This window comes from Elephas maximus, chromosome 12 (genome assembly GCF_024166365.1).
Source record: "Elephas maximus indicus isolate mEleMax1 chromosome 12, mEleMax1 primary haplotype, whole genome shotgun sequence".
Classification (NCBI taxonomy): domain Eukaryota; kingdom Metazoa; phylum Chordata; class Mammalia; order Proboscidea; family Elephantidae; genus Elephas; species Elephas maximus.
The window spans coordinates 88,893,410-88,965,498 of NC_064830.1; the positions used below are offsets into that span (position 1 = coordinate 88,893,410).

General features: G+C 40.7%; 1 protein-coding gene across 1 annotated transcript; it reads right to left on the minus strand.

Moving 5' to 3' along the window:
• Positions 1 to 19,264: 19,264 nt before the first annotated feature.
• LOC126086739 (eukaryotic translation initiation factor 3 subunit C) lies at positions 19,265 to 49,702 on the minus strand. The gene is made up of 21 exons (XM_049903343.1): positions 49,580 to 49,702; positions 49,369 to 49,479; positions 47,832 to 47,897; positions 47,510 to 47,699; positions 46,946 to 47,071; positions 46,710 to 46,764; positions 46,469 to 46,578; positions 45,972 to 46,099; positions 32,749 to 32,908; positions 32,518 to 32,621; positions 32,128 to 32,269; positions 31,793 to 31,918; positions 31,584 to 31,677; positions 30,388 to 30,578; positions 29,925 to 30,149; positions 22,469 to 22,832; positions 20,174 to 20,333; positions 20,011 to 20,076; positions 19,810 to 19,897; positions 19,548 to 19,710; positions 19,265 to 19,461 (listed from the first exon to the last, which is right to left on the minus strand). Exons 2-21 carry the CDS (start codon positions 49,467 to 49,469, stop codon positions 19,379 to 19,381), a joined length of 2,742 nt encoding a protein of 913 aa, XP_049759300.1. The 5' UTR covers positions 49,470 to 49,479; positions 49,580 to 49,702; the 3' UTR covers positions 19,265 to 19,378.
• Between the last annotated feature and the right edge of the window lie 22,387 nt (positions 49,703 to 72,089).

Consider the following 72,089-nt stretch of genomic DNA (forward strand, 5'->3'; position numbering starts at 1 on the left):
GAGAAAAACAACTGAAAGAATTAACAAAGCCAAAAGCTGGTTCTTTGAAAAAATTAACAAAATTGATAAACCATTGGCTAGACTGACTAAAGAAATACAGGAAAGGAAACAAATAACCCGAATAAAAAACGAGAAGGGCCACATCACAACAGACCCAAATGAAATTAAAAGAACCATATCAGATTATTACGAAAAATTGTACTCTAACAAATTTGCAAACCTAGAAGAAATGGATGAATTCCTGGAAAAACACTACGTACCTAAACTAACACATTCAGAAGTAGAACAACTAAATAGACCCATAACAAAAAAAGAGATTGAAATGGTAATCAAAAAACTCCCAACAAAAAAAAAGCCCTGGCCCGGACGGCTTCACTGCAGAGTTCTACCAAACTTTCAGAGAAGAGTTAACACCACTACTACTAAAGGTATTTCAAAGCATAGAAAATGACGGAATACTACCCAACTCATTCTATGAAGCCACCATCTCCCTGATACCAAAACCAGGTAAAGACATTACAAAAAAAGAAAATTACAGACCCATATCCCTCATGAACATTGATGTAAAAATCCTCAACAAAATTCTAGCCGATAGAATTCAACAACATATCAAAAAAATAATTCACCACGATCAAGTGGGATTTATACCAGGTATGCAAGGCTGGTTTAATATCAGAAAAACCATTAATGTAATCCACCACATAAATAAAACAAAAGACAAAAACCACATGATCTTATCAATTGATGCAGAAAAGGTATTTGACAAAGTCCAACACCCATTTATGATAAAAACTCTCACCAAAATAGGAATTGAAGGAAAATTCCTCAACATAATAAAGGGCATCTATGCAAAGCCAACAGCCAACATCACTCTAAATGGAGAGAGCCTGAAAGCATTTCCCTTGAGAACGGGAACCAGACAAGGATGCCCTTTATCACCGCTCTTATTCAACATTGTGCTAGAAGTCCTAGCCAGGGCAATTAAGCTAGACAAAGAAATAAAGGGCATCCGGATTGGCAAGGAAGAAGTAAAATTATCTCTATTTGCAGATGACATGATCTTATACACAGAAAACCCTAAGGAATCCTCCAGAAAACTACTGAAACTAATAGAAGAGTTTGGCAGAGTCTCAGGTTATAAGATAAACATACAAAAATCACTTGGATTCCTCTACATCAACAAAAAGAACATCGAAGAGGAAATAACCAAATCAATACCATTCACAGTAGCCCCCAAGAAGATAAAATACTTAGGAATAAATCTTACCAAGGATGTAAAAGACCTATACAAAGAAAACTACAAAGCTCTACTACAAGAAATTAAAAAGGACATACTTAAGTGGAAAAACATACCTTGCTCATGGATAGGAAGACTTAACATAGTAAAAATGTCTATTCTACCAAAAGCCATCTATACATACAATGAATGCACTTCCGATCCAAATTCCAATGTCATTTTTTAAGGTGATAGAGAAACAAATCACCAACTTCATATGGAAGGGAAAGAAGCCTCGGATAAGCAAAGCGTTACTGAAAAAGAAGAAGAAAGTGGGAGGCCTCACTCTACCTGATTTCAGAACCTATTATACAGCCACAGCAGTCAAAACAGCCTGGTATTGGTACAACAACAGGCACATAGACCAATGGAACAGAATTGAGAACCCAGATATAAATCCATCCACATATGAGCAGCTGATATTTGACAAAGGCCCAGAGTCAGTTAATTGGGGAAAAGATAGTCTTTTTAACAAATGGTGCTGGCATAACTGGATATCCATTTGCAAAAAAATGAAACAGGACCTATACCTCACACCAAGCACAAAAACTAACTCCAAGTGGATCAAAGACCTAAACATAAAGACTAAAATGATAAAGATCATGGAAGAAAAAATTGGGGCAACCCTAGGAGCCCTAATACAAGGCATAAACAGAATACAAAACATTACCAAAAATGACGGAAGATGGCAGACTAGGCAGACGCTACCTCGGATCCCTCTTACAACAAAGACACGGAAAAACAAGTGAATCGATCACATACATAACAATCTACGAACCCTGAACAACAAACACAGATTTAGAGACGGAGAACGAACTAATACGGGGAAGCAGCGATTGTTTCCAGAGCCTGGAGCCAGCGTACCAGTCAGGTACGGCACAAGCACAGAGAGCTACTCCACCCCCCTGAACTAACCCCGGGAGGGGGACCAGCCGGTTCCACGGGCGGCGTGGGACGCAGCCGGTAGGAGAGGTCCCCGGGAGGCAGTGACTGGTCTTGGAGCAGAAAGAGCAACGTCCGAGCCGGGGAACCCTCCCGCAGGGATTTGGACTGGATGCAGGTACGGCATAAACATGGAGAGTTGCTCCACCCCCCTGAACTAACCCCGGGAAGGGGACCAGCCGGGTCACGCGGGCGGCGTGGGACGCAGCCGGTAGGAGAAGTCTCCGGGAGGCAGCGACTGGTATTGGAGCAGGGAGAACAGCGTCCCAGCCGGGACACTCGGTCACGGCACAAGTACGGGGAGCTGCTCCACCCATCTGAACTAACCCCGGGAGGAGGCCCAACTGGCTCTCGGGTGTGGCACGGCCACGCGGCTGGAGGGACGAGAAGTCCCCGGGAGGCAGCGACTGATTTTGGAGTCGAGAGTGCACCGTCCCAGTATGGGAGCCTTGATGCTGGGCGTGGGGCTGGAAGCGGAGGATCTGGCCGTGACTCCAGCGGGCCAGACCCCCCGGGGGCAATCTCCACACAGCCAGCACACATAGGCGACGCGCCCCGCGGGAATCTCAGATATAATAGTCATTCCAAGCAAGACAAGCAACTCTGGCTATATTCTGAGGTGCTACTCTCCTATCTCTCTGTTCCCTCCCCCACCCTCCCCAGGCAGCTTCATTAACATCTGAATAGCCTGAGCCAGAGGGAGAACTCTGATAGGGATCTGACTGCATTTTTTTTTAGCGGATTTTCTGGAAAAACTAGTTTCCCAGTGATGGCTCGGAGACAACAATCCATATCAAACCACTTAAAGAAGCAGACCATGACAGCTTCTCCAACCCCCCAAACAAAAGAATCAAAATCTTTCCCAAATGAAGATACAATCCTGGAATTATCAGATACAGAATATAAAAAACTAAGTTACAGAATGCTTAATGATATCACAAATGAAATTAGGATAACTGCAGAAAAAGCCAAGGAACACACTGATAAAACTGTTGAAGAACTCAAAAAGATTATTCAAGAACATAGTGGAAAAATTAATAAGTTGCAAGAATCCACAGAGAGACAACATGTAGAAATCCAAAAGATTAACAATAAAATTACAGAATTAGACAACGCACTAGGAAGTCAGAGGAGCAGACTCGAGCAATTAGAATGCAGACTGGGACATCTGGAGGACCAGGGAATTAACATCAACATAGCTGAAAAAAAATCAGATAAAAGAATTTAAAAAAATGAAGAAACCCTAAGAATTATGTGGGACTCTATCAAGAAGGATAACCTGCGGGTGATTGGAGTCCCAGAACAGGGAGGGGGGACAGAAAACACAGAGAAAATAGTTGAAGAACTCCTGACAGAAAACTTCCCTGACATCATGAAAGACGAAAGGGTATCTATCCAAGATGCTCATCAAACCCCATTTAAGATTGATACAAAAAGAAAAACACCAAGACACATTATCATCAAACTCACCAAAACCAAAGATAAACAGAAAATTTTAAAAGCAGCCAGGGAGAAAAGAAAGGTTTCCTTCAAGGGAGAATCAATAAGAATATGTTCTGACTACTCAGCTGAAACCATGCAGGCAAGAAGGGAATGGGACAACATATACAGAACACTGAAGGAGAAAAACTGCCAGCCAAGGATCATATATCCAGCAAAACTCTCTCTGAGATATGAAGGCGAAATTAAGATATTTACAGACAAACACAAGTTTAGAGAATTTGCAAAAACCAAACCAAAGCTACAAGAAATACTAAAGGATATTGTTTGGTCAGAGAACCAATAATATCAGATATCAGCACAACACAAGGTTACAAAACAGAACGTCCTGATATCAACTCAAATAGGGAAATCACAAAAACAAACAAATTAAGATTAATTAAAAAAAAAATACACATAACAGGGAATCATGGAAGTCAATAGGTAGAAGATCACAATAATCAAAAAGAGGGACTAAATACAGGAGGCATTGAACTGCCATATGGAGAGTGATACAAGGCGATATAGAACAATACAAGTTAGGTTTTTACTTAGAAAAATAGGGGTAAATAATAAGGTAACCACAAAAAGGTATAACAACTCTATAACTCAAGATAAAAACCAAGAAAAACGTAACGACTCAACTAACATAAAGTCAAGCACTATGAAAATCAGCATCTCACAATTTACTAAGAAAAACACCTCAGCACAAAAAAGTATGTGGAAAAATGAAATTGTCAACAACACACATAAAAAGGCATCAAAATGACAGCACTAAAAACTTATTTATCTATAATTACGCTGAATGTAAATGGACTAAATGCACCAATAAAGAGACAGAGAGTCACAGACTGGATAAAGAAACACGATCCATCTATATGCTGCCTACAAGAGACACACCTTAGACTTAGAGACACAAACAAACTAAAACTCAAAGGATGGAAAAAAGTGTATCAAGCAAACAATAAGCAAAAAAGAAGAGGAGTAGCAATATTAATTTCTGACAAAATAGACTTTAGATTTAAATCCACCACAAAGGATAAAGAAGGACACTATATAATGATAAAAGGGACAATTGATCAGGAAGACATAACCATATTAAATATTTATGCACCCAATGACAGGGCTGCAAGATACATAAATCAAACTTTAACAGAATTGAAAAGCGAGATAGATACCTCCACAATTATAGTAGGAGACTTCAACACACCACTTTCGGAGAAGGACAGGACATCCAGTAAGAAGCTCCACAGAGACACGGAAGATCTAATTACAACAATCAACAAACTTGACCTCATTGACTTATACAGAACTCTCCACCCAACTGCTGCAAAATATACTTTTTTTTCTAGCGCACATGGAACATTCTCTAGAATAGACCACATATTAGGTCATAAAACAAACCTTTGCAGAGTCCAAAACATCGAAATATTACAAAGCATCTTCTCAGACTAAAAATGACGAAGAGAAACCCGATAACTGGGAGCTCCTAAAAATCAAACACCTATGCTCATCTAAAGACTTCACCAAAAGAGTAAAAAGACCACCTACAGATTGGGAAAGAATTTTCAGCTATGACATCTCCGACCAGCACCTGATCTCTAAAATCTACATGATTCTGTCAAAACTCAACCACAAAAAGACAAACAACCCAATCAAGAAGTGGGCAAAGGATATGAACACACACTTCACTAAAGAAGATATTCAGGCAGCTAACAGATACATGAGAAAATGCTCTCGATCATTAGCCATTAGAGAAATGCAAATTAAAACTACGATGAGATTCCATCTCACTCCAACAAAGCTGGCATTAATCCAAAAAACACAAAATAATAAATGTTGGAGAGGCTGCGGAGAGATTGGAACTCTTATACACTGCTGGTGGGAATGTAAAATGGTACAACCACTTTGGAAATCTATCTGGCGTTATCTTAAACAGTTAGAAATAGAACTACCATACAACCCAGAAATCCCACTCCTCAGAATATACCCTAGAGAAACAAGAGCCTTCACACAAACAGATATATGCACACCCATGTTTATTGCAGCTCTGTTTACAATAACAAAAAGCTGGAAGCAACCAAGGTGTCCATCAATGGATGAATGGATAAATAAATTGTGGTATATTCACACAGTGGAATACTATGCATCGATAAAGAACAGTGACGAATCTGTGAAACATTTCATAACATGGAGGAACCTGGAAGGCATTATGCTGAGTGAAATTAGTCAGAGGCAAAAGGACAAATACTGTATAAGACCACTATTATAAGATCTTGAGAAATAGTATAAACTGAGAAGAACACATACTTTTGTGGTTATGAGGGGGGGAGGGAGGGAGGGAGGGAGAGGGTTTTTTACTAATTAGTAGATAAGAACTGCTTTAGGTGAAGGAAAGGACAACACTCAATACATGGAAGGTCAGCTCAATTGGACTGGACCAAAAGCAAAGAAGTTGCCGGGATAAAATGAATGCTTCAAAGGTCAGCGGAGCAAGGGCGGGGGTTTGGGAACCATGGTTTAAGGGGACTTCTAAGTCAATTGGCAAAATAATTCTATTATGAAAACATTCTGCATCCCACTTTGAAATGTGGCGTCTGGGGTCTTAAATGCTAACAAGTGGTCATCTAAGATGCATCAATTGGTCTCAACCCACCTGGAGCAAGGGAGAATGAAGAACACCAAGGTCACATGACAACTAAGAGCCCAAGAGACAGAAAGGGCCACATGAACCGGAGACCTACATCATCCTGAGACCAGAAGAACTAGTTGGTGCCCGGCCACAATCGATGACTGCCCTGTCAGGGAGCACAATAGAGAACCCCTGAGGGAGCAGGAGAACAGTGGGATGCAGACCCCAAATTCTCATAAAAAGACCATACTTAATGGTCTGGCTGAGACTAGAGGAATCCCGGCGGTCATGGTCCCCAAACCTTCTGTTGGCACAGGACAGGAACCATCCCCGAAGACAACTCATCAGACATGAAAGGGACTGGACAGTGGGTAGGAGAGAGATGCTGATGAAGAGTGAGCTAATTATATCAGGTGGACACTTGAGGCTGTGTTGGCATCTCCTGTCTGGAAGGGGGATGGGAGGATAGAGAGAGTTGGAAGCTGGCAAAATTGTCACAAAAGGAGAGACTGGAAGGGCTGACTCATTAGGGGGAGAGCAAGTGGGAGTATGGGGTAAGATGTATATAAACTTATATGTGACAGACTGACTTGATTTGTAAACGTTCACTTGAAGCTCAATAAAAGTTAAAAAAAAAAAAAAAAAGATGGGAGGAATACTCAGAGTCACTATACGAAAAGAATTGGTTGGTGTTCAGTCATTTCAGGAGGTAGCATATGATCAGGAATCAACAGTACTGAATGAAGACGTCCAAGCTGTGATGAACGCATTGGTGAAAACAAGGCTCCAGGAATTGATGGAATACCAAATTAGATGTTTCACATTAGATGCATTCAATGGAATACCAAACTAGATGGCAGCAGTGGAAGTGCTCACTGGTCTATGCCAAGAAATTTGGAAGACAGCTACCTGGTCAACTGACTGGAAGCAATTCATATTTATGCCTATTCCAAATAAAGGTGATCCAAATGAATGCAGAAATTATAAAACAATATAATTAATATCACATGCATGTAAAATTTTGCTGGAGATTATTCAAAAGCAGTTGTGGCACTACATCAACAGGGAACTGCCAGAAATTCAAGCTGGATTCAGAAGAGGTGGTGGAATGAGGGATATCATTTGCAGATGTCAGGTGGATCCTGGCTGAAAGCAGAGAACACCAGAAAGATGTTTACCTGCACTTTATTGACTATGCAAAGGCATTTGACAGTGTATATCATAACAAATTATGGATAACATTGTGAAGAATAGCAATTCCAGAACACTTAACTGTGATCCTAAGGAACCTGTACTTAGACCAAGAAGCAGTTGTTTGAATAGAAAAAGGGGATACTGTGTGGTTTAAAGTCAGGAAAGGTACATGTCAGGGTTGTATCCTTTCATCATATTTATTCAATCTGTATGCTGAGCAAATAATCCAAGAAGCTGGACAATCAGGATGAAGACTCATTAACAACCTGCATTACGTGGATGACACAAGCTTGCTTGCTGAAAGTGAAGAGGACTTGAAGCACTTACTGATGAAGATCAAAGACTACAGCCTTCAGTATGGATGACACCTCAACATAAAGAAAACAAAAATCCTGACAGCTGGACCAATAAGCAACATCATGATAAACGGAGAAAAGACTGAAGTTGTCAAGTGTTATGGATTGAATTGTGTCCCCCCAAAAATATGTATTAACTTGGTTAGGCCATGATTTTCGATATTGTGTGGTTGTCCTCCATTTTGTGATTGATGTAATTTTCCTATGTGTTGTAAATCCTAATCTCTGCCTGTGGTTCATGAGGCAAGATTAGGTTATGTTAAAAAGGATTAGAGTGAGATGTAACACCCTTACTCTGGTCATATCCCTGATTCAAAGAAAAGGGAGTTTCCCTGGGATGTGGCCTACCTGCATCACCTTTTACCTTTTATCTTACAAGAGATAAAAGGGAAAGGAGCAGATAGTGGGGACCTCATACCAGCAAAAAAACAGCGCTGGGAGCAGAACGCATCCGTTAGACCTGGGGTTCCTGCGCAGAGAAGCTCCTACACCAAGGGAAGATTGATGACAAAGACCTTCCTCCAGAGCCAACAGAGAGAGAAAGTGTTCCCCTGGAGCTGATGCCCTGAATTTGGACTTGTAGCCTACTAGACTGTGAGAGAATACATTTCTCCTTGTTAAAGCTATCTACTTGTGGTATTTCTGTTATAGGAGCACTAGATAACTAAGACATCAAGAATTTCATTTTACTTGAATCCACAATCTACACCCATGGAAGCAACAGTCAAGAAATCAAATGAGGCACTGCTTTGGGCAAATCTGCTGTAAAAGACCTCTTTAAAGTGTTAAAAAGCAAAGATGTCACTTTCAAGACTAAGGTGAGCCTGACCCAAGCCATGGTGTTTTCAGTCACCTCATATCCATGCAAGAGCTGGACAATGAATAAGGAAGACCGAAGAATTGATGCCTCTGTGGTGGTGGCGAAGAATACTGAACATGTATCATGGAGTGCCAGAAGAACGAACTAGCCTGTCTTAGAAGTACAGCCAGAGCACTCCTTAGAAGCAAGGATGACAAGACTTGTCTCACAAGCTTTGGACACGTTATCAAGAGAGACCAATCCCTGGGGAAGAACATTTTGCTGGGTAAAGTGGAGAGTCAGCAAAAAATAGGGAGACCCTCAATGAGATGGATTGACACATTGACTGCTCAAGCGTAACAAAGATTGTGAGCGTGGCGCAGGACTGCGCAGTGTTTTGTTCTGTGGTACAGAGGGTACCCATGGGTCAAAACTGACTTGACGGCACTTAACAATAGGTGTGTAGTAGTATCTCATTCTGGTTTTAACTTGTAGTTCCCTACTGGCTCATAGGATGTCTCTGCGTGGTGCAATAGTTAACACACTCTGACTGCTAACTGAAAGGCTGGAGGTTTGAGTCCATTCAGAGGCACCTTGGAAGAAAGGCCTGGCAATCTACTTCCGAAAAAGCAGTCATTGAAAACCCTATAAAGTGCAGTTCTACTCTGACACACATTGGTCACCATGAGTTGAAAATGACTTGCCAGCAACTTTTTTTTTTTTTTTTTACTAATAATGTTGTCTCTTTTCACTGTATTTATTAACCATTGATGTATCTTCTTTGGTGAAGTATATGTTCAAATATTTTACCCATTTCTAAATTGAGTGTTTTCTTATTATTGAATTCTTTTTGCCATTTCATTTTATATGTAATTATTGAATCCTGGGAGTTCTTTATATAGTCTGAGTACAAGTTTTTTTTTTTTAATTTCTATTATGCTTTAAGTTTGTAAATCAAGTCAATCTCTCATAAAAAAATCTATATACACCTTACCATACACTCCTAGCCACTCTCCCCTCAACAAGACAGCATGGTCCCTCCCTCCACTCTCTCCTTTCGTGTCCATTCTGTCAGCTTCTGACCCCCTCTGCCCTCTCATGTCCCCTCCAAACAAGAGATGCCCACATAGTCTCATGTGTCCACTTGATCTAAGAAGCTCACTCTTCACCAGTATCATTCTCCATCCCATAGTCCAGTCCAATCCCTGTCTGAAGAGTGGGCTTTGGGCATGGTTCCTGTCTTGGGCCAACAGAAGGTCTGGGGACCATGACCTCTGGGGTCCTTCTAGCTCAGTCAGACCATTAAGTCTAGTCTTTTTATGAGAGTTTAGGGTCTGCATCCCACTGCTCAACTGCTCCCTCAGGGGTTCTCTGTTGTGTTCCCTTGTCAGGGCAGTCATCTGTTGTAGCCAGGCACCATCTAGTTCCTCTGGTCTTAGGCTAATGTAGTCTCTGGTTTATGTGGCCCTTTCTGTCTCTTGGGCTCATAATTACCTGTGTCTTTGGTGTTCTTCATTCTCCTTTGCTCCACGTGGGTTGAGACCAATTGATGTATCTTAGATGCGTTTAAGACCTCAGACACCACTCTGAAGTGGGATGCAGAATGTTTTAATAGGTTTTATTATTATGCCAGTTGACTTAGATGTCCCCTGAAACCATAGTCCCCAAACCCCTGCCCCTGCTACGCTGGCCTTTGAAGCATTCAGTTTATTCAGGAAATTTCTTTGCTTTTGGTTTCGTCCAGTTGTGCTGACCTGTCCTGTATTGTCTTTTCCTTTACCTAAAATAGTTATCTACTAATTAGTGAAAACCCCTCTCCCTTCCTCCTTCCCCACTCTCATAACCATCAAAGAATATTTCCTTCTGTTTAAACTTTTTTTTTAATCAGACATATGATTTGTAGATTTCTCCCCATCTTTGACTTGTCTTTTCATTGTCTTTTGAAGAACAGTTCTTTTGTTGAGGTCAAATAGATATTTTTCTTCTATAAAGATTTCCTCCGATGGTCTTTGATTCATTTTGAGCTTATTTTTTTGTTTTTTGCATATGGATATACAATTGTTTCAGCACCATTTCCTGAAAAAAAATTTTTTTCTGCATCTGTTGAAAATATATGTCTATTTTTGGGTTATTTTTTCCATTAATCTGTTTGTCTATCTTGACATTATATACCACATGGTCTTTATTTACTATGGTTTTATAACAAATCTTAAAGTCAGGTAGTTAAGTCCTCCAACTTCATCCATCTTTTTCAAAGTTGTTTTGACTATTGTAGGTTCTTTACATTTCCATATAAATTTTAGAATTAGATTTCTACAAGGAAGCCTGCAGGGATTTTGGTTGGAATTCCATTAAATATAAAGATCAGTTTGGGGAAAATTGAGAACTGTATCGAGTCTTCCAACCCATGAACATGGTATATATTTAAGTACTCCTTGATTTTATCCATCAACATAATTTTCATCATACAGATCCTGCACCTTTTGTTAGATTTATTCTGAAGTTATTTCCACCCTCACCCTTTTTTAAAGCTAACATAAGTGGTATTGATTATTTAGGTTTCCAATTGTTCGCTGAGAGTTACGGAAATAAGATTGATTTTTGTGTTGACATCGTATCCTCCAACTTGCTAAACTCACTTAGTTGTAGGAATTATTTGTAGATTCCTCAGGATTTTCTAGGTAGACAAACAGTTCATGTGCAAGCAGGGACAGTTTTGTCTCTTCCCTTCTAATTTACATGCTTTTACTTCTTTGTCTGCCTTACCAAACTAAGACTTGCAGTAAGATATTGAGTAACACTGGTTAAGAGTGGATATCCTTGATTTATTCCAGGTCTTAGGGGGAAAACATTCTTTCACCCCTAAGCTGCATGTTAGCTACAGGATTTTATCAGACTGAGGAAATTCCCTTCTGTTCCTTTCACAAATGAATATTGAATTTTATCAAATGCTCTTTTCGTATAAACTGCTGTGATCATAAAGTTTTTCTTTAGTCTGTTAATGGATTTCATCTGTTGACCCAGTCTTGCATTCCCAGAATAAACACAACTTGGTCATGATGTATTATTTTTATTTTTTGTCTATGTCAATAGAGAATACTGGCCTGTAGTTTTCTTGTAATGATTTGTCTGGTTTTGTTTACCACGGTAATGCTGGCCTTATGAGTTGGAAAGTGTTCCCGTGTCTTCTATTTTTTGGAAAAGACTGTGTACAACTGGCTGTTTCTTTTTAAAAAATGTTTAGTAGCACTTACCAGTGACACTATCCTGCAGATACCTTGGAAAAAAAAATTTTAACTACAAATTCAATTCAATAGACAAAGGTCTATTCAGGTTATTCATTTCCTCATAGGTGAGTTGATAGTTTGTGCCTTTCAAGAAATTGATCCATTTAAGTAGTCAAATTTAAAGGTATAAAGTTGTTCAGGGTATACCCTTATTATCTTTTAAATATTTCTAGGGCCTTTCCTGATGTCCCCTTTCATTCATGATATTGGTAATTTGTCTTCTCTTTTTTTGTTAGTTGCTATACCTAGAGGTCCCTGGGTGGTGCAGTTTGTGCTTGACTACTAACCTAAAGGTTGGTGATCTGAACCCACTCTTGTGGCGTAGTGTTTAAGTGCTACGGCTGCTAACCAAGAGGTCAGCAGTTCAAATCCGCCAGGCACTCCTTGGAAACCCTAGGGGGCAGTTCTACTCTGTCCTATAGGGTCGCTATGAGTCGGAACTGACTTGACAGCAGTGGGTTTTGTGATGTCACAGAAGAAAGGCATGGCAATCTGCTTCTGTAAATATTACAGCCACGACAGCCTTATGGAACAGTTCTACTCTGTATGTAACACGTGAGTTGCAATCAACTTTATGGCAATGAGTTTATTTTCTAATTTCTCATGACTTTCTCTTTGAATTATGGGTTATTTTTTAAAATTTCCAAATATTTAGGGGGTTTTCCAGATATCTTTGTTAATTCCTATGTTTAGAGAACATAGTTTGTATAATCTCAGTTCTTTTAAATTTGTTAAGGCTTCTTTTATGGCCCAGAATATGGTCTATAGTAGTGAATGTTTCATGTGCACTTGAAAAGAATGGAGTGTTCTGTAAATTTCAATTAGGTCAACCGGTTGAGTTGTTCAGGGCTTGCCCAGTGCTGCTGTCAATGCAAATACAAGTGAGTGGTTTTTTCCCACAATTTTGGAGGCTAAAGGTCCGAATCAGTGTCTTCGTCATGTCAAGGCCTTCAATATTGGTAGCCTTGGGTGTTCCTTAGTTCCTTGGCTTGCAGACAATCCTCACATAGTCTCTGTCTTCCCCCATGTGTATATTTCTGTGTCTATTCTGGTCTTTTCAAAACTCAGAAATGATTAGGTTTAGGAACCACCCCACACTGGTATTAAACTTCATTAATATAACAAAAGAAAGACCCTATTTCTAAACAGGATCACATTCACAGGTCCAAGGGCCAAAAATACATCTTTTGGGAGGACACAATTCAATCCATAACAAGTTCGTCAATATTCTTGCTGAGCCTATTTCTACTTAAAAGAGCATAAAGTCTCAAAGCGTAACTGTGGATTGATCTATTTCTCCTTTCAGATCTATCAGGCTTTGCTATGAATTTTGAAGTTCGATTGTTAGCATATACACTTTTGTTCCTGTCTTCTTGGTGAACTGAGACTTTTATCATTATGTAATTATTTCTGATTATATTTTGTTATGAAGTCTACTTTGATACTAATAAACCTACTCCAGTTTTCTTTTAATTAATGTTTGTATGGTATTTTTTTAAATCCTTTTCCTTTTAACCAATCTATATCCACATATTTAAAGTAGATTTATTGTAGAAAGCACTTAGTTGGGTCATGTTTATTAATTCTGACAACCTCTTTTAATCAATGTAATTACTGATATTGTTGGACTTAGGTCTACCATTTTATTTGCTTTCATTCATTCTCTCTATTTTTTGTTCCTGTTCCCCTTTTCCTTATTTTGGATTATTTGAATATTTCTATGTTAAGATTTTTAGTGGTTGCCCGAAGGGTTTATTTAACCATTTCAAGTAAAATATATTTATCATACGGGTTCCCTTCTCCTTTGTAACCATTGTCATGTATTACATCTAATATACTAGAGAGAAGCCCCTGTGGTACAACTGTTAAGCAATCAGCTGCTAACCAAGAGGTTGATGGTTCAAACCCACCAGCCAGCCACTCCATGGAAGAAAAGACCTGGTAATCCGCTCCTGTAAAGATTACAGCCTATGAAACCCTATGGGGCATTCTACTCTGTCCTAAAGGGTTGCTATGAGTTGAAATCAACTTGACAGCACACAACACTAAAAACCCGAACAGCCGGTGTTAACAATTTTTTCTTTCAACAGTCATCCCTATTTTATATAATTTAAAAGGAGAAAAAGTCTTTCCTATTTACAATTTCTGTTGCTCTTCCCTCATTTCCTGAATTTCCAGCTTTTTCTCATGTCATTTCCACTCAGCCTGAAGAACTTTCATTACTACTGGGAAATAGTTTTTCTTTATCTAAGAATGTCTTTATTTTGCAGTCATTAGTAAGATTTTTTTTGCTAGATTTAGATACTGGGTTAATTTTTTTCTTTCAGCACTTTAGATATTCCACTGTCTTCTGGTCTCCACGGTTTCTGAGGAGAAATTGTCATTCAAATCTTTTTTTTTTTTTCCTGGCTGCTTTCAAAGTATTTTTCTTTAACTTTGGTTTTCAGTTTGATTTTGATGTGTCAGGGTATGATTTTGAGTTTATCCTGATTGGGGTTCACTGAGCTCAAATCTCTAGGCTTATGCCAAATTTCATATGTTTTGGCCACTATTTGTTTCTGCACCAACCTCTTTCTCGGACCCCAAAAGTGGGATTGCATTTTGATGATATCCCACAAGTCCGTGAGGCCCTGTTCATTTTTCTTTAATCTTACATCTATTCTTCAGCCTAATTACTATTGATCTTCAAGTTCACTTTCATCATCATCATACTGAGTGCTTCCAGTAAATTTTTTATCTGACATTGCGTTTTTCAGTTTTATAATTTCCATTTTTTTCCCCCTTCTAAGAACTTCTTTACATTCAAGTGTTTATCCTTTTTCATGGAGCATCGTCCTAACGGCTGCCTTGCAGTCTTCTGTTAAGATTTGGCATGCCAATGGATTTTTCCTTAAGAACCGATCACATGGTAATTTGGGATTATATCCTGGACATTTTGATTATGTTCTAAGTTTAGGTTCTGACAAAATCCCCTAGAAAATGGTATTTTGGTGTTTTAGCAGGTAATCAACCCAGGATTCACACCACAAGTCTTGTCCTATTATATGCAAGCAGTGGTGCCAATGTGAGCTGTTTCCAAAGCCATTGATATGCTGCTTTGGGTCTGTCCCACATGAGTCAGGTGGTGGTCCCAATATTAAAGCCTTTTCTATACCGCTCTGAGTATAGCTGAGAGGTGGACCTAGGACTTGTCCTAGTTCATACAGATACAGGGGAACCCATTTGCCTGCTCTCTCTCTCCTCTCTGGGACTCCCACATACCCTCTGGCTCCACAGGAGCCCATTTTCCCAGTCCTCTGGCAAGAAAAACAGGCTTATGTAGGGATTTTAGCTGCCCATGCCATCACTACAGCTGTATCTCTGTGGATGTCTTTTAGAATATACTGGGCCAAACCAGAGAAAAATTAAATGGCCATTCTCCCACTTCACACCAGTGTCCCCTTCTCCTGCTTCCTCTGCCCAGTTTCAGCTACTGCAAGTCACACTACTGCAGCTCTGAAACTGCTGCTTGCCCTGAGCAGAGCTAAGGGTGGGGTGGGCTAGGGTGGATGGGATTGTCCTTTATGTTCTCCAGCTCATCCGGTCAGTCCTCTTTCTGGGTCAGATCTGAGGTTTTTTTTTTTTTACTGCCTGCACGATCACACAGCTCAGTGAGAGCAGCCTGACCTCAGAGGTAAGTCATGAAAAAGGAAAAATATCAGGAAACTCACCCCTACACGGGCTGCTTCAAGTTTTAACTGTCCTCCCCAGTATGCCTGCTTTTGTTTACTTTTCAGAGTCCACAGACAGCTTTTTGTATTTTTCCCAATTTTTAGTTGTAATCAGTGGGCTTCGTCCATTTTAGTCAACAACAGGAATTAGGAAGCAACTTTTGAGAACTGGTCAATCTGCACTTGTTTTCACAAAAGCTGATACTACTTTTTCTAAGATTTTCTAAATCTGCACAAACTGATGCTGGGAAATTACATTTGAGAAGAACTTGTAAATTTGAGCTTGTTTTCACAAAAGCAGCTCTTTCAGCTATTTGCTCAAATTCATGCTGGGGAGCTAGTTTTGAGAATTCACTAATCTAAGCTTGTTTTCACAAAGTGTTTCATCTAGATTTGCTTGAATATATTTTTGAGATGATCATTTGGTTCTGAGCTTTTTTCCTTCCCTAACAAAAAGTGTTTTATCATCTGATTTGCTTGAGGAAACCCTGGTGGTGTAGCTGTTAAGAGCCACGACTGCTAACCAAAAGGCTGGCAGTTTGAATCTACCAGGTGCCCCTTGGAAACTCTATGGGGCAGTTCTACTCCACCCTATCGGGCTGCTGTGAGTCGGAATCAACTCGACGGCAACGCGCTTGGGTTTTTTTTGTTTAATTTGCTCAAACTCAGACTGGGTTTCAGAATTTGTGAATCTAAGCTTATTTTCACAGAAACTTCTGTTCTGGGTCTTGATTTACTCATATTGTAACGTTAGTTTTCAGAATTCTTACTTTCACAAAAGACTAGATGTGGTCAAGCTCGTGCTGGGAAATTACTTTTCAGAGCCTGGTTTTCAAAAACTATCTTTTTTCATCTAAATTTGCTTAAACTCATGTTGGGAAGATACTTTTAAGAATGTGTGCATCTTGTTTTTTTTTTTTTACAAGAACCGTTTCATCTTACATGTGCTCAAGTTCATACCTGAAAGTTTCTTTGGAAAATAATTTGTGAATCTGAACTTGTTTTAAGAAAAAATGTTGATTCTGTTAGTGTTTCAATTAGATGTGCCCAAATTCAGAAGGGCAATTTCTTTTGAAAAGAATTTCTCAATCTAAGTAAAAACAAACAAAACAAATAAATCTGCTAGTTTTCAGCTGTTCTTTTTAAAAGTCACTTTGGGAAGCTTCTTTTGAGGAAAAAAGCTTGTGAATTTGAGATTTTCACAAAAAACTGAAGGGTGTGCAGAGGAAGAGATGTTTAGCCTCCTCCCAAAAAGCTAGCGCTGAGGTGGGCAGGGGTCAGTAAATTATATCCCGAGGGACAAATGTGGCCTACGGGCTGTTTCTGTACAACCCACTAGTCAAGAATGGTTTTTGTACTTTTAAAGGGTTGTTAAAAAGAAGGAATATGCAACAAACCATATGTAGCCCACAAAGCTTAAAATATTTACTATCTAGCCTTTTACAGAAAAAGCTTTGACAACCCCTCTTCTGTGGTCACCATTCACAGACTAGAAAATGAAATCTTCTGAAAATTATGCAATACAATGGCTCTGCCTCCTGCCAAAGAACGCTAAACTCGCCAAATTTAGTATAATGCAGCCTAGCCCAGAGACACCTAGGCTTTTCAGCCTCTCTATCACCTCTCCTCTTTTTCTACTACCACTGGCCATTCCTCCCTCTGACTTCCCTTTTACTCTTCTAACTCATATGTTGAGTTCAGTCTTGGACCTCCTTCTCCTCTATGCTCCCTACTCCAAAAATGTAATTAGCACCAAGTATAACAACTAAAAAGATCATGAAGTCAGATTGCCTTGGTGTGTACCTAGCTCCCTCGCTTCCTAGTTATGTGATTTTAGGCAAATCACTTAACCTCTTTGGGCCTCAGTTTCCTTATCTATAAAATGGGAACAACAGAATTATTCTAAGAGGATTAAATAAGTTAAACTATGTAAAGCATCTAGCACGTAAGCATTCAATAATGCTGGCTTGTTGGCTATGATGTTATCCACTTTCCACAAGTATTTTATAACCACTCACTTTAAAATCTCTGTCCTCTTCCTTCTGTAGTTATCTCCTAGTGTATATCTCTCCTTTTTTTCTTTTAATATTAGAAATCCCCACCTAGAGGCATTTTAGTCTCCTATAAGGAAACCCTGGTGGCACAGTGGTTAAGAGCTACATCTGCTAACCAAAAGCTTGGCAGTTTGAATCCACCAGGCACTCCTTGGAAACTCTATGGGGAATTTCTACTCTGTCATATAGGGTCACTATGAATCGGAATCGACTCGATGGCAATGGGTTAATGTGTTACAGGGTGGTAAGGATATGACACTAAGTTCTGGTCAATGAGATCAGTGTAATTTCCAGGCCCTCTACTTTCTCTTTCCCTTCCTGCGGGGCTGGACAAGGATGTTGGGCTGGTGAGCCAGCTTTAACTATGTAGAAGAGGATAACAACCTAGGAAATGGTACAGCAACAAGACAATGAGACCCTGGTTCCCTGGATGATTTTGTGGAACACAAGCTGCCTATCCCCAAGTCTGGGCCACTCGTCTACCTCTGGACTGTCACATAAGAAATAAACTATTTTGCTTGAATCAATGCAGTCTCTTTGTTATAGCTGCTTAGCCTACAGTCTAATTAATTCAAATTCTAAATTCTTATATCCAACTGCCCTACTTTTATACCTCAGACATCGGTAAAACCAACCTCATTAACAGCCCACTCTGCAGACCTGCTATTTTTTTATTCCTGAACATACAAATAGTATTCCAGTTATTTCCTTATAACAGCCCTGATAGCTTGTTACACACAAGCCTCTTCAATCATTCACCCCCTACATCGATGATCCTAATTATGCTGGTCTTTAGCTGCTTTTTGCTGTTTCCAAATTCCAATATTATACAATGCTACTTCATTATTTTTCTTAAAACTGAATCTATTCATGCTATTTTGTCTACAAAAACCCAAAGCATTCAAAGGTTTTATGAAACGGTTCCAGTTTAAGGCTCCACGTACTCTTTATACCAACCATACTATTCTTTTCCTCCTTCAGTGCCTTTGCTCTTTTTCCTCTGTCTAGATGAATACTTCTCAAACTGTCATGAAGGATGATTTTTAAAAAGTCCAATCTATTGTAGACCAATAGTTTTGTAAAATACAATAAGCACGAATTACCAGAGACACAATCACATGTGTAAACATCATGACAACGTCCAATTACTCCAAAAGTTTCTCCTTTTGGAGAAACTTACCCCTAATTATGGTGCTTGTCTTGTCATGGACAAGTAAGACCAGATCCACACTGGTCCAAGGACACCTAGGCCTGGTGACCACCACCCACCCAATCCTCAGGGTCCAACCACCACCACTGCCCCCATTACTCTTTCCTTGACATTCATCCCCCCAGTCACATCCTGCTCAACATTACCCACCACCTGTTTTTCATACTCCTGTTATAATTTATCACGTTGCTACAATTTTCTGTTACATGTCAAAGAGCAGCAAGGTCTTTAAGTCAGGCATGTGTATGAATCATCTCTGCAACCTGGGCCTTTTACATGTCATGTGGCAAACGCTCAGCAAATGAATGAGTCCAACACACACCTGTGGTGACGTGCAGTTGAGAAACTGTAGCAACTCTAAATAGACCTTTAATGACTGCGTATGGCTTAGGACTTAAAACGATGAGTGATTTGGGCCATGGAGACAGAGGTGGAGAGTTCAGTAGGCTGTCTGAGACTGCTGCTGGCGGTAGCCACCACGGCGCATGTAGCCCTCATTTTTGCGGTAGCCATCCTTCTGATCTGTAGGAGAGATAAGGAAGGGGGGAAGAGTCAGCACCAGGGGAGAGACAGTGAGGGGGCCAGGAACTTGGGATGGAACCACTCACCTCGGAAGTAGCCACCATAGGTACCCTGCTTGTGGTCAAACACTCGCTCATTATTCTCTACCAGGCTGCCCAGCTTTTCAGCCAGCTGCAGCGCCAGGTTCTGCTGGGCAGTGGGCTCCGTGCGATGCATCACCACTGTCTGTGTCGGCTGGTCCAGGGAGGCCTGATGGGGTGAGGCGGAGGAAGGACATGACACAGATCAGACCCCTCCATCTCACCCTCCCCAGGACCCCACCTGCCCAATCACCAGCCTGGCCCTCACCATCAGCTCCTCATTGATGATCATCTTGCTGATGATGGAGTGCACAGTGGGCAGGTCCAGCTCGAACATGTCAGACAGTGTCTCCATGCTGGGGAGAGACAAGGCAGAGAGCAAGCAGTAATCAGGCCCCTTGGCCACAAAGCTGGGGCCCCTCTCGGCCACAAAGCTGGGGACCCTCTTCCCTCCCAAGGCCCACCCTACCTGATGGAGTCATAGACGCTGCTGTAGGTGAAGAGGTAGGTCCGAAGTGACTCTTCCTGGATCTTCCTGTTCATGAGCGAGGAGAGAAGTGAAGTGCTTCAGGGAAGGAGACCAAGCAGTCTTTTCCTCCCCCCACCCACAATGGCCTCCCTTCTCTGCTCACCTAACCAGCATGGTGCGGACTTTGTCAGCCTCCGGGAAAAGGTCCCACACTTTGCCATTCATCTTCTCATTGATGATAAAACTGTGGCAGGTCTTCCAGTCACCCATCTTCATGGCCTTAGAGGCAGCAACAACATGTTCCCTCATTGACTCCGGGGGACCTGAAAGATTGGGAATGAGGAAAGCCTGGCACCAGGGATCCTGTTCTCAGAAGCACTGTCTAAGGAGAACCACAATCCAGAACGGCCAAAAAAAAAAAAAAGCGACTAGAGACAAAAGGGTTTGGATTACTTCTATTCTCAATTCTCCACTAAAATAGCTATGTGATTATACAAGTTAATACGTGAATAAGGTTATTTTACTTTGCTTTAGACTAAATCAGGCCACAAGTGTGCTTTAGGGGACTGGTGAAGCCCTTGAAAACGTTGACAAATTGCTGTATGTTTCCTTATGTACACTTTCCTAGGAAAAAGGTCCATAGCTTTCATCAGATTCTCATAAGGTTCCTTTACCTACAAAAATATCTAACACTGAACTGGAAGAATATTTACCAAACTTCACTCATTCTTATACCACCTTCATGATTTTTGCCATATTCATTCATCACTTACACTGTTCTCAGCTTATTTTTCTTTAAAGTGGCTCACTCGCTTTCCTCAAAAAAATTTTTTTAGCCTCATCCTAAATTACAACATCTATGAGATCACAAGTTTGCTGTGCTGATTACGGACTTGGGTCTGAGAGACAAGGCAGAAGATAAGACGTGACAAATGAGTAACTGGAAGCCACGGTACACAATAAAGTACAAATGCTCTAAGACAGGAAATGCTTGGTAGACGTAAAGAAACATGTATATCGCAGATCCTAGAACAGGGATGGAACCTAGGTGGTGCAGAGGTTAAGAGCTCGGCTGCTAACCAAAAGGTCAGCAGTTCAAATCCACCAGCCGCTCCTTGGAAACCTACGGGGCAGTTCTACTCTGTTCTACAGGGTCACTATTGAGATGGAATCAACTCAACGACAACAGGCTTGTTTTTTTTGGTTTAGAACAGGGATAGCAAGTGCAAATGGATACACAGATCAGGCCAAACAAAAACATGAATAAGGCCAAGTATAAGCAAAAAGTACACAACCATTTTGGATTAGTTTTCAGTTTATCCCATTTGAAACAGGTAAAGTTAAGAGGTTCAAAAGATAATTCTCCACAAACCAAACAAACAATAGTGCAGGTCTGCGGATAAACAGAAACTGCTTCTTGGTTTCATTGTCAGAGAGTACTAGAGAAACGTAGGAACTGGGATGAATCAGAGAGCCTGTCCCCACAACTGCTACTTCGGCCCCATGGAAAGGCAGGCCCAGGGATGCCAGATTCACCAAAATTTTAAGAGATGCTGGAAATCCAGGTTTTCACTGGAGATTTTCCAATTAAAACAAAACAAAAAATAAAAGCTAACTACGTGAGCAAAACAAAATCTGCCTAAGGGACACTCATGTATGGCCTCTGCACTTTAGCACAACCATACCTATAACCAGTAGGGCAAATCTGCAATGTGATGTGGCTGTGGGCAGTAAGCTTGGCTCACAGGTACTTCCATGGACCAAGCTCACGGGAAGAGCACAATTCAAATTCCCTTCCTGGTGAAATCACATCTCAGTCAGCCCCACAGATGATCAGGTCTTTCATAAAAATGATCAAAAGAGCCAATGTTAGATTCCTGAATGCCAAGGGTCTACTACAGTTTGGTTTGGCTGGAATATAATTGTACATGAAAGGGAAAAACGGTGAAAGAGGTACAAAAAATAGGAGTTAGCTACAGCAAACCTGAATGAGTCGCTTAACTTCTCTGTGCCTCGGTTTCCTCATCAGGAAAAAGGATAATAATAGTATCTACCTCACAGGGTTATTAACGAAGATTATGAAGATTAAATGATTTATTATTCGTAAAGCATGCAGAACAATGCCAAGCAGAAAAAAGGTGCTATATAAGCTTATATTAAATAAAAATAATGTTGGGGTCAGATCACGAACAGTTTAACTTAAATGACTAAGGAGTCTAGACTTGAATCTATAGGCGACGAAGAACTTTTAAAGGTGTCATAACATCATAAACATGAGAAGACTGACAAATACAGACTGAAGGGGAGAATGAGAGCTCAATCTGGAGTGTTACAATAGTCTGAGACATAAGAGACAATGCACCGTTAGTAAAAGATGCCTTTAGGTTATACGCAAAGATTTCATTAAGTCACACTGAATCATCCAGTGACGAAGTTATTCCCTTTAACTTTTACTCACCCAACAAGGGCTGTCGCTCACCCACTCGCAGCTGGTGATGGAACTGCTTGCTGATCATGCGCCGGCGGGCATCGCTCTCGTGGGCAGCCATGTAGGGGATCTCCAGGAGCATGGCGGACACCAGATAGACACATTCCAGCAGCTCCAAGTTGATATGCAGGTGGAAGGGCACCTGCCGGCGCCGCTCCACCTTCTCCTGCTCCTGGTTGCGCTCCTGCAGGCTGCGCAGCAGCAGACCCTGGCCCAGGAGCTCCTTGGCCCGGCCGCTCGACTGGATGTCCAGCAGGGCATTGTGCGCATCCTTGGTCAGGCCTTGGCGGAAAGCGCAGATCCCCAGCTGCACCATGGTGCGATTGTACAGGATCTGAGGGCAAAAGCGTACTGTCCTGAGAGGCAGCAGCCACAAAGCAAGGCACTTGTTCACACAACAAGTATACACCAAGCACCTCCTATGAGTGCAGCACTAGGCTATACGCTGGCAAAGAGAAGAAAACAGCCAAGTCCCTGCTCTCTATGGAGCTTAAATTCTAGGGTGGGGGAGTGGAGGGCAAGATAACTAACCTATGAAAATGGTGTTTAGGGAGAAATTGCCGAGACTATTGAGTAAAAGATGTCTTTAAGTTATACACAGGGATGTCATAAATCAAACTGAATAATCTACTGGCATAATTATTCCCTTTAACTTAAGGAAGAAAATTAAGCAGGCAAGAGAGTTAGGAAGAGGGTTTATGTAGTGGTAGTGGCAGTTTGCAATTCTATATAGAATTGTTTGAATATCGAACTAGAGAGAGCAAGTCATGCAGATATATGGGGGACGAAGAGCATTCCAGAAAAAAGGAAAAGTAATGCAAAGGTCTACTGCTGCCAGGTGTGTTCCAGGAACAAGGAGGGCAATGTGGCTAGAGACAGGGTCAAAAGCTGGGAGACACTAGAAACATTATGCTGAGTGAAATCACTCAGACACAAAATGACAAAAATTGTACAATCTCACCTATATTAAAGCTTCAGAATAGGCAAATGCCTAAGGACCGAAGTTTATTAGTGGTTACCAGGGGCTGAGGGGAAGAAAGAAATGGGAGATAATGCTGAAGGAGTACTGAACTTCTGTCTGGAAATGAATAATGGTATGGTAACATGATGTGGTAAATGTAGCTAACGTCACTGAACTGCATTCTTAAAAATGGTTAAAATGGGAGCAGAGGAAGACAGAGACCCAGGAATCAGAGAAGGAACAGAGCCACAGGTCTAGCTGCCTCCATGAACTACTGCCTCCTTTGCCGTGCAATCAGGAGAACTAGATGGTGCCCAGCTATTATTACAGAACGTTTTGATCAAGGACTCAACAGATGAGTCCTAATCAAAAGGGACGGGGGAACGAGGAACAGAATTTCAGATTTCTTATAGAATCCGCACTTAATGGACCCACCGAGGCTGGAGGAACCCCTGGATTTGTTGCCCTGAGAAAATTTTTGAATCTTGAACTGAAGCTATCCCCTGTAGTCATCTTCAAACTAATGAACAGTTTAGCTGATCTAATAAAGAATGTTTGCCTTGAGCACTGTGCTATTTTAAAAAAAAATTATTTATATCAAATTCACAACAGTAACTCTGAAGTATAGAGGAGTAGTTTAAAAAAACCCAGTGCCGTCAAGTCGATTCCGATTCACAGCGACCCTATAGGACGGAGTAGAACTGCCCCACAGAGTTTCCAAGGAGCGCCTGGCAGATTGGACCTGCCGAACCTTTGTTTAGCAGCCATAGCACTTAACCACTACGCCATTATGGGGCGGTAAATCTAAGTCAATGGTGGTGAAGCAATATGGGCAGAGACAACGAGAATGCTGGTACAATGTGAAGAAGGTAACCAATGTCACTGACTGCTACATGGTGAAACCAATGAATGGGTGTAGGATCTGCTGCGTGTATTTTCACCAAAAATAAAATAAATATTTTTAAAAAGTTAAAGTGGCAAGCTTTTTATTATATCTCACCACAAAAAGGAAAAAGGAAAAAAAAAGTCTAGCCAAACCCACAGGTAGAGGTGGGATGTTAAAAGGCGATTTTTTTGTTGCATATGCTTTACCACAATAAAATTAAAAAACAAACACATGTGAACACCAAAAAACAAAAACAAAAGCTGGGGTACTGGCAAGTAGAGGTTCTATGAGCCATTTCAAGATAAGAATTACTGGAAGATTTTGAGCAAGTAAGTGATATAATATGACTTAATTTAACAGAGTTACTCTGGCAGCTGTATTAAGAACAGCCTGAAGGGAGACCAGTGCAGAAGCAGAGAGACCAGGAGGAAGACAATGGTGGCTTAGATTTGAGTCACTGCAATATGACAGGTAAGAGAAATAATAATAATAAAAAAAAGGCATACAAGTGGATACACAAGACTAAACGGGTAGCTCCTGTCCAGAGGTGCAATGAGAAGGCAGAAGGGGACAAGAGCTGGTTGAGTAGACACCGGAAATACGGAGTGGAGAGGAGGAGCATGCTGTCACATTAGAGAGAGAGCAACTAGGGTCATGTAACAACGTGTGTATAAATTTTTGTATGACTAACTTGAGCTGTAAACTTTCACTTAAAGTACAATAAAAAATAATAAAAAAATAGGAAAAACTAAAAAAGGAAAGGCATAAACATTGGAAAATAGTAAAACTATCTGTATGTGCAGATGACATGACTATTTAAGTCAAAAATCCTAAGGAATTGATAACTACTGAATCTAAGAAAGGAATTTAGCAAGATTACAAGATATACAATATATTTAGGCCAAAGCTACAAAAATAGCACTTTTGTATGTAACTAAACAATTGAAAAATAAAACTTAAAATCAACTGCATTTACAATGTCATCAAAAATTATAAAATATTTAGGAATAATTTTTTAAAAGATTTGTAATACCTCTACAATGAAAAATTTAAAACATTGCAAAGAGAAATAAAAGAAGACCTAGTAAATGTGAAGACTGAAAGGTTCACTATTGTTAAGATGTTAATACTTCCTAAATTGATCTACAGATTCAATATAAACAAGCATAATCCCAAACAGGGTTTTTTTTTTTTTTTTTTAGAAATTGATAATTCTAAAATTTATATAGAAATTCAAAGTATCCAGACTATCCAAAGCAAATCTCGAAAAAGAACAAAGTTGGAAGCCTCACACTGCCCGACCTTAAGGCTTACTGTGACAGCAGAGCAATCAAGACAGTGTGGGGCTGGTGTGAGGACACATGGGTGAGTGATATGGAACAGAGGACCCAGGTATATACATCGAGGCCATTTTCCCCAAAGGCACCAAAGTAATCCAAAAGGGAAAATCTTCTCTATAAATGGTCTGTAACAATTAGATAACCATGGGGGCGGGGGGACCTTGACCCCGACCGAATACCACGTGCAAAAAATTAAACTGAGATGAATCACAGACCTAAACAAAAAGCTCAAACCACAAAAACTTTCAGAGAAAAAAACAAACAAGAATTATGTTCATGAATTTTGAGTAGTCAAAGTTTTCTTAGGCAGGACCCAGAAAATAATAACCACAGAAGAAAACACTGATAAAGTAGACTTTGTCAAAAGGCAAGGTTAAGAAAATGCCAATCATGACTGGGAGAAAATATCTGCAAAACATGTATCTGAATAAGGACTGGTATCCAAGATGGATTGATTAAAACAACACCTATAACTTAGTAATATATTTTTAAAAAGAGCAAAAGTTTGACATTTTGTGAAAGATCTGAGTGGCCAATAAACCCAGAAAAAAGTAGACAATTACCAACAGTCATCAGAAAAGTGCCAACTAAAGTCACAACGAAACGCCATTACACTACCACTAGTGTGGCTGAAGTTAAAGAATAACAACACCAAGTATTGCCAAGGATGTAGAGCTACTGGAAATCTCATACATTACTGACAGGAATGTAAAACAGTATAACCACTTCAGAATTTCTTATAAAACTGAACATACACCTGAACTGTTGGTGGGAATGTAAAAGGGTGCAGCCGCTTTGGAAAACAGGCTGGTAGGTCCTCAAAAGGTTAAAGATAAAGTTACCATATGATGTGGCAATTCTACTGCTAAGTTTTTACCCAAGAGAAATTAAAACATATACACAAAGGCTCATACAAGACTGCTCACAGCAGCATTATTCGTAATAGCCAAAAACTGAGAAAAGACCAGGTGTCCACCAAGAGGAGACTAGATAAAGACTCTGTGATATACACATACAATGCGAGCAGACAGAACAAATACAATGATACAGACAACACGGATGAATCTCTAAACCATTCGGAGTGAAAGAAAGAACCTTAACACAAGGAGTGCATACCCTATGATTCCATTTATGCGAAGTTCTAGGAAAAGCCGAACTAATCTATGGTGGAGAAAATTAGAACAGTGGTTGCCACAAGGGGCAGGAGAGAAGACTTTCTTGAGTGATGACAATGTTCTCCATTTTGATAGAGGTTTGGGGTTACACAGATGGTATAACCCACCTATGGGTATACATAACCATCTGTGTCAAAAGTTCACTAATTCACTTACGATCCGTGCATTTCATGGCAACTTCTATCTCAAAACAAAAACAAACTAAACAAATTCTGAACTCTAGCTAATATTCATGCTTAAATATTTAAGAAATGTAATTATGTCTGCAGTTTACTTTGAAATGCATCCAAATATAAGACTGATCAATGCATGAATAGAGGACAGATGCATAGTTATATGATAAAATAAATATAAGGCAGAAACTGGTTGTGGATGAGTTGTTTCTAACCCACAGTGCAACTCCACGTGTTGCGGAGAAGAACTGTGCTCCATAGGGTTTTCAAGACTGTGACCTTTCAGAAACACATCACCAGGCCTTTCTTCCAAGGCACCTCTGGATTAGTTCGAACTGCCAAACTTTTGATTAGCTGTTCAGTGTTTAATTGTTTGCACCATTCAGAGCCTCCAAAATCAGTATGCTGTTGTAGTTAGGCACCATGGAGTCATAGCGACCCTATACGGCAGAGCAGAACTGCCCCACAGGGTTTCCAAGGAGCAGCTGGTAGATGTGAACTGCCACCCTTTTGGTTAGCTGCAAAGTTCTTAACCACTACGCCACCAGGGCTCCCAAAATAAGTATAGTAAATGTAAATAGTAGAACTGTGGTGGTGGGTATTTGCTATGAAATTCTTCCAACTTTTCTATATTTTTGAAGTTTTCATAATAAGATGTTGGGGGGGGGGGAACTAGCAGTACAGGCTTGAACAAGTCATAGGATCCAAGCAGCTGTGTCCAGCAGCAGCTTGGTATTAAGCATGGAGTTCACAGGAACACCCATGGCTGGATGTTACTGAGAGTCAGGTACTTCAGGGCTATCACCAAGGGATAATGTGTAACTATAAAAAGAGAAGTCCAAGAGCTGAACAGAACACGACCAGTGCCAAATGTGTAACTTCAGGTAGTGGCAGACAGGGCATTACATACCACTGACTCAAATAAAGAGCTCCTTTGCATTTCCTACGATTGGAGATCACGTGCTTGGTACAAATACATAATTAACACCTTGATAACTCCATTTTTAAGCAACCAGGCTTGAAACAACTTAGAATAATTTTTTTTTCATTATATTTATGGTTAATTTTCATTTTTGGTGGGTGGCTCTTCATTTACTAGAGATATCAGGTATCCTTTACAAATACATATGAAAGTATAAAGAGTCAATTTAAAAGAAAATGTTTAGTACATCACAGTACAGGCTGTATGTAGATATTGCCAAAAATTGTGACGTGGTAAGCACCATGTCTAAGGTTTTGAGAAATACTGGCATGAGGCTTTACAATTAAAAAGTGCCCTTTACAAATGAACCATCACACAATGACCGTCCAAAGAAAGTCAACTCAGAGGCATAAATACAAACGCATGCACACAGGCTGCCAACTTTAAAACCTGAGCAGTACAAGACTACCCGCTGGTTTAAGGACTGAGGAGACAGTGCGTGTGAAGGTGCTCCTTAAACTACAGTAACTGGAAAAAAACCCCACAAACGTCTGTAAAACCAGAGAGCCAGATATTTGATGGCAGCACTTCCTTGGAGTACCTCAAAGGCTCTGGCACCTTGTGGAAGACAGGAAGCCACTGACTGGATGTCCCTAGTGCTGAGCACAGTGTTCTCTGGCATGTAGTAAGCTACTCAATAAATGTTTGTTTGAACAAATTTAACAAAAACTGTATGTAACGGATACACTCTCTCTTGATATTAACAGCTTATATTTATCATGTACCAGATCACAGTTCTAAGTGCTTTGTGGTTGTTAGTTGCCTTCAAGTCTGTTCTGACTCACAGTGACCTTACATATAACAGAACAAAACACTGTCTGGTCCTGCGCCATCCTCACAATTGTTGCTATGTTTGAGCCCACTGTTACAGCTCAACAACACTTTGTACTCACAACACTTTGAGGGAGCTAAATTAGCATCTTCATTGTGCAGATAAGAAAACTGAAAGGAATCATTTAAATCCATTCAGCTTGTAAGTGACAGAAGTCATGACAACCTAAGTCCTGAGGCTGTGCTCCTAACTACACTGAACAAATAGGAGGGTATTAAACCTCCCCCACTCCCCAAGAAGATTCGTTATTCCATTATTCCACTATCACGTCCCAACAAATCACACTGCGTTTGGGTGCCTGCCTTTCCTCTTAACTGCTTTTTAAAGACAGGAATGGGTCTTTTTCCTATTTTTACAGTAAGGTGAGCTCATGATGATCCCAACCACGTACACAGTAGGTTTAACAAACGTTGGTTAAATCTAAACCTGTACTCCCGAGGAATCTAATGCTGTTGGAACAGTACAAAACACAGCTGTTCCTTGATATCCATGGGGGACTGGTTCCGGGACCCCTCGCGGATACCAAAATCCACAGATGCTCCAAGTCCCTTATGTAAAATGGTGTAGTATTTGCATATAACCTCCCGTATATTTTAAATCACCTCTAGATAACTTATAATACCTGATATGATGTAAATGCTATGTAAATAATTGTACAGTACTGTACTGTTTAGGGGCTAATGACAAGAGATGAACAATGCTCCAAGAGCAAATCCTGGAGAGAGACCAAGGATCTGTGAAATGGCGGGTGGCTACGGCCCATGTATCACGTCATTTGCGTGCGTTCAGTGTGGTGCTTTGTGGCAAATTCAAGTTGTGCTTTTTGGAACTTTCTTTTAAGAATATTTTCGATTCACGGTTGGTTCAATCTGAGGATGCGGAACCCACAGATACGGAGAGCCAGCTGCACATGTTAACGTACAGGAAAATCAAAGAATGCTGAAACACCAAATCTCTACTTACGTCTGCACTAGCCAGACAGGTGGCTATTCTGGTTGAACTGGTTTGCCCACAGAAAGGACAGAAGCCTAGCCTGTCTCTCTATACCACCCCCAGAGCACGCCCTTCCCACTGTACCTGCACTGGCGGGTCCGCATGTTGGATGTTGTCTTGTAGGTGGCTCATGAGCATGAGATCACGGGCCTGGTACCAGCGGGAGTGCAGAGCGTGGTGGTAAATGTGGCAAAGGATGGCGCATGTGCGGATACGATCTGTGCGGTCCTTGGCGTAGATGTACTTGCACAGCCTCTCCATCAGCACAGCTGAGTCCTCGCCCTCATTTTCTGCCTGGTCTTGCTCAGACTGGGGGAGGGCAGAGGTTATTGAAGCACATATGGCAAAGACAATGGCCCTGAATGCTCAGGTTCTAGCAACCAAAGATGAGACTCCATCCAACTTCACTCTAATCCCTCAGAGTGCCCCTCCTTGCTCCACCTCAGGAAGTCCCTGCAGAATAGGAGATTCACTATCAAGTCCTGACAGACAGGTAGGACACACAGACACATTCCTCTTCTCTCTGACATCACTGCTAAGTACTCACCTTTGAGGAGCCCTCAGGTGGGGTAAGCTGCCGCTGATGGGCCTTGTAATCAAACTTGTAATAGGTATGGAGGATCCGCCTCAAGTAGACTCGGCAGATCTCCTCTGTCGTGCCCTTCTCCTCCAGGTAGCGCTGCACGCGCTCAATGATGGCACACACCTGTGCCTCATCCTTCAGATGCTCCACATACTCTGGCAGGGAGAACACCCACCCTCATCTCAGTCAGGCCTCCAGGCTCCCTTCCCAGCCATTTGTCCAAATCAATCCCCTTACTCCTATGTGTGTCTTCTGCACCCCTTTGAAAAGCCTACTTACTCACTGTGCCTTGAAAATATCCTCTCCCTGGGCTCACAACCCCCCCGCATCCCAATGCCCAAACAAAAATCCCAATTCCTCAGTTAGCCAGTAAGGGTTTGCGTGGTTTTAGCCCTTATCTCCCAGGAACCTCCCCTTCCCTTACCGCATTCCAACCCACACTGGCCCTTCTATTCCTGGGGCATGCCAAGCTCATGTTCTGTTCCCCTGCCAGGTATTCTCCTCGGTAAATTCTTCCTCTGGTTAACCTCTCCTCATCATTTGGGTCTCACCTTAAATAGCCCCTACTCAAAGATGCTTTCCTCAACCATTATCTAAAGCCACCACCATTCTAGTCTCTCTCTAGCACAGCACCCATACTTGAATTTCTAATTAGCACTTCACATTATCTAAAATCATCTTTAGCTATCTGTTGAGCTGCCTTTCTTCAGCATCAAAATGTAAGCTCCATGAGCATGAAGACCTTTGGTTACCTTGTTCTTCCCTATAACCTTGACTTGGTGGCCACATCAGGCACTCACATTTTTATTGATTAAATGTCCTGCTCTTTCCCACTCCAATGTCTCTGATCCAAGCTAAACAAGCTGAGTGGACAGACGCCTTACTCCAGTGGTTCTCAAAATGTGGTCCCCAGATCAGTAGCATCACCTGGGAACTTGTTAGAAATGCAAAGTCTTGGGCCCCACTCAGACTTACTGAATCAGAAACTATGGGAGTGGGGCCCAGCTACGTCCATCTTAGCAGGTCCTCCAGTATGAATGCTGGGGTAAAAGCTGACTTCCCAAACATGTTCATTTAGTATAATCCTTACAAAAATGCTGAAGTCAGTATCATTCCCTGCACTCTTCCTCTCACCAAAGCCCGCACCTGCCCAGGCTCACCTTGGGAGTGAGGATCGGTATTTTGCATTATCTTGGTAAATTCTTCATCCATTCGTTCCACCAGAGTTAGGATACAGCCACGGATTCGCAATGGCTGAAGAGCAAGGCAAAGCAGGAATAAATAAATTAGCCCAGAACTTAGTCCCAAATCCCTAGGTCTTCCCAAAGCAGACAACAAACACCTCTCTATGCCTCCAACTATCCTTTACCTGGTCAACATTGTGCAGGTTCTCACTCTCTTCCAGAATGTTCTCCCCAACAAAGATGTTGGGATTTGCAAATAGGATGTCCATCAGCTCATTGATACAGTCCAAGCACTTCTGCCACATCTCCGGCTGCCAAGAGATCAGACAACAGAGTAAGAGGTGTGAGGATGAAATAACCAAAGGCCTCCCAAGAGTCTCTTTACCAGGAATCCATGCGCCGTCAACTACCAAGACTATTTTCACAGCCTTCTCTCCCCGCTCCCCAGTTTTAAGACATTAGGACCCTTCCTCTGACCTACCCAATGCAACCCTCAGGTGCTCCTCCTCATTGCCCTCACCTTCATGTATGTGGCCAGGTTGGGGTTGTAGTCATAGAGAGAGGCGATGATATTGAACTTGATCTTGACGGTGACACCCTCCCCCAGGTTGTTTTCTGAAGCAATCTGAACCAGCAGCTGAAGGAGCTCAATCTGTGCTGCACTAGAGGGACACAGCGCTGGGTGAGGCTTTGGAGCCAAATCAATCCCCAAAGGTTAAGTAATTAGCCTAAGGTCACAACGAAAGTAAATGGCAGAAACTGGACTGGTATAAACTAAGCACACTGTTCTTCTACTGAGGCTACACACAGATCCTTCCATAGCACGACTATTTCCCCACCAACCTCTACCCCGTATCTTAAAGAAGAGCTTTTACCCTGTAATCCCACAGCCCAGATTCACAAATCTTACCGATCAGTTCCCTTCTTGCCTCGTGCCTGTAGGATCTCATTCAGTTTCTTGATGACAACAGCGTGGGTGATCTCAGTGCCCTTGGCAAACATTTTTGGTTTTTCCTAGGCAAAACACATCCCATCCTGTACAGCTCAACAAGACCCCCTTTCTCACCTTAGGTTTTCTCCCAACTTGACTAGGAAGGCACCTGTATGCTCTCCCAATACATTTCACCTTCAAAATCCTCACCTTAACAAGAGGCATTCCACCCCGGACCCGTTCCCACTCCCCGCCTTCATTGTCCTCCTCCTCCTCATCCAAGCGTTTAGATTTCCTATCATGCTTCTTTTTGGCTTTGTCCTCCCGCTTCTTCTCAGCCGCCTTCTTGTCCTCCTCTGTGGTGGGGGCCCTGTGAGGAGACACAGGAAAAGATGAAAGACCAGTCCCCTCCCCATTTCCGAGGCTTCTTCCTCCCATGAACTTCCTCTCTTCCTCTACCAAGTCCTGGGTCCAAGTTACACTATACAAGATGACCTACAGATCAGAATTAACCATAGCCAGTACCATAACCGAGGCAAGAACCAGGAAGCACTGAATTTGCTAGGCTACTTACCAAGGACTGTCTCATTATACCCACTAAGAAATTCTTACAAGGGGAATGACATGATCAGATCTAATAACGCAGAGGTGCGAACCAGGCTACTGTAGACACAAAAACAATCTGTCATATTGCTCTGTAGCTAACTCCCCAAGGTTTTCCAGAAAATCCATAAGCAACTAAAATTGTTTTTCTTTGATACTAGTTGGCCCATCCAGACTGACATTTTTACCAGTCACAAACTAATTTACAAAAAAAGAAAAACTGCACACAAAAAAATTATTGTTCCCAGACTGTGCTTTTTTTTCTCTCTTCTCTTCTCATGACAGTTGATTCACCTAAAATCAGAATTTAAAAAAACTGTGCAACACAGCAAAGTGTCCCCACAAGAGAGGAAGAAATTATTACTTTCTAAAAACCATCTTAGGTCACTTGATGTTGCCAGGAACTACCTCTAGATTTGAATACTTATGTAACAAAATGTAAGGAGCCCTAGTAGCCCAGTGGTTAAAAGCCTGGCTGCTAAGCAAAAAGTCTACAGGTAGAATCCACCAGCCACTCCTTGGAAACCCTATGGGGCAGTTCTACTCTGTTCTATAGAGTCGCTGTAAGTTGGAACCGACTTGACGGCAGTGGGTTTGGTTTTTTGGTTTTGTTTTGGTGGATCAGTGGCTAACTACCTGGCAGTTCAAACCCACCAGCCATTCTGTGGGAGAAAGATATGGCAGTATGCTTCTTTTAAGATTACAGCCTTGGCAACACTACAGGGCAGTTCTACTTTGTCCTACAGGGTCACTATGATTTGGAATTGACGGCAATGAGTTTGGTAACCAAATACAGCCCAAATAACAGGAACAAATTATTTCAAACTTTCCATAAATGCTGGTGAAAAATCTCTGCAGAAAGACTCAACAGATATTTCAATTCTTATTTATAATTCTCATAAGCCACCACTTAAACATTTATAATTGCATTTTATTGAAACTTGAATATTTTAGTGATAATTTGTAAATATGGTAGTTGAACTAATTTTTTCCCCTTGCTCAAAGGCTAATGTCCTAAGTCTTAATAAAAGTTTATGGACTTTTTTTCTCCTTTACCTTCATTACTGATGGTAAAAGCTCACTTTACAGGTAAAATACTTTGTAAATATGCAAAGTATGTTCACTAAATGGAAACTTCTTGATCCACTTCATCTTCAAAACTCTAAGAAGATAAAACAAGGTAATGCTATCTTAAAATCAATGCTGTCAACTTCAAAAGAACTGAATCTTCCTAGGCCTCACGTTTTACTCCTAGCCCTAAGCACATTAAGCTCTGCAACTCGAAAGCACAATGAAATTTTAACGGAAAAACCTGAGGATTGGCTTGACTTCTCTTAAGATAGCTAACACCTTGGTACATTCACAACTTATTAGAAAATATCAGAAAGCAATGCTTGTACTGTCAGTTACATACCCAACAAATAAAAGCTACATTTTCAAAAGGACTTCACCAGATACTTCTCTACTAAACACATAGCTAGGAAACTAAAGATATTAAGAGATACCTTAAGCAAACCAAACCCGCTGCCGTCTAGTCGATTCTGACTAATAGTGACAGAGACACCTTAAGCAAAAGTTAGGCATAAAATGACACTGAAAAGGAACAATCCATGAACTCTTTTTTTTTTTCCAATCCATGAACTCTTAACCACAATTACTAATCTTAAGATTCTGGACACACACCCTGCTTAAGACAGAACAACTTGGACATACAGTCCCACTAGAGATCTATTCTGAGGAGCACAAAGAGAGTCCTCCAGAAGCAGATAACGCCTTAAAGTAGACAGGATCTCTGCCAGATTCCATAGGTCATTTGTGACATGTAGAGCTTTCTCCAAAGATCTTCAGGTCAAGATCCATAGTTGAGACAATTGATTTACACTTCATTATGTCTTCCTCTTCTTTTATTCTTTCATTTTGATCTTTTTCCCCCTTTTCTCCACTGCTAATATTTTCAACAGTTAAACATTATCCATGTTTCAAAACAAAAATCTAAGTTGCCCATACCTGATTAAGAGTCCAACATTGGTAATTTATCAGGAAGCATAAAAACCAAAAACCAAAACCAAACCCACTGCCATCCAGTCGATTCTGACTCATAGCGACCCTACAGGACAGAGGAGAACTGCCCCATAGAGTTTCCAAGGAGCGCCTGGCGAATTCAAACTGCCGACCCTTTGGTTAGCAGCTGTAGCACTTAACCACTATGCCACCAGCATTTCCTCAGGAAGGGTACAAGACACTAAACTAGTTTGTCCAAGAATTTCTACCTCAACTCTAAGTTCCTAAATTTGTAACCTGCAATTTACCTCTGATATGGTCCAAATAACAAAACAGTTTAAATTTTTTAGTCCCAAACTACTGTCAATTCCTTAGCTAAAAACTAATCCTAAATAAATCTGCCCTCAACTACCGGCTAGTCAAGACAAAATCTGTACAGTAACTAACATCTTATTGTACCTAGGTAAATAATTTTGAAAAAATAAACCAATTAAGAAAAAAGCCATTTGATTAAAGTTCACTAAACTCATTCTTAAAGATATTCTCCCTGATAGGTTAAGCCTGGTTACAAAATTAAATACAATATAAGTTTTAAATATTTTTTTATAATACCTGTGACTGTCTTCAGAGATTCTGCCCAAATCCACTACCTAATATCCAGGTGCTTTAATGTTGCTAGACAGCCATTAACCCCACATTAGACACTGACGCTCTCAAGATCAAACCCACTCCTTTTAATGAGCTTGTTTTGACCAAAAGATGAGGGCTGAAAATGGACAGGGTAGACTGGCTTAATATGGAGATGCTAAACATGGATACAAGCAGACATTACAGAACAGCCTGTCATGTTTTCTAGAAATCCACTGACAATGGACACTAGCCCTGGTTACCTTACTCAAGAATAGCTAATGAGTTTATATCAAAAATATTCAAACAAAACTCACTGTTCTCACACTGCCTGTGATTTTTCCCTTATTCTTGTATATAAGTCCTGCTTTTGCCTTGGTTGGAAATTGATCTAAAAATTGGTCTCCCTTGTATACCAGTAAGAGTATTTCTGAATTATTCTTTGACACTAAGAAGCCACAAACTCTCAGTGGCCTCAAAGGGCTCTGAGGATCATATGGTCAACCGAATCTGCAACGCCTGAAATTCCAATGTGATTTCCTCAAAGAACTTACCTCAAAACACTGGTTTACAAAACTTAAGACTTTTTTTTTTTTTTAAAGTTTTAGGTATCCAAGGCAAAATTTCAAATGTTTAGAAAATTTTTTTCAAGGGTAATCTCTAAACTAGCGGAACAAATTGAGTAAGAGGAAAAAAGAATATAATCCAAAATTACTTCCCCCCAAAAGGTGAGAAATAAAAAAACAGAAGATTAATCTCAAAGTAATTATGCTAAGTGAAAGAAACCAGGCTCCACCAAAAATTACATACTGTACGATTCCGTCTATTTAAAAGTCAAGAAAACTTATCTAAGGATAGAAAGTTAATCAATGGTTGTCTGGGAAGGGGCAGGAGGGAAGGTTTACAAAAGGGGCATTATTTTGACTATGGTGATGGTTTCATATGTGTAATGGTATGTCAAAACTTACCAAACTGTATACTTTAGATATATGTAGTTTACTGTATATGTCAATTATATTTCAATAAAGCTATTAACATGAAAAATAAAAAAGCAGAAGATAAATAAAAGGCACATAAGATGAAAAAATTAAGTGCAAATATGTTAATAATCACAATATAAATAAACTAATTTGCCAGACATAAAGCAGAGCTCATCATATAAGGTTTTAAAAGAACGAAAAAAAAAAAAAATCCAGCTGTGTTTGAGACACCCCTAAACATAAGAACATGAAAAGGTTCAAAATAAAAGGACAGGAAAAGGTATTAACCAAAAGAAAGCTGGAATAACTATTAATATCAGGCAAACTAGATACCAACACAAAAAGCATTTTAAGGGACAAGAGAATTCTTACATTATGATTAAAGTGGCTTCATACATGAGGAAGATTCTAACACTGCAAGCATCTAAACCATTAGCTATGAGATACTTAAAGCAAAAACTGATCAATTACAGGGAGAAAACACCAACACCATCACTGTGGAGGACAGGCCTCCAATAACCTATAAAGAATAAAAAGAAACCTTTATGCAAATTTAAAAGCAAGCCCAAATTTGGTGAACTATGTTGTTGTTGTTAGGTGCCATCGAGTCGGTTTCGACTCATAGCGACCCTATGCACAGCAGAACGAAACACTGCCCGGTCCTGAGCCATCCTCACAATTGTTATGCTTGGGCTCATTGTTGCAGCCAGTGCCAATGCCAATCCACCTCGCTGAGGGTCTTCCTCTTTTCCGCTGACCCTGTACTCTCCCAAGCATGATGTCCTTCTCCAGGGACTGATCCCTCCTCACAACATGTCCAAAGTATGGAAGACACAGTCTCACCATCTTTGCTTCTAAGGAGCATTCTGGTTGTACTTTTTCTAAGACAGATTTGTTTACTCTTTTGGCAGTCCATGGGATATTCAATATTCTTCACCAACGCCACAATTCAAAGGCGTCAATTTGTCTTCTGTTTTCCTTATTCATTGTCCAGCTTTCACATGCATATGATGCTATTGAAAATACCATGGCTTGAGTCAGGCGCACCTTAGTCTTCAAGGTGACGTCTTTGCTCCTCAACACTTTTAAAGAGGTCACTTGCAGCAGATTTACCCAATGCAATGCGTCGTTTGATTTCTTGAGTGCTGCTCCCATGGCTGTTGATCGTGGATCCAAGTAAAATGAAATCCTTGACAACTTCAATCATTTCTCCATTTATCATGATGTTGCTCATTGCTCCGGCTGTGAGGATTTTTGTTTTCTTATGTTGAGGTGCAATCCATACTGAAGGCTGTGGTCTTTGATCTTCATTAGTAAGTGCTTCAAGTCCTTTTCACTTTCAGCAAGCAAGGTTGTGTCACCTGCATAACGCAGGTTGTGAATGAGTCTTCCTCCAATCCTGATGCCCCGTTCTTCTTCATATAGTCCAGCTTCTTGGATTATTTGCTCAGCATACAGATTGAACAGGTATGGTGAAAGGATGTAACCCTGACACACACCTTTCCTGACTTTAAACCAATCAGTATCCCCTTGTTCTGTCCAAACAACTGCCTCTTGATCTACGTAAAGCACAGTTAAGTGTTCTGGAATTCCCATTCTTCGCAATGTTATCCATAATTTGTTCTGACCCACACAGTCGAATGTCTTTGCATAGTCAAAAAACCACAGGTAAACATCCTTCTGGTATTCTCTTTCAGCCAGGATCCACCTGACATCAGCAATGATATCCCTGGTTCCACGTCCTCTTCTGAAACCGGCCTGAATTTCTGTCAGTTCCCTGTCAATATACTGCTGTGCTGTTTTTGAATGATCTTCAGCAAAATTTTGCTTGCGTGTAATATTAATGATATTGTTCTATAATTTCCAAATTCAGTTGGATCACGTTTCTTGGGAATAGGCATAAATATGGATCTCTTCCAGTCAGTTGGCCAGGAAGCTGTCTTCCATATTTCTTGGCACAGACAAGTGAGCACTTCTAGTGCTGCATCAGTTTGTTGAAACATCTCAATTGATATTCCATCAATTCCTAAAGCCTTGTTTTTCGCAAATGCCTTAGAACAGCTTGGACTTCTTCCTTCAGTACCATCGGTTCCTGACCATATGCCACCTCTTGAAATGGTTGAACATCGACTAATTCTTTTTGGTATAATGACTCTGTGTATTCCTTCCGTCTTCCTTTGATGCCTCCTGCATCACTTAATATTTTCCCCATAGAATCCTTCACTATTACAACTCAAGGCTTGAATTTTATCTTCAGTTCTTTCACCTTCAGAAACACCGAGCGTGTTCTTCCCTTTTGGTTTTCCATCTCCAGCTCTTTGCATGTGTCATTATAATACTTGGTCTTCTCGAGACGCCCTTTGAAATCTTCTGTTTGGTGCTTTTACTTCATCAATTCTTCCTTTTGCTTTAGCTGCCTGACGTTCGACAGCAAGTTTCAGAGTCTCCTTTGACATCCATCTTGGTCTATTCTTTCTTTTCTGTCTTTTCAATGATCTCTTGCTTTCTTCACGTATGATGTCCTTGATGTCATTCCACAACTCGTCTGGACTTCGGTCACTAGTGTTCAATGTGTCAAATCTATTCTTCGGATGGTCTCTAAATTCAGGTGGGATTACTCAAGGTCATATTTTGGCTCTCATGGACTTGCTCTGATTTTCTTCAATTTCAGCTTCCATTTGCATATGAACAATTGATGGTCTGTTCCACAGTCGGCCCCTGGCCTTGTTCTGACTGATGATATTGAGCTTTTCCATTGTCTCTTTCCACAGATGTAGTCGATTTGATTTCTGTGTGTTCCATCTGGCAAGGTCCATGTGTACAGCCGCTGTTTGTGTTGGTGAAAGAAGGTATGTGCAATGAAGAAGTGGTCGGTCTTGCAAAATTCTATCATTCGATCTCCAGCATTGTTTCTATCACCAAGGCCATATTTTCCAACTATTGATCCTTTGTTTCCAACTTTCACATCCCAATCGCCAGTAATTATCAATGCATCTTGATTGCATGTTCAATCAATTTCAGACTACAGCAGCTGATAAAAATCCTCTATGTCTTCATCTTTGGCCCTAGTGGTTGGTGGTAAATCTGAATAATAATCGTATTAACTGGTCTTCCTTGTAGGCGTATGGATATTATCCTACCACTGACAGCATTGTACTTCAGGGTAGATCTTGAAACATTCTTTGTAACGATGAATACAACACCATTCCTCTTCAAGCTGCCATTCCCAGCATAGTAGACTATATGATTGTGTGATTCAAATTGCATATATGTTGGATTTTTTTCCTACATTTTTATTTTAGTAAATAGCTTTATTAAGATAGTTATATACCATACAATTCACCCAGTTAAAGTGTACAGTTCTTTTTTTTCAATGTATATTCACAACTGTGCAACCATCACCATCAATTTTAGAACATTTTCATCATTTCAAAAAGAAATGTCATATTCATTAGCAGTCACCCATTTCCCCAAAACTGCCAGTCCTAGGTAACCACTAATCTACCTCCTGTCTGTGGATTTGCCTATTCTGGACAGTTCAAATAAATGGAATCATAAAACACATGGTCTTCTGTGCTTGGCTTGTTTGCATATAGTAGCATGTATCAGCACTTCATTTCTTCTTTTTTTTTTTTTTTATACAAATTTTTCTCACACCCAGACTGCTTTATTCACTTATGCAATTTGCCTAGCTTCCGTGGTCATCTGAATTTGGGTTACCTGACCCAGATGATGTCTAATGCTGCAACATTCTTCATGACTTTAGTAAAATAGTAAAATACATACCTTGGAACCCTTGACATAACCTGATCAAATTGAAAATTTGCAATAAAATTTTTTTTTTTAATAACTTTTATTAAGCTTCAAGTGAACGTTTACAAATCCAATCAGTCTGTCACATATAAGTTTACATACATCTCACTCCCTACTCCCACTTGCTCTCCCCGAGTCAGCCCTTTCAGTCTCTCCTTTCTTGACAATTTTGCCTGCTTCCCTCTCTCTCTATCCTCCCATCCCCGCTCCAGACAAGAGTTGCCAACACAATCTCAAGTGTCCACCTGATATAATTAGCTCACTCTTCATCAGCGCCTTTTTATTGCCAAATAATATTGAACTGTATGGATATGCTACATTCTATTTACCCACCCATTATGATCAAACACATTGATGGGCATCTGGGTTGTTTCCATCTTTCGGCTATTATGAATAATGCTGCTATACACTCATGAACAAATTTTGATCTAGACATATGCTTTCATTTCTCTTGGATTTATAGCTAAGAGTGGAACTGCTGGATCACATGGTAACTATGTTTAACTTTCAGGTTATCTATCAGGCTGTTTTAAAAAATAGCTACACCATTTTACATTTCCACCAGCTATGAGGGTTCCAATTTCTCCACACACTTACCAACATTGTCTTTTTGATTCTAACTACCCTAGTGGGTGTTTCATTGTGGCTCTGGTTTGCATTTTTCTGTGGCTAATGATGTTGAACATCTTTTCACGTACTTAATGGCAATACGTATAACTTCTTTGGAGAAATGTCTGAGATACTTTGTCCAGTTTTTAATTGTCTTTAAATATTTTCTCACATTCTGTGGGTTATCTTACCACTTTTTAAAATTTTTATTGTTCCTTTTCATTTTCTTGGTGGTGTCCATCAATGAAGTCCAATTTGTCTATTTTTTGTTTTGGTTGCTCATGCATTTTGCTCACACAATAGATGGCTTTTATTTGGCGTTTCTTGCCATGGTCTTGTACCTCCCACCAAATGACTGGGTGGGGCTATGCAAATAAGGTGATTATGGACCACCAATAGAACTGGATAGCTGGCTACTAATGCAAATAAGGTACATGGCACTCTTGTGGTAGAGACCATGCAAATAAGGTATATGGAACCCCAACAAGTGGACTGGCCAGTTTTGTCATCCCAGGAGGCTTAAAATGAGCCATCTCGAGGCAGACAGGGGGACCCTCACTGCCACCAAAAAAGAAGAAATAGAGTGGGACGCATCCTTTGGACCTGGGATCCCCATGCTGACAACCTCCTAGATTCAGGGGACAAGAGTGAGAGCACTGTAAAACTGGAGACAGTAAGATGCAGCCATAGAGAAATGGTAGCAACAGAACCAGGAGACTGGCAGGAGACAGTGTGGTGGGCTTCCTGGCTCAAAGAGTGAGAAAGCTGAGTGTCTTTGGGCTGGTGGCTTGCTGGTGGAGTGGGGTGCCACCAGGTACTTAGCAGAGCTAGTCTTGCTGGCCCACAGAGCAAGAGATGAGTGCATTCAGGCAGATGGCTTGATGATAGAGTAGGGTGTTTCCAGGCACTTGTTGGTGAAGCTAGGTTCGCAGACCCGCAGAGACAGAGAACTGAGCACCTTCGGGCCGAGGGTTATTAGTGGGGTGCCTCTAGGCACTTACTGGTATAGCTGAAGAGCTCTGTAACGCTTGAGCAGGGCAGAGGCCAGGCAAAGGGGCCATGAGGCCAAGAGCCTGAGTGAGGCCTACCTGTGGGTATGGGTGAGAAGAGGCTGTCCTACTCTAAGAACCGTATCCTGAGTTGTTTCTGATCCTGAATCATAACCTGTTACTTCCCTAACTGTAAGAATGGTGTCGCAGGGGCATCTGATCTCCTGGTCTAACTTCACAAGGGGGAAGGAGAACCAAGATTAACAGCCCAAGGCTGATTCCTATGAGGTAGAGGTAAGACATACCTCCTCTCTCCAACCTTTTTACCAATTTCTGACACCAACTGTCCCACCCACAGCACTCTCTACTTCTCTGCTGGGTTTGATTAATTTGTTGCGATGGCCACAAAGAACTCACAGACCATACTCACAGTTATGGGGTTTATTAGCAAAGTAATAGGTTACAGTTCAGGTTCAGAAACACTCAGGATTCAGTTCTTCCATCAGGACAGCCTCTTCTTAGCCCTGCCCATAGGCAGGTCTCTCTCTGGCCCTCAGTCCCTCAGCCAGGCCTCTGCCCTGCTCGGGCAAGTGTTACAAAGTTCTTTTAGCTCTCATGATAAGGACCCAGAGGTATCCCACTCCACCAGTAAGCCTCAGCCCAAAGGCACTCAACTCTAGCTCCACCAAGTACCTGGAGGCACCCTACTACCACCAGCAAGCCTCCTGCCTGAAGGCGCTCAGCTTTCTCATTCCATGGGCGGGAAAGCCCAACATATCATCTCCTGCTGGCTCCTGCTTCAGATGCCGCCATTTTTCTCCTGCCACTTCTTACCATCTTCAGTGTTACGGCTCTGTCGGTCTTCTTGTTCCAAGAACTTCTCAGCACAGGGATCCTGGGTCCAAAGGCGTACTCTACTGGCTCCCTGGTGGTGAGATCTTCTCTTCCCAACTCTGGGATGGGTCATTTTAAGTCTAGCGGGATGGCAAAACTGACCAATCCCTTTGTTAGGGTTCCATACACCTTATTTGCACGGTCGCACCCCAACACTGTGTGGAAATCACAAAGACTATGACTAGAAGGGGTATATGAAGTAATTCACAGCCCCGCATTAATAAACTCCATAACTGTGAGTATGATCTGTTGAGTTCTGTGTGGCCACTGCAACAATTATCAAACCCAGCAGAGAAACAGAGTGCTGTAGGAAGGACAGCTGGTGTCAGCGTTGGTAAAAAAGTGGGAGAGAGGTGGTCAGATGCTTCCGCCATGTCATTTTTACAATACCTAAGAAACCACTGCTTACTCTAAGATAATGAAGATTTAAAACTATGTTTTCTAAGAACTTTTTAAGGTCTTACATCTAACGTTTAGATATTTTATCAATGTTGAATTAATTTTTTGTGATATGAGGTAGGGTCCAATTTTATTCTTTTGCTTATGGGCATCAAGTTGTACCAGTACCATTTGCTGAAAAAGCTATTATTTTGTCATTGAATTGTCCTGGCATCTTGATGAAAATCAACTGACCGTAACGTGAGGTATTATTTCTGGACTCTTAATTCATTTTTATTGATCCTATCTTGATTACTATTAACTTCGTAGTAAGTTTTTAAAATTGTGAACTACATGTAAGCCCTCCAATTTTGTTCTTCTTTTCCAAGACTGTTTTGACTTTTCTGGGTTCCTTGCATCCCCATCTAAGTTTCAAAATCAGCTTGTCCATTTCTACAAAGAAGCCAAGCAGATTTTGATAGGGACTGAGTTGAACCTACAGATCAATTTGGAAAGTATTGTCATCTTAACAATATTAAGTCTTCCAATCTACAAACATGTGTTGTCTTTCCATTTATTTAGATCTTTATCTTCTTCCAACAACGTTTTGTAGCCTTTAGAGTAAAAGTTTTGCATTTCGTTAAACTTCTATTTTACTGCTTTTGATGCTATTGTAAACGGAATTATTTTTCTTTTATTTTCGGATTGTTGATGGCTAAAGTATAGAAATACAACTGATCTTTGTATATTGATCTTGTGTCTTGGACCTTGCTGACCTCGTTTATTAGTTTAAGAGGTTTTTGGGGATTCCTTAGCATTTCCTATATATGATCACATCTTCTCTGTATACAGTTTTACTTTTTCCTTCCCAATCTCGATATCCGCCTTATATTTTATCTTTTTGCTTAACTGCCCTGGTGAGAACCTCCAGTACAATGCTGAACAGAAATGACAAAAACTAACATTCTTGCCTTGTTCCTCATCTTAGACGGAATGTTTTTAGTGTTTCATCATTATGTTAGCTGCGGCCTTTTTATAGGTACCCTTTATTAGGTTGAGAAAGCTCCCCCTATTCCTAGTTTGCTGAGTGCTTTTATCATGAAAGGGTGTTGGCTTTTTCAAAGGCTTTTTCTGCATCTATTGAGATGATCATTTGGTTTTTGTCCTTTAAGCTACTGAAACAGTGTTTTACATTAATTCGTTTTGCATATTAAATCAATCTTACGTTTCTACAATAAATCCTACTTGGTCACGATGTATACTTCTTTTTATATGTTGTAGATACCATTTGCTAGCATTTTGCTAAGGATCTTTGTGTCTGTATTCATAAAAATACTGATCTATAGTTTTCTTTTCTAGTGATATCAAATATTTAAAGTTCTCACTTGTTCTCTCAGTTAAGAACCTTTATATAGTATGTATGATAGCCCAAAGGTGAGACACTTATATGCACAATTATTGAAAGACCACATTATAAAGTAGATACAAAAGATCTGAACCAATAAGGCTGACAGTTCTATAGAGTGTCAACAGGTTTAAAAAAAAGAAGAATTTCATGATCAAGCAAGTTTAAGAAAACAGTTAATAAAACTAAGTTAAGCAAACCTATTTTTGGTGGAACTTTTCAAATTCTAATGCAGAACTCCAAAAAGGGGATACAATATGCAGTCCTTCCCAGACTGTATCATAGTGTTCCCTGGAACACTTGGTGAAAAATATTTCACAACAAGATGTCCATCAAGTGGTTGGTTGTTCACTCTACGCCTAGACCTTTGTAGTGTCAGGGAACTCACTACCTCCTGAAGCAGCATAATTTGAACTTCTGACAGCTGAAAAGCAACCCAAAGAACAGCAGTAGTTCTGCCTACTAACAGAGCCCTGTTTTTGTGAGCACAGGGGCACATATCACCTTTACTTGAAAAGAGAAAACTGAGACCTAAAAAAGTTAAGTAACTTACCCAAAGTCACACACTACTAAAGGACTAAGGACTGGGACCAGAAACCAAATCAGGATCCTTCCCATTCCGTGACTATCCCAGTAAATTTCAGGAAGGTCTGCTGTAATCTATATACTATTATTTTAAAACTTGCTCAGGAAAAGTGACAACAGTAGCAGCTACCACTGAGAACTCACTACATGCCAGTCCTGAGCTAAGCCCCTTTCCTGCATAACCTCTCTAAAGCTCACAGCTACCGAGTATCATCCTACCTTACAGATGAGAAATTTGAAGACAAAAAAGGTTAAGTAACTTGTCCAGTACCACCCAGCTAACAGCTGCCAAAATGGGATTCACAATCAGTCCACACACAGTAAATACAGTCACGGTTAAATTTTGGGCTATGAAGCCTTCAAATCCCATCTCCAGGGCACATTTACTTCGTGACCTTCGCTAATAATTACTCAACTGAGATCCTGTAAAATGGGAGCAGTTGGCCTCTACAAACTAAAAAAACTCCACAGAAACAGTAACAACTCTCAAAATAATTAATGACCTTTCACCCTTTCTACTATAGCCATAGGTCCCACCAGTTTTCTTACTTTTTAAGGAATCTTGAGGCTGGCGCAGCCTGTTTCCCTTCTTCCTCCTCTGAGTCTGAATCAGAAGATGTGGAACCTGTGTCCCAGTCTTCATCATCTTCTGAATCTTCTGAGTCCTCATCTTCATCCTCAGAGAAAAAGAGAGGATCAGCAGGAAGACAGGGAGACTTGACTAGTTCTAAGGATATTCAGGAGCAGAAGAGTGGTTATTCATGATATCAGGATGTCAAGAGCTGGAATGGCCCACCAAGACCCAGAGAAAAGTGATGACTTGCCCCAAGGACACATAGCTCCCAAAGAACAGAGCTAGGCTCAGAATCTAGTTCTCTGGATTCTAGGTCACTTAGTGCTCTAATACACCAGGAAGTCTGTCCTCAAACTAGACTTCACGAAATCCCATCCCTCCCAACCCTAGGGTCCTGAATCTTTCCTTCTCCCTGGATTGAGGAATGGTCCCTGGCAGGCAAATAATCCCGCAGTCTAACCCGGGCTCTTACCTCCAACTTTTTGAGGAACTTGCGACTGTCACCAGAAGGAGCTTCTGATTTCTTCTTCAGGAAGGCTGCAGCACTGATTCCGTCCTCATCCTCATCCTCATCTGAAGAGCCTGGTGAGAAAAAGAAGAGTAAAAGCTAGAACAGCGGAAGAGCAAGGCTGCAGGGCAACTAAGAAATCAGGCCAAGGGAAACTCTAACTTTGGACTTGCTAACCGTCTGCACTAAGGGTTTACCCTCTCACCTTCTGAATCCTCCTCATTCTTCTCAGCATCTTCATCTGCAGACTGCTCAGGGTTCTGGACAGAGGGAAATGAGAGAATAATTAAGGATGCCTGCCTGCTAGTCACCATCTCACCCCTCCACCCCAGACATTCCTGTCATGATCCTTTCTCCAATCACACCTCCCATTTCCAAATGCTTTTTAAGTATTAGTCATAGAGTCACTGCCTCAAAATAATCTGCCTCTAGTATCCCCACCTGCTTGTAATTTGTAATATGGGATTCAAAATCACGGTTGTATTTGCGGATCTTCTGACGCAAGGTGCTCAGGGCCTTGGCATTGTTCTTGTTCATCTTCTTCTTCCCTTCCTTATCTTCCCATAACTAAAGGAAAGAAGTAAAAAGGAAAAACAGTGACCCAAGACTAAGTAATATTTTCTGAACTTTAGGCTTCAACCATCACTTCAATGAATCCTGCTGTGTTATACGCCACCTGTTCTACTTATTAACTACATCTGCGAACTCATCTTTTAAAGACACTTTCTATAACAGCCATTAAAAGTGCAAAATACCAAATAAGAGATAATAATAAAACAATCAAATTCCTGGCTTTAAAAAAGTTCCTAAAAAAAATTTTTTTTAATAAATAAATAAAATAAAAAGTTCCTCTCCTTGCTTTATCTCCCCCATTTCTTGTGCTCTAGAAAACACTGAAGATAAGGCAAACAACCCTGACGAAAGAGGACCTTTGGAAGTGGATGATGAGTGGGCCCCAGGCCCACTTCCCCCATCCTGATCTCCCCTCACCCACCAATATCACACCTCATTAAGATAGTCCTCCAGGTCAGCCAGGATCCGAATATAGAACCGGGGGACACCTTCCTTGTCCACAATGCTCTTGGCCTTTCCATACGCTTTTCCCAGGAGCTCGAACTCTTCCAGGCACTTGGTGACATCTCGAATCTTCATGGCATTCCGGATGGTCCGAATAAGGTTGGTCAGCTCCTCAAACCTGAATTGGGAGCCCAGCACACATTGGACAAGCCCACAAGACTGCCCCCCACAAGCTATTATACTGCTCTAAGCTTTCCTAAAATCCAGCTTGCCCATGGCCTTACCACAATTTTAAAACCACCAGTCTCACCTCTTGTCCTTGGCACTTCGAACAACCCTCTTGGTATCTTCTTCATCCTCACTCAGCAATAGTGCCCTGTTTAAAAGGAACAGAGACCATTAACATCCCTACCTAGTTCCAGTCTTTCCAAGTGATCCCTATTTCTCTTCTCAGATGACGTAGGTGTCACTGAGTAACTCAGGTCATACATATCACATCTGTCTTCTTTCTGACTGTTCTTCTTCATAGCCTCATCATATACAACTCAAGCTTTTAAATCGACTTCAATCAGGCCTTTTGTTAAATGTAGAGTATGTAACAACGACATTCTCTAAAAAAAACAAAACAAAAAAACCTCTCAAAAATAAACAAATGAAGGTATTTATTGCATAGTGAGAAAACCAATTATGTGAGAACAAAAGTTGCTAAAAAGTACTGAGTTCTTTAAATAAATGAGAAAAAGGGTACTTTGGGTGGAATGAATGGAAAGGCTTCAAGGAGGTGGAACCGGAATGAGGTATAATAAAGCAACATTTCCCAAACTATGGAAGGCCAACTGCAAACCTCAACAGCTTCAAGACCTCCCTTACTAATATTTTTCTTTAATAATGACAGAACAAGCAACAGACTCCATTCTTTTGTTTCCATTTTATTCTTTTTCTAATTATTTTCTATTTTAATAAAATCATTGGTTTTCCACTTGTGGCAGTAATATGAAATTTTGTTTGTATGAATATTAAAAAACAGAACAAAAAACCAAACCCGTTGCCGTGGAGTCAATTTCGACTCACAGCCACCCCACGTGTTACAGGGTAGAACTGCTCCATAGGGTTTTCTTGGCTGCATAGTTACAGAAGCAGATCGCCAGACCTTTCTTCCATGGCATCACTGGGTGCATCTGACCACCAACCTTTAGATTAGTGCAAACTGTCTGCACTACCCAGGACCTCATGAATATACACGTTCATATACACATACGGCATAATAGTAAAAGTTGCACATAGCAAAAATAAAAAAGGTATGTAAATGACAAAAGTTTTAAAACCCCCACCCAGTGAGGGATGTTTAAGAGCCTGCCTGCAAAGTCAGAAGGCTGTAGGCAAAGGCCCAAAGATACCAAACAAATATTTTGGATTCCCTTCTGTGATCAATGAGAGGCTACCGAGGATTTCTTGGCGCTAAGAATAATTATGACTTTTGGTGTTTTGGTCAAGACTAGTCCGATGGCGTGCGGGAGGGGGAAAGGGGGTGGCACAGAGGCTGTGGACATGGAGGCCAGTTAAGAAGCTGATGCAACGGACCTGGCTAGCGGGAAACCTCTTCCCTGTGACTCTCCTGGTACCCGGAGGGTGGAATCCCACTTGCCAAAACTCTAAGCGTGAAGGTCGTCCCTCCAGTACTGCTCCGGTCCCTAAATTCCCGACGTCCTCACGACTCGCTCTTCCTGCTTCCTTCAGAACCTCCCCTGCTCTCACCCCCACTCCCCTCTAACATGCACGGCCTTCCATAGCCTGCAGAACCCCCGCACTCCCGAACCACCCCAGCACCCCGCAGGCCCGCCACTCACTGTTTGCCGTAGTTACCCCCAACGGGTTTGGTGACGAGTTCCTCCCCAGACAGGGACGACTCGGACTCGCTGTCGGAACCGGTGGTAAAAAAACGCGACATGGCGACCACGCTGAGGAGAGAGCCGGAGAGCCGGAGCGTCACGGGCCACGAGAAGGGTCCGGGCCGCCACCTCCCGACTCCCCCCCACCACTCACCGTCCCCAGACGTACCCCAACCTGGGCTCCCCTCCTGGAAACACGAGACCCAACAAACAGCGACCGGCTGAAGTCGCGAGTCACCGCGATGCCGAAACGGCGCAAACGCGGACAGAGAGGAATAAGGCGGGACCCTTGCGTCACTTCCGGGAAGCGACGCCAAACCACACTGGATAACTACAACTCCCAGTGGTCTTCGCGCCGCAGAGGGGGCGGGGACAGGCTCAGTGATAGGGCTCTGAAACCTGAGTAGAAGGGGCTGTGTTTGCTGCGAAGTCACTAGAGCCCGCCGGTCATTGGCGTCTTATTTAGAAGTACAGGGACACCTGGTCCTCAGCCTTGAACTACAGAATCACAATCTCAGGACCAGTAGTTTACTTTTTTAAAGAGCCCACGTGATGTTTTGTACCTACTGCTTAGTAGTACAAGCTTCCAGTCAGACTCTTGGGATTCGAATCCCAGCTCCGCCACTTACTTGTTGTGTGAACTTCGGAAATTTTCTTAACCTCTCTATGCTTCCGTCTTCCCAAGCTGTACAATAAAGTCATTAATAGCACCTGCGTCATGGGGGTGTTATGTGAATTAAATGACCTGAAACGTGAGAAGCAAGGATAGCGCCTCGTACAAAATAAACATAAAATAAATATTAGCTATGAGTCGGAATCGATTCGACGACACTGGATTTGGTTTTTTGATTTAGTATTCACTCATTCCACAAATATTTTTTACTGAGCATTTATTATGAACCAACCGTGTCCTAGGCATTGGCTATAGCAGTGAACAAAACAGACAAGGTTCCAGATTTCACAAAGCCCACGTTCTGCTAGAGTGACATAATTAATAACTAAACAAAAGATAATTCCGGGTAGTAATAAGCACCATACCCATTGCTGTGCGGTTGATTCCGACTTATAGTGATCTTTTTTTGTATAAGACACAGTAGAACTGTCCCCATAGGGTTTCCAAGGCTGTAAATCTTTCCTGAAGCAGACTGTCCCGTCTTTCTCCCGCGGAGCAGCTGATGGGTTTGAGCTGCCTTCATTTCCGTTTGCAGCTCAGTGCTTAAGCACTGCAAGACCAGAGTAAACATCATAAAAACGTTAAAGTGACTGGTTAGAGAGGAAGATTATTTTGAATAGAGAGATTAGGGCCTCCCTGAAAAGGTGACATTTGAGCTGAGATCCAAATGACAAGAAGGAAGGAGCCATGAGGAAGATCTTCTAGGGAAAGAGCTTTTCCAAAAGTAGGGAGCTGCAAATGCAAAAGCCCTGAGGCAGAAATGAGTTTGGCCTTATTCTAGTAATACAGAGTAGGCCAGTGTGCTATCACCAAGGTGAGTAAAGTATTAGGAGTAGTAAGGCAGGCAATACCAGATCATGCAGGTCATTGTAGGCCCTGATGAAACCTGTGGATTTAAATTTAAGTGATCTGGGGAAGCTGTCAGCTGGGGTTTTAGCAGGGCAGGGACCGTTTTACTTTGTTAAAGGTGGTCTCACCACTGTGCCTGGCCTGAGGCCCAGTGCTCCACTGAAAGAAAAGAGGGAATTAGCAGATTGAGGTAGGAGAAAGGGGCCACTTCCAGTAGAGGGAACCTCATGAACAAAGTCCTGAAGGCAGAAAACCTCGGGGCACATTCTGTGGCTAGTGTAGAATGTGACAGGTCTTCACACACCCTTGTCTGTCACCCTGTTCTCTCTTCTCTCTCCTTTTTCTATAGTCTCTTCTCTGTCTCTCTTTCTCTCTCATTCACTCTGTCTTTCTCTCCCCTGCCCTACAGATGCACTCAGTTCTGACATCAATCCCATCATCTCCCGAAACAGTAATGGAAGGCACTGAAATTGCCAAGGGAGCCTAAGAGTAAAGGCTAAAGTAGGTTGAGCGTGACCAGCAACATCAAAGGCAGTGAAGATGAAGGAACGCAAATTCACCCTAAAGAAACAGCTACTGATTTCAGAGTGATTTCTTGCTCTTCCCAAGACCCTGATCATTTGCAAAGGAAAAATCATATCAAACACTTTGCTTTTTAAAAAAATTTTTTTGTGCTTTTAATGAAAGTTTACAAATCAAGTCAGTCTCTCACACAAAAACTTACATACACCTTGCTACATACTCCCAATTGCTCTCCCCCTAATGAGACAGCCCGCTCCCTCCCTCCACTCTCTCTTTTTGTATCCATTTCACCAGCTTCTAACCCCCTCCACCCTCTCATCTCCCCTCCAGGCAGGAGATGCCAACATAGTCTCAAATGTCCACCTGATCCGAAAAGCTCACTCCTCACCAGCATCCCTCTCCAACCCATTGTCCAGTCCAATCCATGTCTGAAGAGTTGGCTTTGGGAATGGTTCCTGTCCTGGGCCAACAGAAGGTCTGGGGGCCGTGACCACCGGGGTCCTTCTAGTCTCAGTCAGACCATTAAGTCTGGTCTTATGAGAATTTGGGGTCTGCATCCCACTGCTCTCCTGCTCCCCCAGGGGTTCTCTGTTGTGTTTCCTGTCAGGGCAGTCATCGGTTGTAGCCGGGCACCATCTAGTTCTTCTGGTCTCAGGATGATGTAGTCGCTGGTTCATGCGGCCCTTTCTGTCTCTTGGGCTCGTAATCACCTTGTGTCCTTGGTGTTCTTCATTCTCCTTTGATCCAGGTGGGTTGAGACCAATCGATGCATCTTAGATGGCTGCTTGCTAGCATTTAAGACCCCAGATGCTACTCTTCGAAGTGGGACGCAGAATGTTTTCTTAATAGATTTTACTATGCCAATTGACTTAGATGTCCCCTGAAACCATGGTCCCCAGACCCCTGCCCCTGCTACGCTGGCCTTCGAAGCATTCAGTTTATTCAGGAAACTTCTTTGCTTTTGGTTTAGTCCAGTTGTGCTGACCTTGCCTGTATTGTGTGTTGTCTTTCCCAACTCTGCTTTTTAATAATCCTTTATTAAGTAACTACTACAAATTTCAAATTAACGCAGAGGGATTTTTAGCAAAGTTTTTATTTAAGTATAACATAGATTCAGATGCGTGACAGACCATAGGTGACTAGCTTGATGGATTTTCACTCAGTGAACACATCTGTGTAACCAGGGCCCACATCAAGAAACAGAACGTGACCAGGCCCTGCCCCCAAAGCTCCCTTCTTACACAACATTCCAGTCACTACCCAGCAGGCTTCTTAAAATAAAATATTGTGAAATATTTCAAACATTGAGACAAAAATAAAGAATATTCTAATGAACGTGTACCCACAATCTCACACGGTCAAAACTTAAGATGATACCACATAAATATTTGCTGCAACCCTTTCGTTTTTTTAGGAAAGAAAAATTAAAAATACACTTGGAGCATCCTAGGTAAATGGAGGTCTTAATGAACAAAGTTCACTATACATTCACAAAATCTTTAAATCATCTAGAATGTACCAGGTTCTTTTATATGGATGGTCTCTATTTTTTAAATAATGGTATTGTTAGGTGCCCTCAAGTTGGTTCTGACTCATAGTGACCTTATGTATGACAAAACGAAACACTGCTCAGTCCCGCACTATCCTGGTGATCATTGTTATGCTTGAGCTCATTGTTGCAGCCACTGTGTCAATCCATCTCATTGAGGGTTTTCCTCTTTTTCGCTGACCTCCTTTACCAAGGATGATATTCTTCTCTAGGAATCAGTCCCTCCCGATAACATGTCCAAAGTGCGTGAGACAAGTCTTGCCATCCTCTCTTCTAATAAGCATTCTGATTGTACTTCCAAGACAAATTTGTTCTTCTGGCAGTCCATGGTATACTCAATATTCTTCACCAACACCATAATTCAAAGGCATCAATTCTTCGGTCTTCCTCATTCATTGTCCAGCTTTCCCACACATGTGAGGCAATTGAAAACATCACGGCTTGGGTTAGGCACACACACCTTAGTCCTTAAAGTGACATCTTTGCTTTTTAACACTTCAAAGAGGTTTTTTTACAGCAGATTTGCCCGGTGCAATGCATCGTTTGATTTCTTGACTGCTGCTTCCATGGGCGTTCACTGTGGATACAAGTAAAATGAAATCCTTGACAACTTCAATATTTTCTCCGTTTATCCTGACGTTGGAGCCCTGGTGGCACAGTGGTTAAGGGCTCAGCTACCAGCCAAAAGACTGGCAGTTCAAATCCAATAGGTGCTCCTTGGAAACCCTATGGGGCAGTCTACTCTGTTCTATAGGGTCACTATGAGTTGGAATCAACTCAATGGCAATGGGTTTAGTTTGGTTTTGGTTGTCATGATGCTGCTTATTGGTACAGTTATGAGCATTTTTGTTTTCTTTATGTTAAGGTATAATCCGTACTGCGGGCTGTAGTCTTTGATCTTCATCAGTAAGTGCTTCAAGCCCTCCTCACTTTAAGTAAGCAAAGTTGTGTCACCTGCATATCACAGGTTGTTAATGAGTCTTCCTCCAATCCTGATGCCACGTTCTTCTTCGTATAGTCCAGCTTCACAGATTATTTGCTCAACAGATTGAATTAGCATGGTGAAAGGACACAACCCTGGAGAACACCTTCCTTGATTTTAAACCATGCAGTATCCCTTTGTCCTGTTGGAACAACTGCCTCTTAGTCTAAGTACAGGTTCCTCATGAGCACAACTAAGTGTTCTGGAATTCCCATCCTTCACAATGTTATCCATACTTTATGATCCACATAGCTGAATGTCTTTGCACAGTCAATAAAACACAGGTAAACCTCTTTCTGGTATTCTCTGCTTTCAGACAAGATCTATCCAACATCAGCAGTGATGTCCCTCATTCCATGTCCTCTTCTGAATCCGACTTGAATTCCTGACAGTTCCTTGTTGATGTACTGCTGCAACCACTTTTGAATGATCTTCAGTAAAGTTTTTCTTGTGTGCGATATTAATGATGTTGTTCAATTATTTCTGTGTTCTGCTGGATCACCTCTCTTTGGAATGGGTACAAATACAAATCTGTTCCAGTCAGTTGCCCAGGTAGCTGTCTTCCAAATTTCTTGGCATAGCTGAGTGGGTACCTCCAGCACTGCATCCATTTGTTCAAACATCTCAATTGGTATTCTGTCAGTTCCTGGAGCCTTGTTTTTTTGCCAATGCCTTCAGTGCAGCTTGGACTTTCTTCCTGCTTGATCATAGGCCACCTCTTGAAAGGGTTGCATATGGACCAATTCTTTTTGGTACAGTGACTCTGTGTATTCCTTCCATCTTCTTTTGATGCTTCCTGCATCGTTCAGTATTTTGCCCATGGAATCCTTCAATATTGCAACTCAAGGCTTGCATTTTCTCTTCAGTTCTTTCAGCTTGAGAAATGCCAAGCATGATCTTCCCTTTTGGTTTTCTAACTCTTTGCGCATTTCATCATAATACTTTACTTCATCCTCTCAATCCACCCTTTAAAATCTTCTGTTCAGCTCTTTTACTTTATCATTTCTTGCTTTTGCTTTAGCTTCTTTACATTCAAGAGCAAGTTTTAAGGTATCTTCTGACATCCATTTTGCTCGGTCTTTTCTTTCTTTCCTGTCTTTTTAATGATCTCTTGCTTTCTTCACATATGATGTCATTGATGTCATTCCACAGCTCGTCTGGTCTTCAGTCATAACTGTTTGATGAGTCGAATCTATTCTTGCTATGGTCTCTAAATTCAGGTGGAATAAACTCAAGGTCATGCTTTGGCTCTGGTGGACTCGTTCTAATTTCCTCCAGCTTCAGGCTGAACTTGCATATGAGCAATTGATTGTCTGTTCCACAGTAGGCCCTTGGCCTTGTTCTGACTGATGATATTGAGCTCTTCCATCAACTCTTTCCACAGATGTGGTCAATTTGATTCCTGTGTATTCTATCTAGTGAGGTCCATGTGTTTAGTCACTGTTTATGTTGTTGAAAAAGGTATTTGCAATAAAGAAGTTTTTGGTCTTGCAAAATTCTATCATGCGATCTCCAAAGCTGTATTTTATGACTACTGTTCCTTCTCCTTTGTTTCCATCTTTCGAATTCCAATTACCAGTAATTATCAATGCATCTTGATTGGATGTTTGATCACGGTGGTTGTACCATTTTATATTCCCACCGGCAGTGTATAAGAGTGCCAATCTCCCCCACAACCTTGCCAGCATTTGCTTTCTATTTCTGCATCAGTCGGTGTCATTTTTGCAGGGGTAAATGTAGTTTTGATTTGCATCTCTCTAATGATAGCAACCATCACCTCATGTATTTGTTAGCCACCTGAATGTCTTCTTTAGTGAAGTGTCTGTTCATGTCCTTTTCCCACTTTTTAATTGGATTGATTGTCTTTTTGTTGTTGAGTATTGAAGTTTTCCATAGATTTTAGAGATTAGACCCTTGTCATGTGTGTCATTGCCAATTTTTTTTCCCAGTCTGTAGTTCTCTTTTTACTCTTTTGGAGAAGTCTTTTGATAAGGGTAAGTATTTAATTTTTAGGAAGTCCCAATTATCTAGTTTATCTTGTTGTTTGTACATTTTTAGCTATGTTTGATAGTCTATTTATGCCATGTATTAGGGCCTTTAGCTTTGTCCCTACGTTTTCTTCCAGGAACTTTATAGTGTTAGGTTTTACATTTAGGTCTTTGATCCCTTTTGAGTTACTTTTCGTGTATGGTGTAAGGTATGGATGCTGTTTCATTTCTCTGCAAATGGGTATCCAGTTTTTCCAGCCCCGTTTATTAAAGAGACTATCTCTTGCCCATTTAATGGACTTCAACACTTTGTCAAAGATCAGCTGTCCATAAGTGGATGGACTTACTTCTAGGTTCTCAATTCCGTTTCATCTGTCTATGTGTCTATCGTTGTACCACTACCAGGCTGTTTTTACTACTGTGGCTATATAGCAGGTCCTATGATGGGGAAGTGTGAGGCCTCTGACTTTGTTGTTCTTCTTCAATAATGCTTTATTTATCCAGGACTTCTTTCCTTTCCATACAAAGGTGAAGATTAGTTTTTCCATCTCCTTAAAGAATGTTGTTGGAATTTGGATTAGGGTTGCATTATATCTATAGATTTGGGTAGTATTGACATTTTCACAATGTTAAGTCTCCCTATGCATGACCAAGGTGTTCTTCCCTTTATGTAGGTCATTTTTGATTTGTTGCAGTAATGTTTTGTAGTCTTCTTTTGTATAAGTCTTTTACATCCCTAATTCGATTTATTCCTAAGTATCTTATCTTTTGGGGGGTTGTTGTAAAAGGTATTGTTCTCCTGGTTTCCTTTTCAGAGTTTTCTTTGTTAGTGTAGATGAATTCAACTGATTTTTGTATGTTGATCTTGTACCCTGCCACTTTGCTGAATCCTTCTATTAGTTCCAGTAACCTTCTTCTGGGGTCTTTGGAAGTTTGTGTGTATAGGATCATGTCATCTTCGAATACGGATAGTTTTACTTCTTCCTTATCAATTTGAATGCCCTTTATTTCCCTTTCTTGCCTTATTGCTCCAGCTAAGATTTCTAGTACAATATTGAATAAGAGTGAGGGTAAAGGGCATTCTTCTCTGGTTCCTGTTCTCAAGGGGAATGCTTCCAATCTTTCTCCATTGACTATAATGTTGGCTGTGGGTTTTGTATCTATGCCCTTAGTTATGTTGAGAAATTTCCCTTCTTCTCCTATTTTCCTGAGAGTTTTTTATCATGAAAGGGTGTTGGATTTTATCAAATGCCTTTTCTGCATTGATTGAGATGATCATGTGATTCTTTTACTTTGTTTTATTTACGTGGTAAATTACATTGATTGATTTTCTAATGCTGAACCATCCTTGCATGTGTGGTATAAATCCCAGTTGGTCGTGATCTATTATTTGTTTTGATGTGCTGTTTAATTCTACTGGCTAGAATTTTGTTGAGAATTTTTGCATCTATATTCATGAGGGATATTGGTCTGCTATTTTCTTTTTTAGTGATGTCTTTGCCTGGCTTCATATCAGGGTTGTGCTGGCTTCATAAACTTCTTTCCTTTTCTATGTTCTGAATAGTTTGAGTAGAATTGGTGTCAGCTCTTCTCTGAATGTTTGGTAGAATTCTCCAGTGAAATGGTCTGGGTTGGAGCTTTTTTTGTTGGTAGTTTTTTTTTTTTTTTTTTTAATGACCTCTTCAATTTCTTCTTTAGTTATGGATCTGTTCAAGCTCCCTACCTCAACTTTTGTTACTTTAAGTAGGTACTGTTTTTCTAGAAATTTGTCCATTTCTTCTAGGTTTTCAATTTGTTGGAGTGCAATTTTTCATAATATTCTGTTATGATCCTTTTTATCTCAGTTGGTTCTGTTGTAATGTCACCCATCTCATTTCTTATTTTGGTTATTTGCATCTTCTCATTCTTTTCCTTTGTCAATTTGGCCAGTGATTTATTGATTTTGTGATCCTTTCACTAGATATGCATAGGCAAAAGAGAAATGAAATATATGCCCACACAAAAACTTGTACACGAATGTTCATAGTATCACTATTCATAATGAGCAAACAGTAGAAACAATCTAAATGTCCATCAACTGATGCATGGATAAATGAAATGTGGCATATCAATACAATGGAATATTATTTACCAATAAAAAGGAATGAAGTACTGATACATGCTACAGCATGAATAAACCTTGAAAACATTGTGCTAGGTGAAGAAGCCAGACACAAAAGGCCACATATTGAATGGTTCCATTTGTAGGAAATGTCAGGAGTAGGCATATCTATAGACACAAAAGGCAGATTAATGGTTGTCAGGGCTGGGGAAGGGAGGGCAATGGGGAGTAACTTTTAATGAGTATTGGCTATCTTTTTGGGGTGACGAAAATCTTCTGGAATTAGATAATGATGATGGTTGTATGACAGTTTGAATATACTAAAACCACTGAATTATACATGTGAAAGGATGAATCTTTTTTGTATGTGACTTATACCTCAATACATTTAAAAAAGAATATTATATAACTAGAATCATATAGTATGTAGCCTTTTGAGAATGGCTTTTTTTACTCAGCATAATTTTCTTGAGATTCATCCAAGTTGTTGCATATATCAATGGTTCATTCCATGATATGGATATAGCACAGTCAGCTTAACAAACTTTTGGTTTGTTAACCAAAACGTGTTTCCAATTTTTGGTTATTATAAATAAAGTTGCTATGGTAATTTGTACAGGCGTTTGTGTGAGCATGAGTTTTTGTTTCTCTGGTTGAAGTGCTTAGGTGTCCAATTGCTGAATTGTATGGTAAGTGCTGAAAGCAGAGAATACCAGAAGGATGTTTACCTGTGTTTTATTGACTATGCAAAGGTGTTCGACTGTGTGGATCATAACAAATTATGGATAACATTGAGAAGAATGGGAATTCCAGAACACTTAATTGTGCTCATGAGGAACCTTTACATAGATCAAGAGGCAGTTGTTCATAGACAGCAAGGGGATACTGATTGGTTTAAAGTCAGGAAAGGTGTGCATCAGGGTTGTATTCTTTCATCATACCTATTCAATCTGTATGCTGAACAAATAATCCGAGAAGCTGGACTATATGAAGAAGAATGGGGCATCGTGTTTGGAGGAAGACTCATTCACAACCTGCGTTATGCAGATGACACAACCTTCCTTGCTGAAAGTGAAAAGGACTTGAAGCACTTACTAATGAAGATCAAAGACCACAGCCTTCAGTACTGATTGCACCTCAACATAAAAAAAACAAAAATCCTTATAACTGGACCAATGAGCAACATCATGATAAATGGAGAAAAGATTGAAGTTGTCAAGGATTTCATTTTACTTGGATCCACAATCAACACCCATGGAAGCAGCCCTCAAGAAATCAAAAGACACATTGCATTGGGTAAATCTGCTGCAAAGGACCTCTTTAAAGTGTTGAAGAGCAAAGATGTCACCTTGAAGACTAAGGTGTGCCTGACCCAAGTCATAGTATTTTCGATCACATCATATGCATGTGAAAGCTGGACAATGAATAAGGAAGACCAAAGAATTGACGCCTTTGAATTGCGGTGTTGGCGAAGAATATTGAATATACCATGGACTGCCAAAAAAACAAACGAATCTGTCTTAGAAGAAGTACAACCAGAATGTTCCTTAGAAGCAAGGATGGCGAGACTGCATCTTACGTACTTTGGACATGTTGTGAGGAGGGATCAGTCCCTGGAGAAGGACATCATGCTTGGCAAAGTACAGGGTCAGCAGAAACGAGGAAGACCCTCAAGGAAGTGGAGTGACACAGTGGCTGCCACAATAAGCTCAAGCATAACAACGACTGTAAGGATGGCGCAGGACCGGGTAGTGCTTCCTTCTGCTCTGCATAGGGTCGCTATGAGTCGGAACCAACTAGATGGCACCTAACAACAACAACAACATGGTAAGTGTATGTTTACTTGTGTGTGTGTGTGTGTGTGTGTGTGTGTGTGTGCATGTGGTAAATGCACGGCACCGTTGTAGAGATGGAATCATGCAAATAAGGTTTATGGAACCCTAATAAGGAAATTGGTCAGTTTAGCCATCCTGCTAGCCTTCAAGGGAGACAGAGAGAGAGGAGCTATAACACAGAAGACAGAGACAGCAGAAGCAGCAGAACAGACAGAAAGGGAGAGCTGTAACACCAAAGACAGCAAGAAGCGGCAGCAGAAAAACTGTGGCAGCAGAGGCAGCAGAACCAGGAGAGGGGCAAGAGACAGCGCAGTGGGCTTCGCAGACTACGAAGAAAGAAAGCTGAGCACCTTCCAACCTGAGGCTTACTGGAGGAGTGGGGTGCCTCCAGGCACTTATTAACAGAGCTAAAAGAGCTTTGTAACACTTGCCCGAGCAGGGCAGAGGCCAGGCCCAGGGGCCAAGGGCCAAAGAGAGACCTAGCTGCTAAAACACCTGAGAAAGGCTGCCCTGAGCATTCTCAAACCTAAATTGTAACCTGTTTTTTTTTTTTTTTTACTTCCCCATAACTGTGAGTATGGTCTATGAGTTGTGTGTGGCCGTTGCAACGAATGATTGAATCCAGCAGAGAAGTAGAGGGTGCCATGGGAGGGACAGATAGTGTCAGAATCGGTAAAGATGACAGAGGGAGAAGGCACGTCTGACCTTAGCCTCAGAGGAATCAGCCTTGGGTTGTTGATCTTGATTCTCCTTCCCTCTTACGCAGTTAGAGGAGGTCAGATACCTGCACCATGCTGTTCTTACATAAACCCTAACCCCTGTAGCTATGAATGTAATCTCATTTGGAATAGGATTTTCTTTGTTATATTAATGAGACAATATCAATGTAGGATATGTCTTAAGCCGATCACTTTGGAAATATAAAAGGAGCAGGATAGACACAGAAACAAAACAGAAGCAAGGAAGCACAAATCGGGGAGATAGATGCCACGCCACACAAAGATTGCCAAGGCACAGAGGAACAGAAGCTGAAAAGAGAGAAGGACTTTCCCCCAGAGCCAACAAAGAAAGAAAGCCTTCGCCTAGAGCTGATGCCCTGAATTTGAACTTCTGGACTTCTAAACTGTAAGAAAATAAATTTCTGTTCATTAAAGCCACCCACTTGTGGTATTTCTGTTACAACAGCACTAAGAAACTAAGAGAGTGAGATCATACAATATTTGTCCTTTTGTGTATGACTTGGAAACCCTGGTGGTGTAATGGTTAAATGCTACAGCTGCTAACCAAAGGGTCAGCAGTTCGAATCCACCAGGTGCTCCTTGGAAACTCTATGGGGCAGTTCTACTCTGTCCTATAGGGTCACTATGAGTTGGAATCGACTCGACGGCACTGGGTTTGTATGACTTATTTCACTCAGCATGTTTTCTAGGGTCATCCATGTATCCATGTAACAGAACTTTATTTCTTTTTAAGGCTAAATGATATTCCATTGCGTGTATATACCACAATTTGTATATCATTCATCTGTTGATGAATACTTGGATTGCTTCCATCTTTTGGCTATTGTGAATAGTGCATGTTTAGTTTTATAGGGAACTGCCAAACTATTTTCCAGAGTGGCTGTACCAGTATACATTCCCACTGGTAATGTATGAGTTTCTCTACCTCCTTGTCAGCATTTAATACTATCACTGTTTTTTATTTTAGCCATTCTGATAGTTGTGTAATGATATCCCATTGTGGTGTAATTTGCATTTCCCTAATAGCTACAAGTAATGAACATTTTTTCATGTGCTTATTTGCCATTTGTATATCTTCTTTGATGAAATATCTGGTTTTAGGTTTTGCTCACTTTCTAACTGGATTGTCTGTTTTACTGTTGAGTTTTAAGAGTTGCTTATTGGTTTTTTTGGGGGGAGGTTATCTATTCTGGATAAAAATCCTCTGTCAGGTGTATGGCTTGCAAATATTGTCTTCCAGTCTGTAGCTTGTCTTTTCATCCTCTTAACAAGGTTTTTCACAGAGTAAAAGTTTTTAATTTTGATGAGTCTATTTTTTCAATCTTTTCCCTTAGAGTCTGTGCTTTTGGTTCCGTGTCTAAGAGCTCTTTGACTAGTCCTAGGTTTTGAAGATTTTCTCTACGTTTTCTTCTAAAATTTTATAGTTTTACATCTGAGTCCATGATCCATTTTGAGTTAATTTTAGTACTAGATGAGAGGCTTAGGTCAAGGTTTATTTATTTATTTATTTATGTCTATGAATGTTCAATTACTTCTGCATCATTTGCTGGAAAGACTTCAAGTTGTGCTTTTGTGTCTTTATCAAAAATCAGTCAATGTAGGGAGCAGGAGAGCAGTGGGATGCAAACCTCAAATTCTTGTGAAAAGATCATACTTAGTGGTCTGACTGAGACTAGAAGGACCCCGGAGGTCATGGTCTCCAGACTGTCTGTTAGCTCAAGACTGGAACCATTCCCAAAACCAACTCTTCAGACTGGGATTGGAATGGACTATAGTATAGAAAATGATACTGATGAGGAGTGAGCTTCTTTGATCAAGTAGACACATGAGACTAGGTGGGCAACTCCTGTCTGGAGTGGAGATGAAAAGGCAGAGGGCTACAGAAGCTGACTGAATGGACACGGAAATACAGGGTGGAGAGGAGTGTGCTGTCTCGTTAGGGGGAGAGCAACTAGGAGTATACAGCAAGGTATATATACATTTTTGTATGAGAGACTGACTTGATTTGTAACCTTTCACTTAAAGCACAATAAAAATTAGAAAAAGAAAAAAAAATCAAATAACATATGGCATTGGGCAAATCTGCTACAAAAGATTTCTTTAAACAGTTAAAAAGCAAAGATGTCACTTTGAGGACTAAGGTGTGCCTGACCCAATCCATGGCATTTTCAGTCACCTCATACACATCCGAAAGTTGGGCAGTGAATAAGGAAGACCAAAGAAGAATTGACACCTTCGAATTATGCTGTTGAAGAAGAATACTAAATACACCATGGACTACCAGAAGAATGAACAAACATGCCTTGGAAGAAGTACAGCCAGAGTGCTCTTTAGAAACCAGGATGGTGAGACTTCGTCTCAAATAGTTGGGACATGTTATCATGAGGGATCAGTCCCTGGGGAAGGATATCATGCTTGGCAAAGTAGAGGGTCGGCGAAAAAGAGGAAGACTCTCAACGAGATGGACTGACACCATGGCTGCATTGATGGGCTCAAGCATAGCAAAGACTGTGAAGACGGAGCAGGATGGGACTGTGTTTCATTCCATTGTACATAGGGTCACTATGAGTAGGAAGCAGCTCAACGGCACTTAACAACAACAACCTTTTGAAACTTTCCCACCTGTTTAAAAAAAAAACCTGTTTACCGCTTGTTTAACACTTTAGGGTTGCCAGACAAAATACAGGTGCCTGGTTAAATTTGTGCTTCAGGTAAGCAGCTGATAATTTTTTAGTTTAAGTATGTCACGTGTAATATTTGAGACATACTTGTACTAAAATCTATGGGTTGTTGTTTGAAGTGCAAATTTGACTAGGTGCCTGTGTTTTTACTTGCTAAGTCTAGCAACATCTATGCTTCAGAATTGGTTGAACCTTCTGGCTTTTTGCTGGCAGGGCTAAGGGGGCCTTTGTGTAGGACAGGATCCCAACCATGGAGACCTTGGTATCTTTCCGTCATGGTGGGGCCCGGCTCTGAGGAATACTGAGTCAGAGGAACTAGACGGTAGAGGTGCCAGGGCAAAAGGGAAGCCAAGGCCTGCAGCACACCTGGCTCTCCTGCAGCACTGGGGATTGTAGAGCTGTTTTGCAAACTGTTTTGACCATAACCCATCCTGAGAAATAAGCTTTATAATTCAACCCAGCCCACACATACATATGTAACTGAGATGAAAGTTTTATGAAACAATATGTAACTTTGTATATGTAATATACTGTAGTATGTTCTAGTCTTTTTCATTTTTTAAAATGCTGGTCTTAACCCCCTAAATTGAATTTATGATCCCCTAAAGGATCACATCACAGTTTGAAAAATGCTGGGTTAGGAGGTCATAGCTCGGGAGAGTGAATGAGAAGATTAAAAAAAAAAAATCCACTTTACAAATGAGGAAAAATGTTCAGATAAGTTAAGAGACCTTCCAAGTTCATTTTGCTAATTTGCAGCCAAACTAGGAATAAAAGGTAGCTCCCCCCTCCAAAAAAAAAAAAATCAATGCAGAGGACTTGAATAGACATTTCACCGGAGGGTATTCAGATGGCCAACAAGCACATGAAAAAAATGTTCAGCATCATTGGCCATTAACCCATTGCTAATTTTTTTTTTATTGAGTCGATTCTGACTCATAGCAACCCTACAGACAGAGTAGATCTGCCCCACAGGTTTTCCAAGGCTATAATCTTTATAGACACAGACTGCCACATCTTTCTTTCCCAGAGGAGCTGGTGGATTCGAACCTCTGACCTTTCAGTTAGTAGCCCAGCACTTAAACACTGTCCACCAGGGCTCCTTTTCATTAATCATTACCCAAACCAAAATCCGTTGCTGTCAAGTCAATTCCACCTTGTAGTAACCCCATACGACAGAGTAGAACTGCCCCATAGTGTGTCCAAGGAGTGTCTGGTAGATTTAAACTGCCAACCTTTTGGTTAGCAGCCAAGTGCTTAACCACTGTGCCAATGGGGCTCCTCATTAGCCACTAGGGAGATGCTAATCAAACTACAATAAGATACCACCTCACTGCTATTAGAAAGGCAATGATAAAAAAAAAAAAAAATACAAAACAACATATGTCGGAAAGGTTGTGGAGAAACTGGAATCTTCATCCATTGCTGGTGGGAATGTAGAATGGTACAGCCACTGAGGAAATCAGTTTGGCAGTTCCTCAAAAAGTTGAGCATATAACTACCATACGACCCCGCAATCCCAAGCCTAGGAATATACTCAGAAGACGTGAAAGCAGGAACATAAACAGTAAACATGTACACCAGTGTTTATTGCAGCAATTTTCACAGTACCCAAAAGGTGGAAACTACTGAAATGCCCATCAACAGATGAATGCATAAACAAAATGTGGTACATACACACAATGGATTACTACTCAGCCATTAAGAAAAATGAAGTCCTGGTGCAGCCACTACATGGATGAACCTTGAAACCATAATGCTGAGCAAAGTAAGTCAGTCAGCTGCAAAAGGACAAATACTGTACAATCTCACTTATATGAGACAAGCAAATAGAAATTAAAGATTATTAGTGGTTAGCATGGATGGGAAGGGGAGGAAAAGGAAGAGTTTTTGCTCAGGGGGAATTGAGCTTATGTTAATGGTGGTGGAATAATTTGGAAAAGGATAGTGAGAATGGTTGGACAACTAGAAAAATGCCATCAGTGCTACTAAACTGTAAATGTAGAAATTGTTGAGATGGCATATGTTTTGTTATATATATTTTCACCACAATAAAATTTTTTTAAAAATCAATCAATGTAATCTACCATATTAATAAGCTAAAGAAGAAAAATCATATGATCATATCAACTGATGCAAAAAAGTATCTGACAAATTCACCACCCATTCACGATTTAAAAAAAAAAAAACTTCTCAGCGAAGTAGGAATAGGGGGCAACTTCCTCAACTTGGTAAAGAGCATCTATTAAAAACCTACTGCAAACGTCATACTTAATGGTTAAAGACTGAAATTTTTCCCCTAAAATAGAGAACAAGGCAAGGTTGGCCACTCTCATCACTTTTTCAACATAGTACTGGAAGTTCTAGCCAGAGCAAAAAGTAAGAAAAGGAAATGAAAGGCATACGGGTTAAAAAGCAAAAAATAAAACTGTGCCTATTTGCAGATGACATGATTGACTATGTGGTAAATCCCGACAGATCTACAGAATAGGTCTTAGAACTAATAAGTGAGTTTAGCAAGGTCACAGGATACATCAATACCGAAAACCGTCACATTTCTATATGCTAATAGTAAGCATGCGGAATCCGAAATTAAAAACACAATACCATTTGCAATCATGATGAAGAAAATTAAACGCTTAGGTACAAATCTAATAAAAACTTGTACAGGATTTCTATGCTGAAAATTACAAAATACTGAGGAAAGAAATCAAAGAAGACTTAAATAAATGGAGAGACATACCATGTTAATCGGAAAGCTATTAAGCTTAGTAGAGATGTGAAGATGTGAATTCTCCTCGAACTGATACACATGTTTAACTCAGTTCCTATCCAAATCCCAGCAAGGGACCAAACAATAGTTTGGCTTAACTAGTAAAGAATGTCTGTCTTGAGCATTGTGCTCTTTTAAGATCTATCTATATGCAATCAAATTGACAATAGCAACTCTAAAGATTAGATAGGAAATTTAGGGGGCAGTGAGCTTATGTTAGTAGATGAGGAACAACTTGGAAAAGGAGAGTGAGAATAGTTTCACAGCTTGAGGAACAATGTCACTGAATTGTACATGTATAAATTGTGGAATTGGTATATGTTCTACTATGTTCTCAACAACAACAAAAATAAATTTTATTTAAAAAATCTCAGCAAGGTTTTTGTAGATACAGTCAAGTTCATTCTAAAATTTATGTGGATCTCAGGGACATTTAGCGCAATTAGCATAACATAGTTTATAAAGAAAATGTTCTGCATTCTACTTTGGTGAGTAGCATCTAGGGTCTTAAAAGGTTGTGAGCTGTCATCTAAGATACTCCACTGGTCCCACCCCACCTGGAGCAAGGGAGAATGAAGAAAACCAAAGACACAAGGGAAAGATTAGTCCAAAGGACTAATGGACCTCAACTACCACAGCCTCCAGCACAACTGACTGCTTTGACAGGGATCACAATAGAGGATCCCAGAGAGAGTTGAAGATAAATGCAGAACAAAATTGTAACTCACAAAAAAAGACCAGACTTACTGGTCTGACAGAGTTTGGAGGAACCCCAAGAGTATGGCCCTCGGACACCTTTTTTTTTTTTTTTTTTTTTATTGTACTTTAAGTGAAAGTTTATAGATCGAGTCAGTCTCTCATACAAAAACTTATATACACCTTGCTATGTACTCCTAGTTGCTCTCCCCCTGATGAGACAGCACACCCCTCCTCGCCAGTCTGTATTCCCCGTATCAGTTCAGTCAGCTCCTGTCCCCCACTGCCTTCTCATATCGCCTCCAGACAGGAGCTGCCCACATAGTCTCATGTGTCTACTTGAGCCGAGGAGCTCACTCCTCACCAGTATCATTTTCTGTCTTATTGTCCAGTCCAACCCCTGTCTGAAGAGTTGGCTTTGGGAATGGTTCCAGTCTTGGACTAACAAAAGGTCTGGGGACCATGACCTCTGGGGTCCTTCTAGTCTCGGTCAGGCCATTAAGTCTGGTCTTTTTATGAGAATTTGAGGTTCTCCTGCTCCCTCAGGGATTCTCTGTTGTGTTCCCTGCCAGGGCAGCTGTTGGTTGTAGCTGGGCACCATCTAGTTCTTCTGGTCTCAGGCTGTTGTAGTCTCTGGTTTATGTGGGCCTTTCTAACTCTTGGGCTCATAATTACCTTGTGTCTTTGGTGTTCTTCATTCTCCTTTGCTCCAGCTGGGTTGAGACCAATTGGTGCATCTCAGATGGCCGCTTACTAGCATTTAAGACCCCAGGCACCACTCACCAAAGTGGGATGCAGAATGTTTCCCCAAAATATTTTGTTAGGCCAATTGACCTGGGTGTCCCCTGAAACCATGGTTCCCAGACCCCCACCCCTGCTACTCTGGCCTTCGATGTGTTGGGTTATATTCAGGGAACTTCTTTGCTTTTCTTTTTGTCCGGTTGTACTGACATTGCCTGTATTGTGTGTTGTCTTTGCCTTCACCTAAGATAGTTCTTATCTACTATCTAATTAGTGAAAACCCCTCTCCTTCCCTCCTTCCCTCCCCACACTCTTAACCATCAAAGAATATTTTCTTCCCTGTTGAGTTCTTATAATAGTGGTCTCATACAATATTTGTCTTTTTCAATTGACTAATTTCAGGCAGCATAATGCCTTCCAGAGTCCTCCATGTTATGAAATGTTTCACGGATTCATCATTGTTCTTTATTGACGTGTAGTATTCCATTGTGTGAATATACCATAATTTATTTATCCATTCATCTGTTGATGGGCATCTTGGCTGCTTCCATTTTTTGCAATTGCAAGTACTGCTGCAGTGAACATGGGTGTGCATATATCTGTTAGTGTAAAGGCTCTTATTTCTTTAGGATATATTCCAAGGGGTGGGATTGCTGGATCGTATCGTATTTCTATTTCTAGTTTAAAAAAAAAATTTTTTTTTTTGAAGCGCCAAATCGATTTCCAAAGTGGTTGTACCATTTTACATTCCCACCAGCAGTGTGTAAGTGTTCAGTCTCTCCGCAACCTCTCCAACATTTATTATTTTGTTTTTTGGATTAATGCCAGCCTCGTTGGAGGGAGATGGAATCTCATTGTAGTCTTGATTTGCATTTCTGTAATGACTAGTGACCATGAGCATTTCCTCATGTATCTGTTAGCAACCTGAATGACTTCTTTGGTGAAGTGCCTGTTCGTATCCTTTGCCCATTTTTTAATTGGGTTGTTTGTCTTTTTTTGTTGAGTTTTTGCAGTATTATGTAGATTTTAGAGATCAAACACTGATCGGATTTGTCGTAGCCAAATATTTTTTCCCAGTCTGTAGGTAGTCTTTTTACTCTTTTGGTGAAGTCTTTGGATGAGCATAAGTGTTTGATTTTAGGAGCTCCCAGTTATCTAGTTTCTCTTCTGGCATTTGTGCATTGTTAGTAATGTTTTGTGCACTGTTTATGCCATATATTAGGGCTCCCAGTGTTGTCCCTGTTTTTTCTCCCATGATATTTACCATTTTAGATTTTCTACTTAGGTCTTTGATCCATTTTGAGTTAGTTTTTGTGCATGGTGTGAGGTGTGGGTCTTGTTTCATTTTTTTTTTGCAGATGGATATCCAGTTATGCTAGCACCATTTGTTAAAGAGAATGTCTTTTCCCCATTTAACAGACTTTGGGCCTTTGTCAAATATCAGCTGCTCATATGTAGATGGATTTATGTCTGGATTCTCAGTTCCATTCCATTGGTCTATGTATCTGTTGTTGTACCAGAACCAGGCTGTTTTGACTGCTATGGTGGTATAATATGTTCTAAAATCAGGTAGTATGAGGCCTCACACTTTGTTTTTCTTTTTTAGTAATGCTTTTCTTATGCTGGGCCTCTTTCCCTTCCTTATGAAGTTGGTCATTTGTTTCTCCACATCATTAAAAAATGTCGGACACCCTTTTAACTGAGTACTGAAGTCATTCTTGAGGTTCACCCTTAAGCCAAAGATTAGACAGGGCCATTAAACAAAATGAGAATAAATGGGCACATCAGCCCAGGGGCAAGGCTGAGAAGGCAGGAGGGGACAGGCAAGTTGGTAATGGGAAATTCAAGTTCGAGAAGGGGAGAGTGTTGACATGTTGTGGGGTTGGCAACCGATTTCATAGAACAATATGTGTATTGTTTAATGAGAGACTAATTTGCTCTGTAAACCTTCATCTAAAAGTACAATTTAAAAAAAAGACTCTAGGCTGCCACAGGGAAGAGAGGAAGGGCCACTGAGAAAGTGCTACCCCCAAAACCATGCCTGCCTAATACTGAGGCTGCAACGGGACAATGAAGAATGATCTCCTGCCTCACTCTAAAGCCCAATAAAAAATAAAATAAAATAAAAATTATGTGGAAAGGTAAAGAACCTAGAATAGCTGAAACAATTTCAAAAAAGAATAAAGCGGGAGCAGCCACTCTACCCAATGCTAAACCTTACCATATAGCTACAGTAATTGAGACTATGGTATTGGCAGAGAGGTAGACATATAGATCAATGGAACAGCATAGAGAATGCAGAAATAAACACAAATATGCCCATCTCATGCTTGGCTGATGTTTAAAGTATAAGCTATCATTGATGGATTGGCTTTCAGAAGCATGTTCATTAAGGTGACTTGTTTCAAGTTTAAAACCAATTCTGGTGGTTACTTGTTACCATAGTTATAGACCTGCACTGTCCAATATGGCAGCCACCAGCCAATGTGGCTTTTTAGAGCTTGATATGTGGACAGTCCTACTGAGGATGTAAATAATTTTATTATAATTAGTTAAAATTAAAACTGATGGTTGATTTAAATATCGGGAAACTTCTGAGAACGTTTGGAAAAACCTGAGTATGTGAAACTACATTTGCAATAGCAAACTTTATAAAATCTAAATATGGATCAAGTATTTGCAATGAAAATTTAGCATCTAAATTGAGATGTGTTCTAACTATACCTTGGATTTTGAAGACTTAGTGTGAAACACCACCGCGAGTCTGTCAGTGGTGGCTTACGTGTTGCTGTGATGCTGGAAGCTATGCAACCAGTATTTCATATAACACCAGGGTCACCCATGGTAGACAGATTCCAGACTAAGACAGACTAGGAAGAAGGAGCTTCTGGTCTACTTCCGAAAAGAATTGGCCAGTGAAAACCTTATTAGTAGCAGCAGAACGTTGTCTGATATAATGCCAGAAGACGAGCCCCTCAGGTTGGAAGGCAGTCAAAATATGACTGGGGAAAAGCTGCATCTCAAAGTAGAGTTGACTTTAATATGTGAATGAAGTAAAGCTTTCTGGGCCTTCAACTGCTAATGTGGCACAACTCGAAATGAGAAGAAACAGCTGCATATATCCATTAATAATTGAAATGTGGAACATATGAAGTATGAATCTGGAAGAATTGGAAGTCATCAAAAATTAAATGGAACACATAAAGATCGATGTCTTAGGCATTAGTGAGCTGAAATGGACTGGTATTGGTCATTTTGAATCAGAAAATCACATGGTCTATACCGAGAATGACAAATTGAAGAGGAATGATGTTGCTTTCATTGTCAAAAAGGACATTTCAAAATCTATTGTGAAGTACAATGCTGTCAGTGATAGGATGATATCCATATGCCTGCAAGGATGACCAGTTAATACGACTGTTATTCAAGTTTACGCAACAACCACTAATGCCAAAAATGAAGAAATTGAGACTTTTACCAATTTCTGCACTCTGAAATTGACCAAACATGCAATCAAGATACATTGATAACTACCGGGATTGGAATGCAAAAATTGGAAACAAAGAAGAAGGGTCTGTAGTTGGAAAATATAACCTTGGTGAGAGAAAGGATGCCAGAGATCGCATGGTAGAATTTTGCAAGACCAACGACTTCTTTATTGCAAAAGCCTTTCTTCAACAACGTAAACAGTGACTATATACATGGACCTCACTGAATGGGTAACACAGGAGTCAACTCGACTACATCTGTGGAGAGAGACGATGGACAAGCTCAATATCATCAGTCAGAACAAGGCCAGTGCCAGACTGTGGAACAGATCATCAATTGCTCGTATACGAGCTTGAGTTGAAGATGAAGAAAATTAAAACAAGTCTACAAGAACCAAAATACAACCTTGAGTATATCCCACCTGAATTTGGAGACCATCTCAAGAATAGATTTGATGCATTGAACATTAATGACTGAAGACTACACGAGTTGTGGAATGACATCAAGGATATCATACATGATGAAAGCAAAAGGTCATTTAAAAGACAGGAAAGAAAGAAAAGACCAAAATGAATGTCAGAAGAGACTCTGAAACTTACTCTTGAACATGAGTAGCTAATGTAAATGGAAGAAATGATGAGGTGAAAGCTGAACAGATTTCAAAGGGTGGCTTGAAAAGACAAAGTATTATAACAAAATATGCAAAGACGTAGAATTAGAAAATCAAAAGCGAAGAACATGCTCAGAATTTCTCAAGCTGAAGGAACTAAGGAAAAAATTCAAGCCTCGAGTTGTAATTATGAAGGATTCTGTGGGCAAAGTACTGAATGATGCTAGAGGCATCAAAAGAAGACGGAAGAAATAGAGACAGTGCACCAAAAAGAACTGGTTGATGTTCAACCATTTCAGGAGGTAGCATATGATCAAGAGTCAATGGTATTGAAGGACAAAGTCCAAGCTGCGCTGAAAACATGGCAAAAAACAAAGCTCCAGGAATTGACAGAATACCAGTTGAGGTGTTTCAACAAACAGATGCAGCACTGGAAGCGCTTACTTGCCT

Bases quoted from the DNA above. Each gene is read 5' to 3' on its own strand.
- LOC126086739 (XM_049903343.1), bottom strand. From the start codon at position 49,469: ATGTCGCGTTTTTTTACCACCGGTTCCGACAGCGAGTCCGAGTCGTCC. The intron at 46,765-46,945 runs GTGGGGATACTA...CCCTCTGTCCAG, and splicing joins ATATTACAAATTACAAGCAG to AACCCTGAGCAGTCTGCAGA. The intron at 19,898-20,010 runs GTAGGGTGGGCC...GTCTCTCCCCAG, and splicing joins AGCGTCTATGACTCCATCAG to CATGGAGACACTGTCTGACA.